General features: G+C 34.2%; 1 protein-coding gene, 1 long non-coding RNA gene and 1 pseudogene across 3 annotated transcripts; 2 read left to right on the top strand and 1 right to left on the bottom strand.

The window, feature by feature from the left end:
- The first annotated feature begins 23,340 nt into the window (after positions 1–23,340).
- Positions 23,341–29,926, top strand: LOC145032554 (pleiotropic drug resistance protein 2-like). The gene is made up of 18 exons (XM_078981401.1): positions 23,341–23,878; positions 24,167–24,287; positions 24,379–24,467; positions 24,546–24,921; positions 25,004–25,094; positions 25,285–26,185; positions 26,277–26,437; positions 26,545–26,648; positions 26,728–26,893; positions 26,981–27,144; positions 27,222–27,554; positions 27,752–28,042; positions 28,129–28,212; positions 28,287–28,420; positions 28,494–28,721; positions 28,795–28,966; positions 29,034–29,288; positions 29,385–29,926. The coding sequence occupies exons 1-18, from the start codon at positions 23,601–23,603 to the stop codon at positions 29,652–29,654; spliced, it is 4,218 nt and encodes a 1,405-aa protein (XP_078837527.1). The 5' UTR covers positions 23,341–23,600; the 3' UTR covers positions 29,655–29,926.
- Positions 29,927–33,866: 3,940 nt separating this feature from the next.
- Positions 33,867–34,332, top strand: LOC145030340 (ABC transporter G family member 34 pseudogene; annotated as a pseudogene).
- Positions 34,333–46,974: 12,642 nt separating this feature from the next.
- Positions 46,975–49,294, bottom strand: LOC145029297 (uncharacterized). 2 transcript variants are annotated; one of them, XR_013676460.1, is made up of 3 exons: positions 49,056–49,294; positions 48,540–48,600; positions 46,975–47,171 (listed from the first exon to the last, which is right to left on the bottom strand). It is a non-coding gene; the product is annotated as an uncharacterized LOC145029297 (long non-coding RNA). The 2 variants fall into 2 exon arrangements; XR_013676459.1 differs by lacking the exon at positions 46,975–47,171 and adding an exon at positions 47,974–48,149.
- Between the last annotated feature and the right edge of the window lie 22,795 nt (positions 49,295–72,089).

Here is a 72,089-nt window from a genome sequence, read left to right as displayed (position 1 = left end):
GCATGGATATAAAGAACATCAAAAACGGAGATAGTATGAGATAAATATAGACGAAGCTTAGTCGCTACTTTTCGAGCGCGGCGAATTCGATACAGTTTTGTAAATCCAAAATAGAATGAGAATTAGCCAACGAGGTCTAAATGAGAGTTGAAGATCTCATTAATAGGAACTCAACGGTAAAAAGACAGACAAAAACGGAGCTCGTATGCAAAAGTTACGGACGAAGCTTAGAGGCTACTTTACTATAAAACTCCTATAAATACAAGGGTGAACTCCTCATATTTTCTTCACACCATAAGCCTCTCTTTCTCTCTCTAACTTCTCTCTAGCCTCCCTAAACCCCTCCCAAGTCTACGGAACCTCCCTATCACGAGAAGAAAGCCCCGGAGCGCCCGATGGCTTCGAGAAGAAAAGCTTTCGGCTCGGAAACGCTGCTCCAACGAAGCCCGGTTTTTAATAAAAACCCATTGTTTTGTCGAGGAAAATTGTTTTGAGATAACGAAGTGCTGTCTGAGTTCGGAATCACCACCTAATCAGGTGAGTGCATAGTCCCTTTCATCTTACACATAGATATGAAGTATTTAATATAAACTACGTGCTATGTGTGCATATTATCTGAATACTCGCTGTCTATGTTGGATGAACGTTTTATACATGTTTTAAAGGATTTAAACTGTATACGTATTTTATATATACGAATATGTGGGGTATGATGATGGGTAGATAGATGATGAGAGATAGAAGATGATGTGAGTATACATTGGCAGCTATAGACTTAGTGCATATGGGACAAACACCGGTAGCTATGGACTTAGTACATGTCAGACGTTGGTAGCTATGATTTAGTACCTGTTAGAAATTGGTAGCTATGGACTTAGTACTTATTAGTTAGACACTGGTAGCTATGGATTTAGTACCTGTAGGAATTGGTAGCTATGGACTTAGTACCTGTTGAACGCTGGTAGCTATGGATTTAGTACCCGATGAGTAGGATATAGCAGCTATGGAATTAGTGCTTTACGAACTAACATCGGCAGCTATGGATTTAGTGCCAGTCCTATAACCCTGGAAGTAAGTGACTTCGGAATAAACAAATGCAGGATAGACGACTCTTAGGTTAAATCCTTGAGAGTAAAGAAGATAACGGGGATGGGTAATGGGGTTAATTGTTTGATGATTAAACATAACAATTATATTATTGTGGGTTGAAAACCCTATGTACTCACCAGGTTTCCCAACCTGACCCACTCAGTTTATGTATATCACAGGTGTTGATATGAAGTCACTTTACACTGAGAGATTTAAAGAGATGTAGATCACTAGTGTAAATAAATGTAAGTTCTGTTTATGCTTATGTTTCTGTATTAACGATGACATCCCAAACGTTTTAAGATGAATAAAAATACGTTTCTTCGAAAATGTTTTAATAACGTATTTATCGTGTTTTTCTGGGAACAAATTCCGCAACCTTTTTATAAAATGAAGTACTCTGATTTTTATAAAGCATAAACAAAATCGGTCTTTTCTGGCCGTGATTTTGGGGATGTCACAGTTGGTATCAGAGCATTAGTTTAAGCGAACTAGGAATATGGATTTATTTCTAGACTTAAACTTAGAATGCTAAGCGATGATTGTCAGGTGTGAGCACTAGCTTATTTTAGGAATGATGCCTAAATTGCTTTTATGTGCTAAATGCTTTGTGCATGATATGTTGTTATTTGTTCGGATCTATGGTCTATTGCCGACCAGATCTGGAAGCCTTATATGTTTAGGATTCTAAGCGTTTAACTACGATATTAGAACTAGCATATAAACGTTTCGGGGTGATAAGGATGATTTAAGACGTCAATCCTAAATTAAGATCTAGATTCACCTTATTCGGTGTATAGATCAAGATGGCAAGAACCCGTAGCGGAAACGTAAACGCAAATGGGAACAGGAACCAACCCCCAGTGGTTCAGCAAATACCTGTTGTAGAAGAAGTTGCGCCTGATCCAGTCACCATAGCTGGAGTTCAAGCCATGATTCGGGCTATGTTGGCTGAACAAAGGTAAGAAATGAGACAAATGTTGAATAGGGACGAACCTACCGTACATGTTGAACCGACGGAGCCAGTTCCCGAGCAATCTGAGGAAGGGAACTACAGCCGTCAAGTGAGTCAAGTAGGGACTCAAGGTGAGCAAAGGGATGGCCCAGAAGGGAGAAACAACAAGGATGGGCGGATGTACAAGAATTTCTTGGGTGTGAAACCACCAAGCCTCTCAGGAAGCCCGAAGCCGGTTGAGATTATGGAATGGATCTCTAAGATGGAGATGGTGTTTGAGAGCTGCAGCTATAATGAGAAACAGAAGACTGTCTTCGCAGTAAGACAGCTGAAAGCTGGAGTCTTGAGCTGGTGGAAGCTATTGGCAGATACGATGCCACGAGGAGAAGCCTTAAGGATGTCGTGGGAAGAGTTTTTGGAGCAGTTGAAAATGCAGTACTGCTCAGAGGTAGATCTGATAGACCTAAACAACGAGTTTCGGAACCTGAAGAAAGGGAAGATGAGTATTGACGAGTATGCCACCGCATTCACCGAAAGGATGAAGCTATTCCCCTACTTGGTGCCTACTGAACTCTCCAAGATTGATAGGTTTGCTAATGGACTGCCCATTGACTTTGGCCCAATGGTCAAAATGGCAACTACTTTGAAAGCAACTGTTAGGGCAGCTAAGAACGTAGAGGCCCAGATAAGAGAAAAAGGTCTAGAAAAAGATAAGGTAGGAGAGAAGCGGAAGTTTGAAGGATCTTCGAGGCCGAACAAGGAAAGCAAATTCTCAAAGCTTGGAGGAGCAGATGGAGGTGAAGCAAGATGGTGTGATAGATGCAAGAAGAAGCATGGTGGAAAGTGCAACGAAGAAGTGACTTGTTATAAGTGTGGGAGGACTGGTCACTATTCCAAAGACTGCACGCATAATGACAAAGTATGTTACGGATGTGGAGGCAAGGGGCACATGTCCAGAGACTGCCCAAGGAAAAATAAAGCAGCAAGACCAGAAACACCACCAAGGCCGAGGGCATTTCACATGATCCTTGACGAGGCAGAGAACCATGCAAGGAATCAAGAATGAGGACTTCTTACCCGAAGATCGGATTATGCAGTAGCCATAGTTTCGTACGATGTAGCCTAGTAGAGGCATAGTCTAGGGTGAACTTGAACACCTATGTAATAGTTTTGAGAAATAATGAAATCTTTGTTTTGTTATCTGGTGTGTGAAATTGTTGTGTGATTTGCTGCATGGTGACTTGGGAAACTACGAGATGATACTTGGGACGAGTATGAGTAGGTGTGAATGGTAGTAGAGGCCTATACTACCGGAAGCACAGGAGTCACACTTAGATCAGGGAAAGTCACAAGGATTACCAAGAAGCTAGTAACTGATTCTGTTTTTTTTTCAAGTATGTCATTACCATCGTTTCGATAATGACTAAAAAGATTGTTAATTTCCGACCCTCGTGGTCGTATCGAATTGAGTCCGACTACGATGAGTATGTTGCGCGGTTCAGGGAACCAAGTTCGATGTAGCGTCCAACAAAAACCAAACAATTGAAATCAAAGCGATCAATAGAAGTATCGCGTTCGTTGTTAAAGAAGTTGGTAGCCAGAAACGCTACATGTTAAAGTGTGATTATATCACATTAGAACATGAAGGAAGGCATAGTCTATTTTAGAATTTAACTCTAAGAGACCTAAGTCTAAACATGCATCACATGATGATAGGTCATAATTTGAAGTCTAGCCTGAGGTAGAGAGCAAGTGCACGATTGAGTACTGCTTACAGTTAATGAGTCTAAGAGATAGATCGACTTGAAGGAATATAGAAGTTATACTTATTACCTAGGATGAAGAGATGACGTATGGAGTCATTATACGAGCCTTGTTTCATTGATGATTCCGGGACGTAATCATCCTAAGGGGGAGATAATTGTAACGCCCGTAGATCCGGGCAAGTCAATTTAGAGGCAATATGGGTCGAAAACGATTTTTCGGAAAAAGATTATTTAGAATAAATAATTTTAACCAAGTTATAGTATATGTCACAAGGTTTCCGTACATATAAAGAACGCCGAAATCTGAGTTATAACGAAGAAGTTATGGCCCGTCGAAGTTTTACGGCAAAACCGGCACGACACCGGGAAGCGTAAAAAGTAAATTTATGATAGAAGACTTTTTAGCCTTAGTTATCTAAACCAAAGTCGTAGAGTATGTTAAAATGAGAAAATCCGTAAAAAGAACACCCAAATCTGACTTCGTATGAGGAAGTTATGATTTTTCAAAGTTTCAGCTTAGTAGTGTACAGCCCGAAACTCGAATTTTAGTTCGAGCGGTTTTTGGCTTACGCGACCTAAATGAGAGTTAAAGATCTCAATAATAGGAACTCAACAGTAAAAAGATGGACGAAAACGGAGTTCGTATGAAAGAGTTACGAATTCTTCGCGGTCATTTAACAGTCTAAACGCCTCCTACTGTTAAATTTATGATCGGTCCAGAATTAGCCGATGGAGCCAAAATGAAAGTTGTAGATATTATTTTTACCTACGCATGGATATAAAGAACATCGAAAACGGAGATAGTATGAGATAGATATAGACGAAGCTTAGTCGCTACTTTTCGAGCGCGGCGAATTCGATACGGTTTTGTAAATCCGAAATAGAATGAGAATTAGCCAACGAGGTCTAAATGAGAGTTGAAGATCTCATTAATAGGAACTCAACGGTAAAAAGACAGACAAAAACGGAGCTCGTATGCAAAAGTTACAGACGAAGCTTAGAGGCTACTTTACTATAAAACTCCTATAAATACAAGGGTGAACTCCTCATATTTTCTTCACACCATAAGCCTCTCTTTCTCTCTCTAACTTCTCTCTAGCCTCCCTAAACCCCTCCCAAGTCTACGGAACCTCCCTATCATGAGAAGAAAGCCCCGGAGCGCCCGACGGCTCCGAGAAGAAAAGCTTTCGGCTCGGAAACGCTGCTCCAACGAAGCCCGGTTTTTAATAAAAACCCATTGTTTTGTCGAGGAAAATTGTTTTGAGATAACGAAGTGCTGTCTGAGTTCGGAATCACCACCTAATCAGGTGAGTGCATAGTCCCTTTCATCTTACACATAGATATGAAGTATTTAATATAAACTACGTGCTATGTGTGCATATTATCTGAATACTCGCTGTCTATGTTGGATGAACGTTTTATACATGTTTTAAAGGATTTAAACTGTATACGTATTTTATATATACGAATATGTGGGGTATGATGATGGGTAGATAGATGATGAGAGATAGAAGATGATGTGAGTATACATTGGCAGCTATAGACTTAGTGCCTATGGGACAAACACCGGTAGCTATGGACTTAGTACATGTCAGACGTTGGTAGCTATGGATTTAGTACCTGTTAGAAATTGGTAGCTATGGACTTAGTACTTATTAGTTAGACACTGGTAGCTATGGATTTAGTACCTGTAAGAATTGGTAGCTATGGACTTAGTACCTGTTGAACGCTGGTAGCTATGGATTTAGTACCCGATGAGTAGGATATAGCAGCTATGGAATTAGTGCTTTACAAACTAACATCGGCAGCTATGGATTTAGTGCCAGTCCTATAACCCTGGAAGTAAGTGACTTCGGAATAAACAAATGCAGGATAGACGACTCTTAGGTTAAATCCTTAAGAGTAAAGAAGATAACGGGGATGGGTAATGGGGTTAATTGTTTGATGATTAAACATAACAATTATATTATTGTGGGTTGAAAACCCTATGTACTCACCAGGTTTCCCAACCTGACCCACTCAGTTTATGTATATCACAGGTGTTGATATGAAGTCACTTTACACTGAGAGATTTAAAGAGATGTAGATCACTAGTGTAAATAAATGTAAGTTCTGTTTATGCTTATGTTTATGTATTAACGATGACATCCCAAACGTTTTAAGATGAATAAAAATACGTTTCTTCGAAAATGTTTTAATAACGTATTTATCGTGTTTTTCTGGGAACAAATTCCGCAACCTTTTTATAAAATGAAGTACTCTGATTTTTATAAAGCATAAACAAAATCGGTCTTTTCTGGCCGTGATTTTGGGGATGTCACACATCTGAGCCATGACACTAGATATCCTCTCTTGTACAGCTACATGCCTTTTACTGTATACTGGGGGGCTTTGATCTTTACCTGTTTGGCTTTTTTCCGGGTCTTCCAGGAGGGTCCCGTGATGCAGGTAGTCTAGGTAAGGTTTTATCCAATCCGGTGGTTCTGCGATAGCATTGACTTGCTTATTTTCGATGCTCCTTTCCCCGAGGACTTCTACCAATACTTTCTTATTTAGGTGGTCGAAGGAAGTCGAGGCTAAGTTGCTAAGAGCATCAACTCTTTTATTTCCCCCTGGGTATTTGTTTAATTTCAAAGCTTTTGAATGAGTGTGCCAGTTTATGTGTTGTTTCCAAGTATTTTTTGCATCCTTTGGTCTTTGGGTTCATATGTTTCATTTACTTGATTGGTTACTAGATGCGAGTCGCTAAAGGCCCGAAGATGTTTTGCTCCAACTTCTTGTGCTAATCTGAGGCCCATAAGGAGTGCTTCGTACTCGACCTCATTATTTGAAACTTGGAAGTGAAACCTTAAGATGTATGTTATTTCATTTCCCCTGGGATTTTTGAGGATTAGGCCTATGGCTGATCCTTCCTTACTTGTTGCACCATCGGTGTGTAGCTCCCATACATCTTTGCTCGCCTCGAGCTCCAATGGCTTTACCGATACATCCTTTGGTATTTCACTAAGTGTGTTTGGTATCTCTACTACGAATTCTGCTAAGTCCTGGGCCTTAATGTTGATCCACATGCAATAGTCTATGTTATGCTCCCCCCAGCTCCATTACCTATTTTGCAAGTTGCCCTGACTTTTCAAGTCTTAACAGAATTTGTTTTATTCGAAGGTTGGTCAGTACTTCTATTTTGTGTGCTTGAAAGTAGAGTTGGAGGCACCTGTGTAACATTTTGTTTATCATATAAATAAATAGATAAAATTAATAAATGAATAGTAGCCCTAAATGAGGAATAATTTAGCAAGGCATTGGTTTTGGGAGTTAAAAAGTCATAATTGAGAGTTTAGGGGTTAAAATGTAATTTTTGGATTAGTTTGTAAAGGATTTTGAAGGATGAGGGTTGTTTGGTAAATTATGGATTTAATTTGAAAAGGATTTTAGAAGTCATGGTATGATTGGTAATTGTTGGATTATTATGAAAGGATTTATGGGAGTAGGGGCTAAATGGTAAATTTTGGATTTGAATTGAAAAGATTATGAATATGAGGGACTAGAGCTGCCAAATTCATTTACTAGTTTGAATGGAGTCACGAGACTTAAACCCGTGTCTTCTATTCCCGGTTGAAGGTGTACCATTCAGCAAAACCTAACCCTAAAATGTTGCTAGCCGCCACCTTGTCCTCTTCTACAGCCGCTACCCGATTCCCTCTCGTTTTTCGACCAGATGAAGCTCCGAACGACCGCAAATCCTCATCCAATGTCCATGCCATCGTCAGGAGCCGCCATCCAACACCGTTGCTATCCAGTTGCCGACGAGAACCACGAGCAAGCGTCTTCTTATTCTTCTTTTCTATCGTTACTACTCCCAACGACCGGTCGAACTATATCGCTCTTCTCTGTCTTCTTCTACTGCTACTTGATTACCATAGTTTCCATTCAGGGAGGATGTTGCGGCTGGCGTTCTTCCCCAACTGCCTTGCGTCACCATGAGAGTGGCCGAGATTGGGGTGCACTTTAGTGTTGAGCTCACGATGAGTAGGTGTTTGTGTGGACGTGTGTTGCTTGGCAGGGACTCAAGAGAACTCGCTACCACTGTGAGGTGGTGGATGTCATCACAAACCACCGCCTTCCTCTATAAGATTTCTAATAGGGTGTGTTTTCCGTGTTCAACTCGTGTGTATGCGTTTTTTGGTGTTGGTGTACGAGTATGGGTGTGCTCATTAGCCGAAATACATGAAAAACCACCGTGACTGCCAACCATGGTGGCTTCCGTCACCTTATTCTGTTCTACCACCACCAGCTGCCTTGTGGTGGTGGATGTGTGCATGTCTTGGTGTGTGTGTGAGTGGATATTATTAGTGTAATGTTGTATGTATTACTTTGGATGGATTAATCAAGGAAAACCCCACCACCACCACCGTGAGGTGGTGGCTATCGCCTTCTATCGCCACCAGACATTGTGTTGGGTGGCAGTGTGCATTTGTGTGTGATTGGATTGCTTTTGGGATTCTTGGACATAATTAGACTATAATCATAACCACTACCGTGAGGCGGTGGCTACCACCGTCGACCACCACCACCCGAGGTGGCAGTGGATGGTGCTCGACCTAATGAAACCGTAATTAACCTAATGAAACCCTAATAGACCTGAAATCCTAACTGTTTGACTAATTGGCATGTGCTTAGGTTAGAAACCCTAATTAGGGTTTAGAAAACCCTAATTTTGCAAGATGTTAGTTTTATATGGCTGGGACTTGTGTTTGGACCAGTGGATTGAAGTATGACTTATGCCCAATTACACTGTATGATTGATCTAGTAGATTGATGGACTTAATGGATTAAGTCCTTAATGGGTTAAATGTTTCTAATTAACCCTAATCGTCATTTCATGTGAAAACCTTAATTTTGCTTAAGCCTTGAGTTGGGCTTTGGAGATTGCGCTATTGATGGGCCATCCAAGAACAAGTATATGGACTAGAATATTTAGATTGGGATTTAGGATAAGTCCCATTGGAATGGCTTGGGCCTAATTTGGAAAATTAGGCCATAGATGAGCCATAATTGGGCCTTGATGATTATGAGATATTGGACCATCGGAATGCCAAGTGTTACGACTGGAATAAATGGTTGGGCCTTAAGGTAAGACCATGTAGAAGTTTGGGCCCAATTTGGAAAATTGGGCCATATGTTGGACCTTGGTTGAATTTTTGGCTTTTGGGCTTTTAGAGTGTGAATTTGGTCCTTAGTGTTGGACCAAGGTAGGATAGGGGTAAAATGGTCATTTTACCCCAAGTGTGAATTTATGGTTATGCATTGAATCCCAAATGGTTAATTGGGTTTTGATTTGATGTTGACAGTTCAGGAACCTGTCATCCATCAACTAGAGATTTATTCGCGGGACTTCAATATTTGAGATGAGTTTTCATCAAGTAGGAATGAGTTAAAGGCACCAATGCCAGACCATTTATGTATGTTAGCATAGTCCGGACTAAGGTCTGATGCCGAGTAGTGCCCGATGTAGTTGTGTATGTGTTTCCGGACTTCGGTCTGATGTCGGGGAAAGCCCAAGGAATGTTTGTATGCTTGATGTCTTCGTGATTCTTGCATGTGTTTGTTTTAAGCGTTAATCCGGACTTCGTCCCGATGTTGTGGAAAACCTAAGGAATGTTTATATGTTTCCGGATTTCGATCTGATGCCAGGCGGGGCCCGAGGAAGGTTTATATGTTTATGTTATGTGTTTACTTATGTGTATTTGTTGATATGATATATATATATATATATACACACACACACACACACACACACACACACACACACACATATATATATATATATATATATATATATATATATATATATATATATATATATATATATATATATATATATATATATATCGAGCGTTGATCGATGCTGGGTGGGTCCCGATGTTGGACTTTGGTCCGATGCTGGGCGGGGCCCGATGCCGGACTTTGGTCCGATGCCGGGTGGGGCCCGATGTCGGACTTTGGTCCGATACCGGACTTCGGTCCGATTCGGGTAGGGCCCGATGTAGTGGGCAAGGCCCACTGTATGTTATTATGTGATTATGAGATTATGTGTATGGTATGTGGTTGTTTGGGGAGACTCACTAAGCTTCGTGGTTACAGTTTTCAGTTTTGGTTTCAGGTACTTCCGGTAGCAAAGGGAAGAACTCGGGATGACTGCAGTGCACACACCATTTGTTTAGCCTGGGATGTTTTTACTCTGATATGTTTTGATAGATGTTTATGATATTTTAGGATACATGACTTATGATTTTTATGTGATGAATTGTTAACTGTGGTTTTATTAATGATTTAAAATGAAATTTTTGGACTGTATTTTTTAGGATGTTTCCACATGGCTATATAGATTAGAGTCGGTACTAATTTCTCCAAAGATGGGTAGTTGATTTCGTTGACTTGCAAAACCCTAATTACGAAGTGTATTGGTAACTACTTCTTATTTCTTTCTACCGTTAATACCCTTGAGATAGCTTCATCGATCGTCATTGTTGGTAGCTAACGGAGAGCCTCCTTTAGGCGTTGGAGGGTTGCGTCAGCCTCTTTTGTCCATTTGAAGTGGTTTTTGTCAATACACCTTATCAGGGTTTGGAAAAGTGGTAGGGCCTTTTAGGCCGTTCTGGCTATAAATCTGCCTAGCGCTGTCAGCCTTCCATTGATTTCTTGGACCCCTTTCATGATGTTTGGAGCTCTGGAGTCGAGAAATTCCTATATCTTGGCCTAGTTTGGTGCAATCCCCTATTTGGTTATCAGGTAGCCAAGTAACTAGCCCTTTTCCACCCCGAAAATGCATTTTCCCTGGTTGAGTTTCATATGAGCCTGCGCTAGCTAGGGTCTGGAAGGTCTCCTTAATGTCTCGGAGCAATGTTGTTTCGTTGCGGCTTTAATGACCATGTCATTGACATATACCTCCACATTTTTCCCAATCTGCTTTGCGAAGACTTTTTCCATCAGGCTCTGGTATGTTGCACAAGCATTTTAAGCCCGAATGACATTTTCTAGTAACAGAACGCGCCCCGATCGGTGTGGAAATCTGTCTTTTCCTTGTCTTCCCGACCCATCTGGACTTAGTGATAGCCTTTGTAGGCGTCAAGGAAACATTTAAGTTGGAAGCCTTCCAAGGATTCGACATTCTGGTCTATCTCCGGGATAGGAAAAAGGTCTTTTATGTTGGATTAGGTGTCTAAGCCCAATACTATTTCGGTATGTACTTGACGCGATTATGAGCATGGTCCTTTTGGGTTGCCTTGACCATAACAACTGATAAGATGAATTAATGAGAAAGAGGATTAATTCTGATTTATTAATATATTATATGAATAATATATTAAAAGAGAAATCATATTGTTTAATTAATATTAGTCAAGAATTAATTAAGAATTATTTTGTGGCTAAAAGAGATTAATTAAATAAAAGGGACTGATATTGTAATTATATGATAGTTGCAAATTGGGTTATGGATTCCTAATGGAAAGGGCATTGGACGAAATCTATGGGAAGCCCATATGAGTTTCGTCCAAGGGCATTCTAGAGGGACTCCATGGGTTGCTTAAGGCCTAAGCAGAGAATTAGGGTTTCACCTGAAACCCTAACAACCCACACAAGTATAAAAAGACCCCTAGGGCTCCCAAAAACGTGGCTAAGCTTTCTCTAGAAGATCTTGGATGTTTTTTTGGTGCTCCTCCTCCCTATCCTAAGTCATCTTGTTGCTAGTGGTGTTTGTGATTCCATTAGAGGTGCAACATTTGAGGCACTAAGCTTTCAAGAGTCAAGATCAAGAAGGTTTGTGATTTTTATTGCTACATAACAATCATAGGTAAGATCTAAACCCTATTCATATGTATTAATTCGATTATTGTATGCTAGATCTAGGGTTTATTGCTTTGGTATTCAATGTTGTATGTTCAATTAGAAAAACCTAGATCAAAGCAATTAGGGTTGCATGAACACCATAGGAATGTTTTTATTCTCGTAATCCATCATTTTGGGCATGAATTGTTCAAATTGGAATTGTTGATGCACATTCGCCACGAGTCGTCATGTTTCTTTACCATCACCGGTTTTGCTATCCATGTTGGGAATATTGCTTCCCGAAGGATGCCCGCGTCCATGAGCTTCGCAACCTCGTCATTAATTATCTTATTTCTATCGCTTGTCTTCCCCTATTATTTTGCTTTATTAGGATGCTACCTGATATAATGTTCAGACTATGCTCGATGATCTCTCGGTCCACCCCAGTCATATTTGTAGGCTGCCACACGAACACCCCGAAGAATCATTTTAGGAGTGCAACCAGCCGAGCTTTGGTTTCAGCCGAGAGATCGGCCATGATATTTATTGCTTACTTGGGGTGGCTACTATGTATTACGTGTTTTTCTATTGGGTGGTTTACTTTGGATTTCTTAGGGCTTTGACCAGGTCTGTTGCCGCGACGATTTGGTGGTATGTCTGCCTGCACGGGGTGCTGGCAACAATAGTTGCCGATCCTGATCATGTGCTAAACTTGACTATGTCGTGGATTTTCGATGGCATGGCTTGCAACTCAAAGAGTGTCGGGCGCCCTAAAAATATGTTCTATTATGATGGGTGGCGTATTACATAGACTTCGATGGTTTGTGTCCTACTTTCTCTTCCGTAGTGGCTGACTAATGTGGGTGGGAAGTGTATTGTTCCAAGAGGCCACACGTTGTGTCCTGTGAAACCTACCAAGGGTCCGCCTGCTGGGGGCTTCAACTCCTTCTTCCAAGATTCAGTTAGTTTCCGAAAGCAATGTTCATATAGAATGTCCGTGTTGCTGCCGTTGTCTATGTAGACTCAGCATATTTGTTTGTGATGTATACAAGCGGTTATAAGAAGCGGGTCTTTGGGATTCTAGTTTTGAGGTCTCAGGTCTTCCGATGAGGAGTTGATGTTTTGGATTTTTCTGGTCAACGCTGTTACATTGTGGTTTTCCTAGTGTTGTTCATGCTTCTTGTGTGGTCTGTTGATCACGAACAATCTTTCCTGTTGTTGTTACTTTTCTGACGTAGCCATGTTTTTATCTATACTGGCAAGTAATGAGCGTCATGTACCCAATACAAATTCTACGACAGTACTGGTCTTCCATGTTGTTGACGCCGAGCAACCAAGTTTGCTGACTGACAACATTTCTCTTGCGGAGCTGGTGTCGTCATTTTGCGATGAGATAGGTCTTGTGTTCACCATCGCAGACATGTAATGTCATATATCGGGTTGTGTAGCATTGAGTACACGTCTGAATGCCGCTAACTATTGTGATATGTCTCTGGCTTGACCCTGTCTTCTTGGACATCTGAAGAAGAAAGCCTAAGGATCACAATACAAGAGAATAAATCCTTTAGACTTTTTCGGGGGGGGGGGGGGGGGGGATGGAGGCTCCCTGAACGAAGCTTCGATGGTCAAGTTAGTTTTTTCCTTTAGATATCTAGTCTAGTCAAGAGGATAAGAGAAGTAGAAGAATATCGATCCCTTCTCTTATAGGAGAAGGGACCTTTTTATACCTATCCTTGGGGGAATAGATCCCCGATAATATCTTTTACCTTTTCAGGTCATGCAGATCGTGGAGGTTTTTCATTGGTGGGACATACCCCACACATGGTTGTTTTCTATTGGTGCAACGTTGTCAGGAGGCAGAACTTAGAGCACTATCATTGTCTCTGTGGGGGCCGGAAGTACTTTTCTGTCTTGTAGGAGACATGGGCCCCACTTATGGAGGGTTGTCCTGATTAGAAAAATACGAGGATGAGTATACGAGGGTTCTTGGGCGATGGTTCGGGTCTGACACTTGCCCTAGTGGCATTCCTTGATTAGGTTACTTTTTGGTTGATGCTTTTGTTACCTTTTGATGTATTCTTGGTGAGATACATCAACAAGTACGCAAAACTTTTATCAATTCATTTATATGTAGCTCTACTTGTTGTTTATAAACTTTAAATTTATTAATAGCTTCATCTTTTGGATGCAATAAAGAGTCATAACAATATAAGTAATGACATACTTCTTGCTTCCTAGGGAAGGTGTTTCATGAAAATCACATAAATCACTATGTATGAGTTTCAACGTTGTTAGGGGTTAGAAATGGAATAGACCAAGTCCTCGTACGATGGCCATATGGGTTAGGTTGCACCCTTTCTAACACCAATTGGTTTTAGATCAATGGGTAGCGCTAATTTCCAACAAGTGGTATCAGAGCCAGTAGTACGGGTTCGATTCTCTCTGGGAACAATTTCTGGGGGGGGGGGGGGGGGGAGGGGGGATTATTGGGGGTCAGAAATGGCATCGCCCAAGTCCTTGCATGATGACCATTGTGCCGCAATCGAATTCCTAGTCCTAGGGGGATGAATATGCTATATAAGTTAATTTCACTCTTTTTAACACCAATTGGTTTTGGATCAACCGGCAATACTGATGTCCAGTAAACACCTTTCTTTCCTTAACAATATCCTTGAAAGGTTGTCTAGTAATCTTAGTTAACATGCAAGTTTTACACTTTTCATTATTCATGTCAAAAGAAGGAATTAAACTAATTTTAGACATGTCTTTTAATCTTTTGTAATGAATATGTCCTATTCTAAAAAGCCACAAATATGATTTATTTGAGTTATTACTAGTGCTAATTGAAGCCATGCAAATCGAATTATCATAAGAAGAATAATTAAGATTAAGCAAAATCATACCATTACAAACATATCCAAATCCCACAAAAGTGCCATGCCTTGACAAGATATACATGTGACTTTCCAACACTTGTTTATACCCACACTTATTTAAAACTATTTACGATAAGAGATAATTTTGAATCCCATTTACATACAATACATTGTCCAAACACAAACATTTTGAAAAAGTAAAGTTTAGTAAAACAGATCATGAACCCTTGATTGGTTCAGTAGCAACATTTCCCATCTTCACAATAAATCCGTCTTCCATTGGTTGACATTCTTTAAACCAACAAAGATCCTTGAAAACAAGACTTGTTGCACCCGAATCAACCTACCATTCAACATCATCATCCTACACTTAAAATGCTTCAGAAATCACAGAAACATAATTATAAATATATTTAGAATCCTGCATGAAAACATAAATTTACCTTGTTGCTTTTCTGGATCCTTAGATCCACTTGGACCCACATCTTTGTTCACTTTACGAAGACAACAATCCTTTCTGAAGTGACTAGATTTGTTACAGTTCCAACAATCCAATTTTGCCATTTTTTGGAAAGTTTGTCATCATTTCTATTGAATTTACTTTTGCCTTTAGACTTGTTGGAATTCTTTGATCCATCACCTTCCACCAGATTCATTGGATATGAACCAACTTGGTTCTTACCTTTAAGATTATTATCAAGTTCTAGAGTCCTTAAAAACTCTTTAATCCTTAAGTGTATTCCAAGTTGAATGAAACTTTAATCTTCCTTGTTATGTTTCAGAGTATGTTTAAACTATTTCCAGAAAGGGAGCAGTTAGTTAATGATAACGACCACATAAATGGCTTCATCTATTTTCAAATTATGTTAGGAAAACTGTCACAGAATCCTTAACATTTCATGGAATTGTTCCATTACAAACTTGGTATCAACCATCTAGTAACCCATGAAATTACTTACCAGGAACTTCTTACTATAAGCATCTTCAACCATGTACATGGATTCCAATGAATTCCATAGCTCTTTTGCATATTCAACATTTAGATAAACTTCAAAAAAAGAGTCAGACATACCATTGAGAATGTGGCCACGGAAACTGTAGTTGCCATTTTCCCACTGTGATCTCCTCCTTGTTGCCTCCAAAGTTTCATCTTCAGCGAATTCATGCATGGGTGTACTCAAAACATACACCAATTTCAGAGTGGTTAGGAGGAAATACATCTTCTTCTGCCATCTACAAAAGTCTTGGCATTCAAACTTCAACAACTTGTCAAACTTGCTTGTCATTTCCTTCACAAAATCTCCACTTGTCATTGTCACAAAATAAATCAATTTTTGTGATAAATCATAGATAAAAAGATTGCTTGGATTCTGTGAAATTAGTGGAAATACCATCAAGTTGAAATATTTCGATGGTAAAGATCAAATATTCAATTAGATAAAATTCAGAGATTTCAGAATAGAGAATGTGTAGAGATATGTTCTTGAGAATGTATCCAAAAAAATGACCAAAAAATGGGTATAAGGTCTATGTGTAAAAACTGGTAAAAAAACTATCATAAGACAGTTTTACAACCATCAATTAACCTATAAAACTGTCACAAAACCGGGATTTAGGACAAGGGTCAAAATCGGGCCAATCTTCTCAATTTTCGGATTTATAATGTATTTTTAATAAAGCAATATAACCCAAATAATAAATTAACCCCATCCAGGAGCAGAGCCCCTTAGACCTCTCTACCAGGGATGCTGCCCCCGAACCCTCATCGGTTCACAGACTTTGACCATAAATAACAATGTAGTTTGAATCTAGAAAAACTTAAATAAGTGTGCACTCTGCACCATCGTAACTTGTTGAATGTTTATCAAGATTTCTTTTGATCAACAAATCAATCCTATTACATTTAAATAATATTAGTGAAAACAAATCACCAATAATAATCTCACAATAACACATTTTTATACTAATTAAAATCAGATTATTGATAGTATATTGAGTTGTATTAGTGCCTTTGTGTTTGAACTGGAGAATCCCATTTTGAGAATCATATGTTGTGAGAATGACAACTTCATTAATTTTGTTTTGAGGGGTCTTTCTGCTAGTTTTGTAGTTTAATTGATGGTTGTATTATTAGGTTCTTTCACTCGAATTGTTATCCCCAACATGCAATTAATTGCCCAACATGCAAGTTCAAATCACTAATTGAAATGAAACTATTAGGTTCTTTCACTCGAATAGTTATCCCCATTTGTAGTCACCCATATGCACTCTATTCAATACAAATAAGCCTTTTTCGTCGATTAAAATTAAAAAAGAAAAAAAAAAAGGTCTGAACTAACCTCTAATGTCTTCCTTTCTAATTCATCCTTTTCTTTTTTTCATGGGTAGCCTTATCTTCCTTTTTTTATTAACATCTGGTTTACCCAATGGGAGCCAAGTTGTTGAGGAGTGCAATTTTACATATAAGGTCCAAGATTCAAACCTAACACACCAAAATATTGTTGGTGTTTTGCAATTAATCTCCAATATGAGCCTTAGAAGCGGACATTTGTGGGCCGTTGAGGTGGTACGATTTATCATTTTATTGATGTTACATCGGGTTCCACTATATAAGCTCCATCCAGTTTGACTATAACATGTATTCTCTATCTTTAAGTTCAATTTCTTCATCTATCACTATTATTTCCTACCTATGGCAATTCACATTCATTAGATTCAATACAACGATTAGGTCCTTAAAAGAATGGGATTTTACTTGACAATATAAAATTAATCCCAAGCTAATCCATAATTAAGATGTAAAAAAAGCACAATATTCTTACTTGATTGCTGTTGAGAAGTGACATTCTTTTAGCATGATTCAACCGTTTAAGAACTATTTAAACCCATAAAAGCTTTTTCTATCCTTTGGTGACTTTAGAGTTGGACGAGGACGATCATGGCTTCCATAGAGTCCATAGTAAGATTATTGTTGGAAAAAACTAATTGAAGACAATCCATCAAAAAGGAATTTCTTATGAAAATGTGTAGAAGTTTTTATTAATTCGCGACAACTACACAAATACTGGATCACACAAATATATACAAGGACATGACACTTAATGGATGTTAATTCTCGACAAACTGTAAGAATTATGTAGCCTTTTGTAAAAAAACATAGATACTAATACATAAACCTATTTTATATATATATATATATATATATATATATATATATATATATATATATATATATATATATATATATATATATATATATATATATATATATATATATATATATAGAAGAGTTATATGGAAAAAAAAATGATTAGGGCAACACATATTTGAACCAATGAAAACATGACAACACATCACTTCCACAATACATTACTTATGAAGAAAGAAATGAACACGTGTCATTTGATTATTGGTTCCGGTAGATATTGCTCTAGTTATTTGTTTTCCATAGAACTCATTCCTATATATATATATATATATATATATATATATATATATATATATATATATATATATATATAACCAATGGATAAATGAATAGTAAATTTTATGAATTTAGAATTTGTGACAACTTTTTTTAGTAATGGCATATTTAGTCTTTATATAAAACGTTTTTAGTATTGACATACTTAGTACCTATAATTTTGTAATTTATAGAAAAGGTACAATTTCTTTTTTACAAAAACAGACTTTATATTTAAGATTTTTGTATGTTTTAGTCCCTTTGTAGAAATAAAATTATAAAAAAAGTTCTCATAATTTATAGAAAAGGTCATTGTGCAATTTTTTTTTATTGAAACACCAAGTGTTTAAAAAAAAATACATAAATAGTTCGTACCTAATAGAAAATTTGCATCTAATGTCCCCCATAATATATTTTCATTTTTCGTCCTATACTTTTTCGGTTTCATAGTTTGGCTAATAAGTTTTGTATATTTGCAGATTTGCTCCCTACATTTACGTAGTTATGCAATTTCGGTTCCCCACAGAGCGCGGGATAGTAATTTACTAGTATATATCTAAAACGAATTGAGAAATGAACGTCTTAGATACGTGCAACAATTGTTTTCCGTAATGGCACATTTAATCCTTATATAAAATACTTTTAATATTAGCATGTTTAGTCCTTATAATTATGTAATTTATAGAAATTGTCCCTTTAAGGTTTTTATTTTGTACAAAAATAATCCTATGTTTAAGATTTTTTTCTATGTTGGTAGGTTTGGAGCATGTGTAGAAAATAAATTATATAATTTGTCCTTGTAATTTACAAAAAATGTCATCATGCAATTATTTTTACAAAAATGGTCCATGTGTTTAAAAAAAATTACATAAATAGTTCTTAACTAATAGAAAATTTGCACCTATCATCCGTGCAATATAATATACTTCCATGTTTCCTCCATATACTTTTTTGGTTTCACATTTTAGCCACATAAGTTTTGTATATCTACAGGTTTGTTCCATATACTTTCGTAGTTACGCAAGTTCGCACCCCCTGCCCGCGCGTGCGCTGGAAGCAGGGGTAGTAACATGTTAAATACTAATATTCAAGTCTAGCTTAATGTTTTAACAATTATTCAATTTTAAGTTTTTTTTTCCCTATTTTACATCGCTTCCACCTTCATATTTAGTTTTGAGTACAAATGTTTCCTTTATTAGCTTGCATCCTTAGAGTCCATCATCGGGGTGACAAGGATACCCAGCAAGGAGGGAGAACAGGAGGGAGGGGGGGTGGTGTGGTCGTAGTGTCGGCAGTGATGGTGTACATGAGGGGATTTGGATGAGGGGTTGTATATGAGATAAATGAAAGGCAATAGAGTCCTTTTACATGGTACTTAACATAAAAACTTAACAGTCTTACCTATAAGGATCTTTAGTGCAAAATTTTATTCTCATAATTAATAAAAAAAATCTCCATGAAGATTTGTAATGGTATTTATTGCCAACCACAAACCATTTATTGAGTTAATAGTATTTCAAAATAATCAATAATTTTAGATGTAAATTATATCGATGCACTTGTTGATCGGGTGCCCAAGCTTTTCCGAGTCTCCTTTTAACCAATATTGGGTCATGCTTAGCCTACGGGCTTTTGTTGGGTCAGCTTGATGTGACACCTGTCTTATTTCTTATTTCTATCTTTACCCATACTTTTTAGAGTTAGAGAGTTAGATTGAGCCGATCGAATCTTGAACACAAACACATACGCTATGTTATTTGTTTATTGTTTATTTTTTTTTAACAATTGGCACAAACATTAAACGAATGAGAATTCAAATTTCAATTTCGACCTAATTTCATTTTGTGTTGTATCATGGAATATCAACCTAAGATATCATTTTCTGATGGACTTTTATTTATTATTTTAGCTAGAGTAATCTTAAATTTCTTTTCCATTAATCGTGTTTATTTCCATTTTTTGTAATTCGGTTTTGTAATATTAAGACCATTTGGTATACCCAAGACGAACCGACTCGTGGTCTATGTGGCCACAAACATTTTCCGTGCACACTACCCCGACCATTCATGGTTAGGCATTTTCGTTGTGGATTGTTGTGCCAAAGATGAGAGACAACACCCAATCGGGGTTGCTTCTTCTTCTTCTTCTTCTTCTCTCTCTCTCTCTCTCTCTCTCTCTCTCTCTCTCTCTCTCTCTCTCTTTCTCCCCCCTCTCTATCTCTCTCTCTCTCAGGGCTGTAAACGAACTGAACGCTTAGCGAATTGTTCGTGAACCGTTCGACGAGAAGTTCGTTTATGTTTGTTTATTTAATAAATGAACGAAAATGAACACAAATTCTTGTTCATTTAGTTAAACAAACAAACATGAACAATAGTCTCGTTCGTTCATCTATGTTCGTGAACGTTCGTTTATGTTGTTCGGTTACGTTTGTTTATGTTCGTTCATATAACTTCCTTTTATCTTCATATATGTTTAATTGTGTTTGATCACATTACTATATTATATGTTCATTTATGTTCATATATGTTTGCTTATCTTTCTTCGTTTATGTTCGTTTAGCATATTCAAGAACATAAACGAACGAACATAAACAATATAATTTGTTAAATGAACGAACATGAACAAGAAAACTCTTTCGTTTAACCGTTTGTGTTTGTTCATTGTTTGGTAAACTTAAACGAACGAACATGAATAAGCCCTGTTCGTGTTCGTTTGGTTTATTTACATCTCTCTCTCTCTCTCTCTCTCTCTCTCTCTCTCTCTCTCTCTCTCTCTCTCTCTCTCTCCGTTCTTTGTTCGTGGTCGTGACTAGTACACCAACCGCGAACCATTGTTGGTCCTCGGTATTACCCGTTGCAAGTCATTCGTTGTCTGTCCCCGGTATTACCCGGATGGTCTAATAAAACTAAGGCGGCTTTGTTACTAAATTATTATGGTTATTAGTATTCCAAAAATACAAACGGTATTACCTTGATAGTCTAATAAAACTAAGGTGGTTTTGTTTCTAAATTATTATGGTTTTCAGTATTCCAAAAATATAAAAAGTTGCAATGATTACTGCTTTGATTTGGCCATGCTTTAACTCTTTTCATTGGCTTACATGTAGGTGCATAAAAGTTGGAATTGATTGGGCGTCGTGGGTGGATCCTCTTGAAAGGATGTGATTTCTTTGCAACTATTTGTTGTTTCAGCCCTGCTAGTTTTTTGGCATTTCATAAGACGGACGGGTGTGGGTGACGCCCTTACGAATTTATCTGACGTGACCCGCCCATAATGCGGAAACACCGCCCCAGGCTCCCGTTATGGGCGTTACGCCAAGACGCGTGACCATGGTAACGTATCCTAATGCAATTTTTTTCGACCGTTGCATTTTCTTTTCCGTTGAAAAACAGTAATATCACCGTTTAAAAGCGGTGAATTGTAAAAAAAAATTTATCACTTCATTTTTATAAACTATATCAATACATATATATCTCATTTTACACTTCTATTTCTCCATATCTATCTCTATTTATCATTAAAAAAAAAAAAAACGCTATGGATCAAAACCTGAATACCCCTCCTCCGAACACAAACACATCCACTCCATTAGGTTTTGCAGGACACGAGGGATACATGAACCTTCTAAACTCCCAAAACTCACCACAAATTCCATATTCCGACAATTTTTTCAATCCCGTCTCACCCCCACTACAATTCTCTACCTCACCATTTGTGCAACAAAATGCAAACATTCAACAAAACCTTTTTAACACATTCGGTCCCATGCGCCAAACAGTCACACGACCTACATCCACGCAAGAACCCATTGTCGAGACGCAAACCGGGGGTAGTCAGAAAGCATCGGGAAAAAGGGAGACCAAAAAAGAAGGGGAAAGAGGTCGTTGTCGGGACAGAAGAAACAAAAGCACCTCCACCATGGTGGACACGGGAGGAAGAGCATGCGTTGGCAGTGGCTTGGTGCAGTACTTCAAAACAACCAACTATGGGGAACGATATGAAAAGAGTTGCTTTTTGGGATACCGTAATCGTCAAATTCCGTGCAATTTTGAACAAGGGTGATACATATCGCAATAATGATATGCTTAGTGGCAAATGGACTCAAATTAGCCGCAAGTGCACCAAATTCAATTCCATATACAACAAACTTTCTTCGCAACATCAAAGTGGTGCCAATGATTTCGATGTGTTTAGAGCCGCGATGGAGGAATATCACGTGCAAATGAGGCACATATTTGAGTATGAAAAAGTATGGGACATAGTGAGGAAAGATCCAATATGAATGAAAACGCCAACATCATCGGAACAACAATCAAAGAGGTCTTGTGGTTCGGGTTCGGTTGACGTTTCCGACGGACACACGAATATCGAGCTCAACGCGGACACCGATGAGATCCCGGACGAGTTTGATGACATCGAGGAAATCTCTCCGCTACGAAAACCGATGGGGCGTGACAAAGCCAAGTGCGCGCAACGACATGCATAGGAGAATGAAAGTCGGCTTCGAGAGCACGACGAAATGAAAAAAAAATCGACACCCACACGGAAATCGCAAATAAAAGATATGAATTGCAACGGGAGCATTTAGATTTCCTTTGTAAAGAAGCCGAAGAAGATCGTATATCGAAGGATTTGACAATTTTTACGACAAACGAAACAAATTTACCATCGAGACGAGCTAAAATGATACGGAGGGTGAAGCAAGGCAAAGATCGAGAGCAAATAAAATAGTTTGTCGATGTTTTCTTTTAAATTATTAGGACTATTGTGTGTTTTTTTTTTCAATATTTTTTTTTTGGTTTTTATGATATTTTTACTTTACTATTTAATAAAATTATGTTTATTAACTTATATGTTTTTTTTTATAGATATATGACATAAATAAATAAAATAAAACGAATTAGAAATATATGAAGTAAATAAAAAAATAAAACAAATTAGAATAATAGAAATTAAAAACATTCAAAAAAAATAAAAAAAAATAGAAAATAATTGGTGTTATGATATGTTATTAGATGTTGTCAATTTCCAACACAAAATTGTAACTAGAATGATAAGGTGGATAATTTGGGTGTGATAACATTTTGCGAAACCGATCGATTCAAAAAGGTCCAAAAAAGTTAACTTCTAAAGTGTCATATATAAAACAGTGCTTGAACAAGGAAAGGAAAAGGAAGAAAACGACAGCTGTAGCAATTCTTTCGGCGTAGAATCTCATTAATTCAAATACGAACACTACTTTATTTCATATTATATATATACATTTTAGCATGATAACATTGTTGTTCACGACGTATAAAAGGTGAAGAAGACTAAAAGAGGAATCTGTAGTCTTGTAAAAGCCACCCTTTAAGTGGACTAACACATTATAGGCAAATTGCAGATAAACTTAAAAGGACAGAAGCTATTCTACATACTACAATGGAGACATGTTATTCATTCCAGATAAGCAAATCATATCTTACTTACACACCCACCACCAAAAAACTTCTCTTTTTATGATTATGGATATCTCCAATAGCATCGAAATCACTTCTTTTCATAATGATTCAATTTCAGCAGCTTCAAATCTAGATTTCAGTTGGGCTTTTCTACAGTTCGAGTAGTGAAGATTGGAGGAGAAGATGACGGCAGCACCTGGAGGTGGTATTGCTTTTTCCACAAATGAGCGGCAGGTTGATGAAGATGAGCTCAAAAGGGCTGCCTTTGAGAGAATCCCAACACACAGATTAAAAAAAGGATTCTTGAAGCAAGTTCTTGATAACGGACAAATTGTTCGTCAAGAGATTGATATCACAGATCTTGGACCTCAAGATAAGAAACTACTTATAGAAAGCATACTCAAAGTAGTAGAAGAAGATAACGAAAAGTTTCTAAATAGAGTTCGAGCTAGAACCAATAGGTGAAATTAAAACTTACTAAATACATCTGCAATGCATTGAATTTTGCAATATTATAATTCTATTTTTATACACGTTTTTCATTTTTTTGTTACAATGGAACTCTACAAAATTAAATGAAACATATCTTTTTAATATTTATTACAAAACTTAATTTACAACATTTACTTAAGGATTAAAAAGTTTTCATTTGAAGAGTTCAATCATTGAAGTCCATAATCCAATAATAGCTAGTGTTTTCTTCTAATTACTTATTCATAAATCATAGTAATATTATACATGTTAAACAGGGTCGGGATCGATATTCCAAAGATCCAAGTACGCTACAAAAACTTGTTGATCGAAGGAGACGTTCATGTTGGGTGTAGAGCTCTTCCTACTTTGCTAAATGCCACACTCAATACCATGGAGGTTCGTTTCTTGATTTTTAGCACTAATTAATACATTATAACGTATTATAAAACTCGGCACTTTCTAACATTTTTTTAGAAACAAAAAATAGGGACTTCTTCAACTCTTCAGTCTTGTTCCTTCAAAGAAAAGGGTTGTCAAGATCTTACGTGATGTAAGTGGGATTGTGAGACCATCGCGGTAAGTTTTGCGCCAATTTTAAACACTTTGGGAACGATAGATTCTCAATTTTAGTTGACCGAGTTTGACCTTTTTCAGCATGACCTTACTTCTTGGACCTCCTGGTTCTGGAAAGACTACATTGCTGAGGGCACTTGCCGGAGTACTGAATTCCAATTTAAGAGTCACCGGAGAAGTTACATACTGTGGTCACCGGATGTCAGAGTTTATTCCTCAGAGGACTTGTGCGTATATTAGTCAACATGACTTTCATAATGGTGAGATGACAGTTAGGGAGACATTTGACTTTGCTGGGCGATGTCTAGGTGTAGGAACCAGATACGACCTCCTCCAAGAACTTTCACGACGTGAAAAAGATGAAGGGGTTAAACCAGACCCGGAAATTGAAGCTTTCATGAAAGCCACAGCAGTATCTGGTCAAGAATCTAGTTTGGCTACAGATTATGTTTTAAAGGTTTATCTCAAACTCTCGGTTTAATTTTATTCTAACTTTTCTAGTTATTTTATACGAGCTTATTTGAACTGAATGTAAACAGATTCTTGGATTAGATATCTGTGCGGATATGGTGGTAGGTGATGTGATGAGAAGAGGAATATCTGGTGGCGAGAAAAAACGTGTCACTACTGGTATTTGTCCGCACGTATTGTACTATTACTAAAACTGATGTCATTTAGATCAAATCATAAAAATAGAAGAAACTACAAAACTAAAGAAAAACAGAGTCCATAGCGAAATTCAATATAATGACAATTTTTTACATTAAATTTACATTTGATAACATGAGACGATTGTTTTATTTCTTTTTCAAACTTTCAGGAGAAATGTTGGTTGGGCCTGCAAAAGTGTTCTTCATGGATGAAATCTCGACCGGTTTAGACAGTTCAACCACTTTTCAGATCATCAAATACATGAAACAACTGGTTCACATAATGGATGTAACCATGATCATTTCCCTTCTTCAACCCACACCTGAAACATTTGAGCTATTTGACGACATCATACTCCTCTCTGAAGGTCAAATCGTCTACCAAGGCCCACGTGAAGACATTCTTGACTTCTTCTCAAGTGCAGGATTCAAATGCCCAGAAAGGAAAGGAGTTGCAGACTTTTTGCAAGAAGTCACTTCAAGAAAAGACCAACAACAATACTGGTTCAAAAGAAACGAACCATACCATTACATCTCTGTACCTGAATTCAGTCGACTTTTCAGCCAGTTTGAAACCGGTGAGCGCCTTTATGCCGATCTTGCCCTTCCTTTTGACAAAACCCAGATGCATCCTGCTGCATTGGTGACCGAAAAGTATGGTATTTCAAACATGGAGCTCCTAAAAGCAAACTTAGCAAGAGAATGGTTGCTGATGAAAAGGAATGCTTTCTTGTACATATTCAAGACAACTCAGATTACTATTATGTCGGTTATTACTTCCACGGTGTTCTTTAGAACTGAAATGAAGAGTGGTCGACTTGAAGATGGTGGCAAGTTTTTTGGTGCTCTGTTCTTCAGTCTTTTAAATGTGATGTTTAACGGGGCTGTTGAGCTGGGATTGACTGTTATGAGACTGCCTGTGTTCTTTAAACAGAGGGATTCTCTGTTTTACCCTGCGTGGGCATTTGCAATACCCATATGGATAATGGGTATTCCTATATCAATCATGGAGTCAATAATATGGATTGTTCTAACATATTACACTATCGGGTTTGCTCCTTCTCCTAACAGGTAAGTAGTTAAAAAATTAGTGAAACTAAATGAGGTTGAAACTTGAATGAATCTAACATGATTGTTGTTTCCCTATTTGAATTTGTATCAGGTTTTTCCGACAGCTTTTGGCTTACATTGGCCTACATCAAACGGCTTCGTCTCTTTATCGTTTCATGGCTGCCATTGGAAGAACGCAGGTCATAGCAAATTCTCTTGGTACCTTTATGTTGCTAGTGGTTTTTGTACTTGGTGGATTCATCGTTGCAAAAGGTATGCATCCTAAATTTTCATAGTTTTTTACTACAATTAGTAGCTCAGGAGAACAGTTGGGGAGTGAAATTCTATAATGGAGACTTAATTTTTTTTTTTTCTTGCAGATGACATTGAGCCTTGGATCATATGGGGGTATTACATTTCCCCAATGATGTATGGACAAAATGCACTTGCAATCAATGAGTTTCTAGATGATCGATGGAGCACTGTAAGCTTGGTTACCAAAAAAAAGTTTGTGTTTTTTGTTTATGTCTATGAACTAAATAGCTTTCCCTCGTGTTACACAGTCAAATCCTGATCCAAGAATCAATGAAACAACTGTAGGGAAGGTTCTTCTAAAGTCGAGGGGGATGTTCACAACCGATTACATGTATTGGGTTTGTGTCATAGCACTCTTCGGGTTTTCTCTTCTTTTTAACCTCCTGTTTGTGTTAGCTCTCACATACTTGAATCGTAAGATTTTCTTACTTTTATATGTGTAATCTTTTTTTATATGCACACATTCGTGTATCTTATATACCATTTTGATCCAAAATCCAGCCCTTGGAGATTCAACAACCATTGTTCCAACAGAAGATGAGCAGAATAAGAAGTACCCAGAAACAGGCACAGAAATGGCAGCAAGAAAGAAAGGAATGGTGCTCCCGTTTGAGCCATTGTCACTTGCATTTGATCATGTCAATTACTATGTAGATATGCCTGCTGTAAGTACCAGTTATAACAAAATTCAGAAACCTGATTTTCATGTGGAAGGATGATAGAAATTTGGGAAAATTCTCAGGAAATGAAAACAAAAGGAATAGAAGAGGATCGTCTGCAACTGCTACAAGATGTCAGCGGCACATTCCGCCAAGGCATTCTGACAGCGTTGGTTGGCATAAGTGGGGCCGGAAAGACGACACTTATGGATGTGTTAGCTGGAAGAAAAACTGGTGGGTATATTGAAGGAAGTATCAGCATCTCTGGTTACCCTAAAAACCAAGAAACATTTGCTCGTGTCAGTGGATACTGTGAACAAAATGACATCCATTCTCCCCATGTCACTGTTTATGAGTCCCTTGTGTACTCTGCCTGGTTACGTCTTGCTCCAGACATAACCAAAGAAACTCGCCTGGTAAACTTTTTATAGTTTTCACAACTTTAATCATTTTGCCCTCGGGCATAACACAATGTAGGAGTTTTAAATCCAATGTGGACACTGCCACCTGGTAGTATAGGCCAGCTCAGGGTTGTTGGAATTATATATAATCATTTTGAAGAAACTTTGATTACTGCTCCAGATACCAACTACATTTATTTCTTATGGTTTAGATGTTTGTGGAAGAAGTCATGGATTTGGTGGAACTGAACCCATTAAGGAATGCAATAGTTGGGCTTCCAGGAGTAGATGGTCTTTCTACTGAACAAAGAAAGAGGCTGACAATAGCAGTAGAATTGGTTGCAAATCCATCAATCATCTTCATGGATGAGCCCACATCTGGACTTGATGCAAGAGCTGCTGCCATTGTCATGCGTACTGTTAGAAACACGGTCGATACCGGTCGAACAGTTGTTTGCACAATTCACCAACCGAGTATCGACATCTTCGAGGCTTTTGACGAGGTAAGTCATCTAAAATTGAAGTACTCGGTTTCCATTTCCTGTATTCAATTAATGGTTTTTAAAACTTATTTCTAATGTTCTTGCAGCTGTTGTTGATGAAAAGAGGTGGACAGGTCACTTACACTGGACCTCTAGGGCACCAATCTAACCACCTAATAGAATATTTTGAAGTGAGTACATCCTTAATTTTCATGCTCCCATTCATACAAAGCAAAGAATCTAATAACTCGATCAAACTTTTCAGTCTATTCCTGGAGTTAACAAAATCAAAGAAGGTCAAAATCCGGCCACATGGATGCTCGAAGTTAGTTCTTCAACAGTTGAAGCTCAACTTGGTGTTGATTTTGCAGATATTTATGTCAACTCTGATCTTTACGAGTATGAATCTCTAAGCCTGTCTTTAAGATTCTAGTAAGCTTCTTGCTAATGGGTTCTATCAAACATTAAACAGGAGGAGCCAGAAGCTCATTAAGGTGCTAAGTACACCCATACAAGGGTCCAAGGACCTTTACTTCCCTACAAAGTACTCTCATTCCTTTTGGACACAATGCAAAGCTTGCTTATGGAAACAACACTGGTCTTACTGGAGGCATCCACAGTATAATGTTATTCGGTTCTTCATGACAACAATTATTGGCATCCTTTTTGGAGTAATTTTCTGGGACAAAGGCCAAAAAACGTAAGAGATCAAACACATTATTTTCACATTTAGAATGTAATTCTAAATGATTAATTATGTGCCGCTTTGACAGTGACAAACAACAAGATATAATGAATCTGATGGGGGCTATGTATGGTGCTGTACTTTTTCTCGGTGGAACCAACACTGCGGCTGTGCAGTCTGTGGTGTCTATAGAACGGATAGTTTTCTATCGTGAGAAGGCAGCAGGGATGTATTCACCAATCCCTTACGCATTTTCTCAGGTATGAGAAAAATGTTAAACTTTTTTGTTTCTAGAAATCTTAAAGGAGATTATTATTTTATTTGTAGGTTGTCATTGAGGTGGTTTATGTAGGCATCCAGACGCTCATATACAGTCTTTTGATTTACTCCATGATTGGATTCGAGTGTTCAATATACAAGTTCTTATGGTTCTACTTCTACATGTTCATGTCCTTTGTCTATTTCACATTATACGGGATGATGCTTGTGGCCCTCACACCGAATTATCAGATTGCAGCCATTACCATGTCGTTCTTCCTCAATTTCTGGAACTTGTTCTCAGGTTTCTTGATCCCCAGAAAGGTATGGCAACCTAAAGCACTAAACTAGAGTGATTTTTGAGTAGAATGATTTACATTAAAAAAAATTAATAACAAAATTACCTGGACATTATTGCAGCAAATACCAATTTGGTGGAGGTGGTATTACTGGGGTTCACCGGTGGCATGGACGCTATACGGCCTGATCACATCTCAGTTTGGTGAAAACGAAAGCTTTGTTACGGTTCTAGACCAAAATTCCGTCACAGTTAAGGAATTTATTAAGGAATTTTTAGGGTTTGAATATGATTTTCTCGGATACGTTTCTTTGGTTCATGCCGGTTGGGTCATCCTCTTCTGCGTCGTATTTGCCTACAGCATCAAATTTCTGAACTTCCAACAAAGATAGGCAGATCAGATGGTCGATTATTGTAAATGTGTTTATAAAATTACACAAAATGTGTTTTTAATCTTCCATTTCTGTATAAAACCTAGGGGTGACCAAAACCGAACCCGGAAACCCAAAAACGATAAAAACCGATAAAACCGAAACCGAGAAACCGAAACCGAAGCATAAACCGACGGTTTGGGTTTAGATTTTTTGAAAACCGAAAATTTCAGTTTGGGTTCGGTTTTGGGGTTTGGTAAAACCGATAAAAGCCGAATCGAACCAATTATATATATTGTTTATAAAAAATTTATAATCTATATACAAATATAAATATGTTCAGGGAACTAATATCAAAAGCATCACTTGGTTTAGGTGGGTAAGGCTCTTGCGTGTTTTTTTTGAAGATTTCATGTTCGAAACTTGTGTCCAATATTTCACTTCTTTTATTTTCGCAGCTAGATAAATCCATCCCACATCGGTAAATGATTGAAACGTACCTACATTTGCACGCGTACATAAGCATAACATATATCCTTTTCAGTTTTATTAAGCTATTAGTTTTGTCTCACCTCGCTTGTGGTATCAAAATAGCAGCCATCTTCACTTCTATATAAGTGAGGATATGAGATGATAGAAAAACAATTTCAGCTTTGGTTTGGCTCATGAACCGAAATTGAACACGACAACCCGATTTAGAAATCAATAAACAATAAAATTGAACCCATGGGTTTAGGGTTCAAATTTTTAGAAACCGATGTTCATCGGTATGGGTTTGGTTTTGGGATAAAACTGATCCAAACCAACCCATACTCAACCCTAATAAAACCATTGAGTGGATTCAAAACACATCGTAAATAAATCTTTCTATATTAATAAAAGAATAGTTATTAGTCTTATTTGTTATTTTTTCATAATTAGTAAATCTCACTATAGCCTAATCAAGTATGGTTATTTATCTGATTTTTTATCACTAAATATTATTATTATTATTATTATTATTATTATTATTATTATTATTATTATTATTATTTTGTGTAATAGGTAATTAAACTTCCAACTTACCTGTCTATTAAGTCACTTTCGTTAGTTTTTAACATATCATCTGTTAACCAATTATTAAAAATTACACGAATGGTCCTTATGATTTCAATTTCTTTCATGGTTAGTCCTACACAAGCACAATTCATCACCGACCTCACCATCGTTCAATTCCGGCAACCACCACCCTTTACTGCGGTTAACCTCTTTAATCATTATACTAACATATGATCACTCAATGAAAATTTTTCAATCGATTTTAATTTTTATAAATATATATATATATATATATATATATATATATATATATATATATATATATATATATATATATAATAGGTTTGAGATCCGTTGAGAACTTATAGTTTCCCGAAAACCCGAGAACTAAGATGGAGCGTTGGATCAAAATTAACTCATTAAGGACATAATCGTCATCTTACCAATCTCATTTAATGTTTAATTTTTGGTGTTACTGGAAATATTAATAAAATAGTATAAAAGCTAACATAATAAATCAAAATTTATGATTTTTTTTATAAAAATAATAATTCTCGTTTTCTTTTAAAATGCAGATTTTTAAATTTTTTTTAATAAAAACATGATTTTTTTTTTATAAAAAATCTGAAAAAAATTTGTTTTTTTAAAAGCCGCAATTTTTTTAAAACCAATAAATTTTTAAAAGCCACTAAATTTTTGAAAACCTGGAATATTAAAAAAAGCTTTAATTACTTTAACCAAATTATTGAACGTTTTAGGAAGATATATGCGTATTTTTTTTCATAAAAACCCATATTTATTAACTAATATATAAACACAATAGTACAAGTAGTTTATTCAATACAAAATAAAATAAAATAAAAATAAAAAATGCTACAAAGATTTAAAGTGATACCATATTTTCGTGTCAGGATGTCTATATTTTTTTAAATTTATCACTTTCGCCTCTTCAATATATTCCACAAATTCTTCCAAATCTACACGGAAATTAAAAAAAAAAATGATTAATGCTAGAACATTGACAAAAATGTATATATATCATGTAAGATTCAAATGTGAATTACATGTGATTTATATGTGAATTAAATATGATTTATATGTGAATTACATATGATTAAATGTGAATCACATGTAATTCATATATGATTTACATGTGATTCATCTGATTCATATGTGAATTACATGTGATTTATATGTGAATCAAATGTACTCATATGTGATTCACTTGTGATTTAGATGCGAATTACATGTAATTCATGTGCGATTCACTTGTGAGATACATGTGATTTGTATGTAAATTACATGTGAATCACATGTGATTCACTTGTGATTTACATATGAATCATATGTAATTCATATGTGATTCACTTGTGAATCTATAGCTTATATTTGAATCACATGTAATTCATATGTGTATCACTTGTGATTTAAATGTGAATCACATATAATTTATATGTGAATCACATGTAATTCATATGTGTATCACTTGTGATTTAAATGTGAATCACATATAATTTATATGTGAATCACATGTAATTCATATGTGAATTACTTATGATTCATATGTGAATCACATTTGATTCATATATGAATTACATGCAATTTACATGTAAATCACATGTAATTAATATGTGAATTACATATAATTCATAGTTTTGATAATTAGATAAATCAACATGAAATTTGAAATAATAATGTGTAGATAATTAAGAACTTAACTGAAAGCATTTTAAGTCAGGGGAGGGGTAATATTAGATGCATATGTAGGAAAATATTTGAAGTACATCACCATGAAGCCATGTCTTTTGAGGAAATGAAAGTATTCTCTCCATTATCTATTGAACAAATGCACAAGAAACATTATTGTTTTCTCAAAATCTTATATTGATTAAGGTCATGTGATATGAATAATTAATAATTCTTACCGGAAAAACAAAACTAAAAGAATCGACTGGAAGGGGGACCATATTTGCATGACACAGATAATACATGCATTACTCTCTTAAACAGACTCGGTGACTAGAGCAAAACATTTTGCTAGCTTTACCATTGTTTCATAAGTCACATCATTAACCATGGGCGATTGCACTAATGGATTCACAAACTTAACCTGAAATATAATCAAAAGTGAATTAGAATTCAGAAAGATAGTTTCTAATCCATGTCAATTGGATCATGAACTTCTCTATAGAAATTCATCAGATGAATATACACAAAACTTGTTATAAAACAGAAACACCTCAAATCCAAATCACAAATTCCAGAATAGAACCCTAAAGAAGATCTTACTTGTTCAAATAGTTGTTTTATTGAATTTAAAAAAACATATCAGAATAGAAAATCGGTTGTATATTTTACACATACCATGTAAAGTTTAAAAGTATACAAACCAATCGAATATTCATTTAACATTATTCATAAAAAATAATATACCTGTGAGTCATTTATCTCATCCGCATCCATAAAATCACCTTCTTTTTTCAAATTCAATGACATGGATCCTTGAGAAGTTCAATCTTGCCCAACTGAAAATCACCAACACTCGATACATGAACCTGATGAAAACTAGGTTAGCCACTCAATAAAATATATCAATCCATAAAATGACAAAAAAAACTTAAAAATATTTAAAAGAAAAAAAAACAAATACTAGCTAATTCACTGAGAGATTAAGAGCACGAACATAACCAGTGATGAGAAGATCAACAATTGAAATTAGTAATTGACGAAGGTTCTTGCCATCTACCTTCTAGGAGAACCTGCCAACATGGAAAATATCAATCCTCTAAAGACCAAATATTGTTTCAAACTAAAGAACGTGAAATATCTAAACACGTTTTTCTAATTTTCTAAAACTGAAATGAAAAATGAATAAGTTTTAATTAAACACATTTTCTAAATTTTCCACTAAACACTAAAAATGAAAACGAAAACGGAAAAGGAAAAACAAAAAACAAAAAATAAAAACTGTTTTTACATAACTTAACGCAACCTCAACTTTATTGTTTTTAGAAAACTTAAAGGCAATGATTATTTTATTTATAGGTTGTCATTGAGGTGGTTTATGTAGACATCCAGACGCTTATATACAATCTTTTGATTTACTACATGATTGCACTCGAGTGTTCGATATACAAGTTCTGATGGTTCTACTTCTACATGTTCATGTCCTTTGTCTATTTCACATTATACAACATGATGCTTGTGTCCCTCACACTGAATTATCAGATTGCAACCATTACCATGTCGTTCTTCCTTAATTTCTGGAACTTGTTGTCCGGTTTCTTGATCCCCAGAAAGGTATGGCAACCTAAAGCACTACTAGAGTGACTTATGAGTAGAATGATTTACATTAAAAAAAATTAACAAAATTACCTGGACATTATTGCAGCAAATACCGATTTGGTGGAGGTGGTATTACCGGTCTTCACCGGTGGCATGGACGCTATACGGCTTGATCACATCTCAGTTTTGTGAAAAAAAAAGGCTTGTTATCGTTCTAGACCAAAATTCCATCACAGTGAAGGAATTTATTATAGAGTTTTTGGGGTTTGAATATGATTTTCTCGGATACGTTGTTTTGGTTCATGCTGGTTGGGTCATCCTCTTTTGTGTCGGCTTTTTCTACAACATCAAATTTCTGAACTTCCAACAAAGATAGGCAGATCAGATGGTTGAATATTGTAAATGTGTAATGTGTTTATACAATTACACAAAAATGTGTTTTTAATCTTCCATTTCTGTATAAAGCCATTGAGTTGATTCAAAACACATTGCATAAAAATTAATAATAGATAAATAAATAAGATTTTTAGAAGAGTAAATTGTGAATTTGGCTACTTGGTTTTTGCAGAATAATTTATTTATAAGTTGGTTTTTAGCTTATAATTTAGATAAAACTGCAAAAATGGTCCCTGAGGTATGTATTTTTTTCGAGATTTAGTTCAAATCCCAACTTTTTTTTGGTTTCGTGGTCATTTTGAGCTGATTTTGTTGTGGATTTGGTCCCTAAGTAAATTGAAATGACTTTAATACCCTTGGGGTATTTATTTTCTATTTTTCTTTCATTTTTTAAATCTAATATTTTTTTAAAAGAAGAGGACCAAACCCTTTCTCTCTCTCTCTCTCTGAAAAAAACTAAACTCTGGAAATGAAAACATTCGACTCAACCTGATTCTCTATGAATACACACAATCGAAGTTTTGAGATTTAGGGTTGGGGTTGATTCTCAAAACTAGAGTCAATAAGACATTCGGAACACAATATATAGACACTCGCTCTCTCGTGAATGAAGCCTCTTTTGAATCAATCTCAAATGATATTCTCAGAAGTTCTGGAAGTGTAGAAAAAACCAAAAAGATGATTCATAACCAACCCATAAGATAATTTAGATTCAACACTCTTCCTTATTAATCATTATCCCTAGAAATCGACAAATCATACATGTTCTTGAATCCACAACTAACCCTACCTATGTTCTTTAACCCACAAGTAACCTATCTATGAATCGATTCTCAATCATCTATATGAACGATTGTGGTGGTGTTTTGGCTCAACCAAATCGTCGGTGGTGTTATAACAATAGGTGAAGCCAAAGAAAGTGTTCAAAGGTATTCAAAAATAGAATGGGTGATTACCTTTTTGTAATTCAAGTGTAATTAACTCTCATGGATTTCTTATTCGATTCTATTTTTGATATTACTTTTTGTATAAATCAATTTTTGAGTACACATGTGGATGATATTGAAGCTCAATTAAATGAATAAGTCACAAAATGAGGAGATCTAGAGAAGGAATTAGAAACCATTATAGAGCAACTCACCGAAACCCTTAATGGAATCGTGCAAACCAAAAGTATGCTTGATTCCACCTTAGAGATGCAACGTGTATTGAGCTCGAATCAATCTTACAATAGTGGTTGTCAAGTTATATGAAGTTTCGGAAGAATAATTTGATAGCAAGGTAAAGATTCTAAGCTCGAATCAATCTGAACATAACCAACATACTTTTGGATGGAAATAATGTTGCTAAATTACATGGGTTTTGACTGGATTATTCATATAAAGAATCTGATGTCAGATCTGATGTTAAAATTTTTGGGATTTTGGTATTAGAGCTTTTGACCAGAAGAAATTGGTGTTGAATTCTTGATGAGGCAAACAAAGGTTCTTTCATGGAGATATTAGATCAGAGGGATGAGTAGAGATTTCAGATATATAAGTTTCTAGCTTCCAATTTGCTATTTGGGATGAAGATGACATATTTTTATGGGGTTTCATTTTGCTACATTAGCGACTGAAGAAGATGAACTCGATTTGGTCTTCCGCTTGATCTTTTGTTTTATGAAGAACATGATATATATATATATATATATATATATATATATATATATATATATATATGGGTTTTTTTAATTATTTTTTAAATAGACAAAGAATGAAATAAAATAAAAAAAATAAATACATAAGGGTATTATAGTAATTTAAAAGGACTAAAACCACATATAAACATGGTCAAAAGGACCACGGAGCCAAAAAAGACGAGGTTTGGACTAAACCTCAAAAAAATGCATACTACAGGGAGCATTTTTGCAATTTTGTCTATAATTTTACCTATTAATTAAATATTTCAATCTAACTTATTAATAAGTTATGTTATAAAGTATCTTTAATTATATATATAATTAAAGCACAACGTTCTTATGAACAGTGCATGCAGTCAATTTTCTTTTTACCGTTTTGTCAATGACTCTCATCTTTTAACCCCCACCACTCAACCGCCTATCTGCTTCATCTGATTCTGATTCGAATCAACCCTCCATAGTTATCTTACTTCCACATCTTCTCTACCTCCGATCGGTGGCTTCCAACGATGTTTTCTCACCTATAGATGGCACTGACGTCTGTTTTAAATCCTCTAAATCACAAAACGATCATCTATGCTTGAAATTTCTATTTTGCTGTTGTTTCTACTGGTGGCCAACAAAAGCCCTAAATTGATTTCACTTCTCCCCAAAGACTTTCAATAAAAAACAGGAAGAAATCGAAGGTGAATTCCTGCTTGGTTTCGATTTTGAAGGTATGTACACAAGTAATTCCTAATTTTTTTCTCCAATCAGGTCATCAGCCATATTTGATTGAAACTGGGGTAAAGTTTTATGGATTCTAATTCTTGTCATTTGTTCGGTGATCGGTTTGGTACAATTGACGATTGTGCCGATTATCTTTTGCAAAAGATATCATTCAAGAGAAGTAGTGAAAGTAAGTTTGACCTCACCTTTCTTGCAGGGTCATACTTTCTCACAACTTGCTTCAATTTTGTTGCAGTAGAGAATATTTATCAACATATATATGATTTCAGAATATGTTTGTTGCCCGTGTTCGTCTTGGTCAACCTTACGCACCATTATGTCCCTTCAAATTTTGAAAATTAGGTAACATTTCTTTATATATATATATATATATATATATATATATATATATATATATATATATATATATATATATATATGTATGTATGTATGTATATATAATATTTTTATGTTTGTTTAGTGTTTTTAATTATTAACCTAGAATTACATCCACATGAGATTAAACGAATAAAAGAAGTAGTGTTTTTAATTATATGTGTTCCGTCTGTGTCTAATTCTCTCAGGCTGGTACTCTCAGACTCATGTACTCAAAACATCCAACAGAGGAGGGAGAGTTGTGACACAATTCAATCAATATTTGTAAGTATATATAAATTGTATATTAAGGTTTACTGATTCAAGACATGGCAAACATGAAATGCATACTACAGGGACCATTTTTGCAATTTTGTCTATAATTTTACCTATTAATTAAATATTTCAATCTAACTTATTAATAAGTTATGTTATAAAGTATCTTTAATTATATATATAATTAAAGCACAACGTTCTTATGAATAGTGCATGCAGTCAATTTTCTTTTTACCGTTTTGTCAATGACTCTCATCTTTTAACCCCCACCACTCAACCGCCTATCTGCTTCATCTGATTCGAATCAACCCTCCATAGTTATCTTACTTCCACATTTTCTCTACATCCGATCGGTGGCTTCCAACGACGTTTTCTCACCTATAGATGGCACTGACGTCTGTTTTAAATCCTCTAAATCACAAAACGATCATCTGTGCTTGAAATTTCGATTTTGCTGTTGTTCCTACTGGTGGCCAACAAAAGCCCTAAATTGATTTCACTTCTCCCCAAAGACTTTCAATCAAAAACAAGAAGAAATCGAAGGTGAATTCCTGCTTGGCTTCGATTTTGAAGGTATGTACACAAGTAATTCCTAATTTTTTTCTCCAATCAGGTCATCAACCATATTTGATTGAAACTGGGGTAAAGTTTTATGGATTCTAATTCTTGTCATTTGTTCGGTGATCGGTTTGGTACAATTAACGATCGTGCCGATTATCTTTTGCAAAAGATATCATTCAAGAGAAGTAGTGAAAGTAAGTTTGACCTCACCTTTCTTGCAGGGTCATACTTTCTCACAACTTGCTTCATTTTTGTTGCAGTAGAGAATATTTATCAACATATATATGATTTCAGAATATGTTTGTTGCCCGTGTTCGTCTTGGTCAACCTTACGCACCATTCTGTCCCTTCAAATTTTGAAAATTAGGTAACATTTCTTTATATATATATATATATATATATATATATATATATATATATATATATATATATATAATATTTTTATGTTTGTTTAGTGTTTTTAATTATTAACCTAGAATTACATCCACATGAGATTAAACGAATAAAAGAAGTAGTGTTTTTAATTATATGTGTTCCGTCTGTGTCTAATTCTCTCAGGCTGGTACTCTCAGACTGATGTACTCAAAACATCCAACAGAGGAGGGAGAGTTGCGACACAATTCAATCAATATTTGTAAGTATATATAAATTGTATATTAAGGTTTACTGATTCAAGACATGGCAAACATGAAATGAGGAGTTGAGTAAATTTGAGAAATGTGAGACTAATTTTTACAATTTCTTAATTTCTGACACAACATTTGTGTTTTCTTATGGTTTTTAATTTCTTATCCTTGAATGAAATTTACTAATTTAAAAAAAAATCGAATTTTCTTAACAGTGTAAATGTTTGCTAGCAGTTAAAGTTGATTGAGTAGTAAAGGCGGAACCTAAAGCAAATAAAGTTGATTAACAATTGAATACCACAAAAGTTTATGGTTTAAGTTCTATCTTTTTGCCTTTTTTTCATTTATATGAACTTTAATTTGTTTGATTTATGGAATTTTTTCTCTGAAACTCATTGAGTGGCTTCTGATTTTTTTTCATGCTGGAAAATGTATTTGGTTAACTTATAAGGAAGTATATATTATACTAAACTGATTACTTTTTTCTGCATTAATTAGTTTCACGGATTCACATGTTTAACCTCTCAAGTAATTTAAAAATTCTATCCTAATGTTGACATGTAGCAAGTATTGATTTATTTAAACATTGGCTTGAAAATCTACAATTTTCACTTCTTTTTAAAGTACATAGCTATTAAAATTTACTAATTAGAGTATCTTACTTTCATTTTATTTGATTTTAAAGGATTTCACTTGATGATACAGATGGTGAACATGGTATGGTGGGTGGAATTATAACAACTATGACGAATTATAAATTACCATGGGAAGATGATGAACGAAGATCTTGAGATGGTAAACAACATTATTTCATTGAAAAAAACCTGAAACCTGAAAAGCCCAGGGTAAGGGCGATGGACGCACATACATAAAAAGAGAGGCTCACCATCTTGGATGTTGGCCGACCATAAGAGAGCCTTCCTCCATTAAACCAATTTTTTACATCTCCATGATTTTATTTTTTATTTATATATCCTTCGCTTTTAGTGATCGGTGGAAGTATGCTAGATAGTTAACCATCACTTGCACTCCAACCAATTTCTTTCAAAGAAAAATGACCCCTATATTTGTATGTGATTAGGATTCTCTTTAAGAACCATTTCTTTCGGGAAAGTAAATAGTTAAGGTGCCTAGATCGATAAAAGGGTGAAACTACGTGGTGTTTTCTGTTTCAATTAAGGCATAAAACACTTTTATTGTTAAGTCAATAGACTAATAATAACAGTAGGCTGTATGTTATTGGATTCAACTCAATATTTTAATGCTACAGGTGTTGATTAGCATTTATGCAGGAAAAGAAACTATGTGGCCTCCCTTATTCCGGATCACGAGCTGTCTACTGTCTTCCTGCCTACTTTACTCACCCTTTGTGGTTTTTGTTTACAAATTCCTTAAAGGCATACCAGTAGGCTTTCGTTTTTTTTTTTTTTTATTGTAGTGTATGTTGACTTCGTGAACTTACCAAACCAGCAATGTATCATCAATGATAGTATTGTACTTTCATTTATTCGCACCTAATATAAATTGCTAATGATTTCAACGTCTATTCCTACTTTTTTCGTTTTTAAGCATCATACTTTCAGTGTCATCCATTTATAACGTCCTTTCATGACCCAACATACATCAACAAAAAAATCCGACCCGTGCAACGCACGGACCTCTTCACTAGTATATATTAAAACAGAAACCTTATGACATCATCTTAAACAATCAGGGTCTTGATTGTCTTTCACCCATATCTTTTCCACTTTTAGATATATTTTGCTGACATCACCCTTCACTGCATTTAATTCCAATAATTTTTGATATCTTCCAACCAATTACCTTTTTGAAATGGAATGTATTTACCTCTAATAAAAGCATCCTAATTTTAAAACAAAATTTTATGTTATTCCTTTTTTAAATCTAATCTCATATGTAGTATTTGTTAATTGTGTGTTTAAATTGAATTTCTTCTATAGATTTTTTATCTCAGAAAATTTCGAGTGTTGGGATTTTAAAAATTCAAGATTTTGTGTTAACTGAATTGCACTTCGACTTTAACATTTATTATCATGCAAAATACATAGATTAAAACTTGAAAATCAAATTCATTTCTTCATTTTTTTTATATATGGAATTGTAAAGGAAGTTGAATTAAATTATTATGGGTAATCTAAACTTATCATAGTAACATTTTTGAACAATGTGATTGTTAGCTTTTTGCTTGAACAAGTCAGTTGATGATTTGCAGAATATGAACAAAGTAGATAATACATTATTTTTTGCAGGAAGGATTCCTTTTGCTTTTCTTGAAGACATTCATCAAAAGTTTGCCAGAACTTATGGTTAAGCAGTATTATCAGCCTAGACTTATGTCATGAATGATGAATTTTCAGGGGTTCAAATAGAGTATTATTATAATGATCCTAATGCAGATAGGATAAACCTTATAAAATGTGAAATGAGCCAGGTCAACTTCTTCTTCTTCTTCTACAATTTAAATCATACATTTTTAATCATTTCTAGATATATTCAGATCACCCATTAACCAGTTATTCTAAACCATTTAAGGTTTTTATTTATTTATTTTTTTAAATAATAGTAAACATCTTGTAAATCAGAAAATTATCAATTAATTTGAAATTTTGAATCAATATAATTGATATCTTTCTTTTTTCCAGCTAAATATCCGAAAATCTCCTATATGATATCTTAGGATCCTTTTTTTTGAAATAATGGTTTCCTTATTCAATAGCGCGCGCGCACACACACACACACACACACACACACATATATATATATATATATATATATATATATATATATATATATATATATATATATATATATATATATATGAAGAGAGAGATATAGAGAGAGAGAGAGCTAGGCTCAAATGTTTCTAGCAACTATTGTGTTACTAAATGCACCAATAAAAAATTAGCAAATAATTAATTAAATCAAAAGGGTATTTTTTGTTTTTTGCACTTTCAATTAATATGATCATTAATCAAATCCTACAATTAAGGAAAAAATTAAATATGCTGACCTAATCTCTTTATTCTATAATATCAACATCTGTTTCCCCACTTCTTCATCTAAACACCTCCACCCAAAAAACGGAACTATCATCTTCGTAATCGTTCACTGCCGAAAAAAAAGGAGGGCCGAAGCTAGCACTCTTCCGACTGTCCAATATCAGGAATCAAACACTGATGCAACCGAATATCCAATCTAACTCCTATATTCTATTAAATTATATCTTAAATCGGCATTGATTGGTCGAATCTTCAAACTTTGGTTGTTTTTCTACAGTTAGATAGTTAGATTGATGTAAGGTAAATATTCTTTATTTTCAATTGTCGATCATCATGAAATTCAATTAAATTATTAATATTTTTTTTGGTTTCGTTGATTCTTTCTCAAATCTAAGACATACAAAAATAAAAGTAATCTTTTATCTTCATTATTAGAAACAATTATTGTTTTAAACTGATTTGTAAGATAAATATGAAAAATCATAAATTACAATAACATGGAATTAACAATAATAGTTAATTTGTTATCAATAATCGCTCAATTTAAAACCAATAGTTTCAAACAAACATTATAATTGTTTTTGATTGACGTTATGTGGATTTGCAAAAATGTTTTTTATGGTATGGATACAGTAATAATTTATAGGTTCCGTTTGTTATACGATAATGTCTAACAAATGTTTGTTGAAATGTTTGAAAAAGAATTTAAGAATCTACTATGTGGTATACATTCTATCAGAATTACTAGTAACATATGTTTTATATAATATTTTTATATTCTCATAGAATGAAAAAGTTTTTGTATTATGATATGGAAAACAAAGAAAACATGACGAACAATAAATGCATTATGTTAGAATGTTTTTTAGAATGTTTGTTAAAAACAAGTATATTTGTTTAACCGATAATACTAACAAGTAATGCATGTTATAAAAGCGTTCTCACATAATGTTATTCGACTTTATGGTGGTTATTCTATGAGAATTTATTTGTATAAACGCATTCTGCCAGAATACCTTTAAGAATGTTTGTTAAATTTTATAAAATATGTATTTTGATTACAAACATAGTAATGAATAATTTATGATGTTATTTTGGTTTAGTCAAATCATTTTGATTATGTTTTCTTTGTGGATTTAGGTTTTGAAGAATATATCATTGATATGAAAAAGGAAAAAACATAGAGAATGATAATATTATACTAGAATGTATTCTGCCATTGATGTGGAAAATGAAGAAAACATAGAGAACCAACATGTATTCTAGCAAAATGTATTATGTCATAACGTATAAAACGTTTCTTAAGAATAATATTCTTTCATAATTGATTAATGTTTTTGTTAGATTTTAATGTTTTTTATTTTTTAACCATTCTTAATTTTAATCTTTAAAAATAATGTAATTCTTAAACCGTTATTAGTCATATTTTTTTCAGAATAAATATAATAATTGTTTATAGTCTTATTCTTTACGAATTAATGTTATTCTTGATAATATGTTGTATAATTCTTTAAGCATATTAAATATATAAAAAATATCTTGAATGAAACCATATTCCACAAGAATAAAATCGAAAATATATTTCCTAGTTTATGGTTGACTTTGTCCTTCTGACGGAATAAAATCGGTTATTTTTAAAGATTATATTAGAATTAATTTAAAAAATTTATATTTTTAAAAATAATTAAATTAATTATCTCTTAAAATCCGAAAATTTCCTTTTTTTAATCTAGGTTCATTGACCAAAATACCCTAATGTTGAAATTTGAGTGATTATATGGTGCATGTTACCCTATTGTAATATCATAGACCCTCAGATTATAAATTATGATTATTCCATCCGATGGTCCAGATTTGCGCTTACGAGTACACAATAGTTAGTGAAAACAAAATAACCTAAGCATATATATATATATATATATATATATATATATATATATATATATATATATATATATGTGTGTGTGTGTGTGTGTGTGTGTGTGTGTGTGTGTATGATTGCATTAATGCTGCTATTCTCACAATTTTAGATTGAGGCATATAATTTTTAGTGGTCTTCTTTAACTGTCTACTTCTCCAATTTTTACTAGGTTCTTTCTTTACTCTGATCCCCTTCTTTTTCTCTATTTTCTTGCATTTACTTTGTTCTTATTACATATTATCACTTTGTATTCCTATTAAGAATTCATGAAAAACAATTAATCAACATTCTTTAAATATCTTACTTTCCTTACTCCTTATGTGAACGTTCCCTATTCCAGCAAGTAAAAATCCAGTAATGGTGTCCTACATTAGATTTAAACTATTATTATAAGAATATTGAAAAGAATCAATATTGTTAAACTAATGAGAAATTAACCATGGCTCTATGTATACAACATTAGCATGGAATTGTTAATAGTACCAACACTAACATGAAACTTACATTTCCATTATGGCATTGTTCTTTCAAATTATGGCAATTTTCTTTCAAGAAAGAAATTAAAAGACAAATGGGTTAGTAACCATCAGATTATGTCATGTGTGACATGATACCACATCTAATAGCATTATACTTTATAAAAATTTGACTTGTAACATTTTCCATAAGAAAGTACATTGTTTTGTTGTGTGTGGCTGATTTTTCCCTGAAATTCTACATCTTTTACAGAGAAAACAAAAAAAAACTTCAAAACCATGCAATAAATAACATTGTACTTTTAGAAATAGTGAGTTTCGCCTATGTTGCCCCTACTCTGAATATCGATTTTAAAATTTGTCTAGAAATATCCATTTACTTCCTATATTTACTTTGAATATTGACCATTTATTAACACAATTACATAATAAATTTAGTCTATATTTACTATAACAAGGATCATTCTTGTAAATCTACTTGAATAAGGACCATTTTTGTAAAAATATTATAGCAGAGATCATTACTATAGATTTACTATATTAGGGACCATTCCGGAAAACTTACATGAAACGGGAAAATTCATCGTATTAACACCTTCTAATGTTGAGTTTTTTTGTTTTTTTTTTGTTTTTTTTAATCATGATTTTTTTTATATCCCAACCAAATAGGCAGTTAAATCCTATTATTTTGGTTAATTAATATCCAAGATAAACAAGATTTATTCACTTTGACCTTATGATTTTTAATTGTACCTGTTTTGCCTATTTTACCTGATTCATATTACTTGGTTGAATCATGTGTGTTGAACAATGATTAGTATTTTTCATAAACAAAAACATGGCACAAAGTACATCTTCTAATTGTAGCAACGCTTCATCCGCCATCATTTACTATAAAAATGATGATTTCCTTAATTACTTTGATTTCCATGTTATTGCTGATCTCTAATAAGTCGATGAGGTTTATATACTTAACTTTTATTTATGAAATATACATTATGTCAAATAGTTTTTGGATTATCTTGATCCTCATATTTCATTTCACTTTTTTTATTATATAATTTGAACGTACATCAATATTTCTCAAAAAAAAAACATTGATTGTTGTCTTTACGATTAAACATGTGTGCAATGATGTGGAATGGTACTATTTGGCTTGTACTAAATGTCAAGAGAAAACAATCAAAATCATTTTAATGCATGAGGACCAAAAGTAAGATAAAGAAGTTTTTTATTGTTACACTTCAACTTGCATGATCAAAGATATATTTGTTGTTCCAAGGTTTTCAGTAATTATTTATACATATTATTATAATATCCGGTTAAATTTTCTAATTTTATATTACTGAATTTGTTTATATCAATGGTTTTAGTTTTAACATTACCATTAGAGAACAACACTTTACCGGTTTGGTGTCATTTACGTTATTTGATCGTGATGCAAAGATACTTTTTGAAAAAACTATACAAGAGTTGCTTCAAAAGTTTAATGAGGTTATCGATGTTAACTTTATTTACATAAAACAAAATTTTTACTTTTTGTCTAACTACTTTTATAACCGTTCATTTTTCTTTAGGAGTATAATATAGAAATTTATTCATTTGATTTGAATGTACTTTTGGATAAAAAATTGATATTCAAAATTTAAATTTCACATGATAATTTGAAGAACAAAGTTGATAGTTATGCAATCTCAAAGTTCACTGCTAATAATATAATCATTGCTGAACTAGAATTTTTTTTTTTAACGTCGAACATGTAACTTTCTTTTACGAAAAATACTATAAACATTACACTTATTAATTTTTGCTTTTTATATTTCAGTTTATCAATAACATATTTCTATGTACTATAAATGTAGGCACCAGAATCCGACTCATTTAACGTTTTATCAACATAATTCGGATCTCCAAACACATTAATTTTGAAGGTTTTAAATATAATATAATTAAATCCAATTGTAATGTTACATCTTATGATCTAATTAGTCAAACACTCTACACGCCGACTGCCAACACCAACATCAACATTAACGCCAGCGCCTCAAGAACATATCAGAGTCAGTAATCTTATCTAATCTTTGTATATTAGGCACTTATACTTAGGGGTGTGTATTAAACCGCAAAATTCGCCCACACCACACCACATAATGCAGTTTTAAACTTTCGCGGTGCGGTTTACGTTTTCTAATTTTTGCAAACCGCAATATGCGGTGTAGTTTGTGGTTTATAGTAATAAAAATACGGTTCAACCCGCACCATAATGTATAAATATATTGATATATAATTTGACTAGTGTATTAATTTACTGATACACACGACTAATTATAGTAAATATGGTAAGCCTTATATATGATCCGTTCCTCGTTAATCTACTTATGTCCATAACAGGACTTGAACCCTCAACTTCAAGAAAGAAAGGTAACATCGGATACCGCTTGGCTAGAAGTCATTTGGTTATGAGTAATCATATGAGATAGTAATATTTATGCGTTGAGGACTTGTATCCAAATGCATTATAATTTGTACTATTTAAAATTAAGTACTACGTGTTCTGAAAGTGATAAATGTTTTGTAAGGTATATTATATAGATATAGATAGATAGAATCATGTATAAATTAATAATTGTTGTGTGACATCTTAATTTTTATCTACAAAAAAAATCATACATTTATTTTAGGAAGGAGAAATTTTAATTTTTATCTGCTAAAAGATCATGCTTTTATTTTAGGAAGGAGAAGATCTCGTCACATATAAACTAGATTACAATTTGAGAAATCAAATAAAAATGTATGGTCATTTACCCTAATTATATGAAGGAAACGTCTTTCTTATAATTACGTGAAGGAAACCTCTATTTCTAAAAATCACGCCTTTAATTTCCAAAACAGATCATCATTTTATTTTAATATTCAAACTTACTTATGTTTCAAAGAGTATTTTGTAGGCATCATCCTTTGTTTTATTTTTGTGCAGGAAACATATTTCAAAAATTAAATCTCCATTTCTTTTAATCCTCTATTTCTTTGAATGAAAAAATAATACTTTGAGAATATAAAACTCTAAATTACTGACGCAGGGCAAGGGCAGATCTGTCCAAAAATAACATGCTCTCCAACATCAAGGGTGTGCACAACTTGATCGGCAACATACTCTCCAACATACAGAGAAAATCTGTAAAAATCAAGTATAAAAAACTTGTTAATGTCGTTACTCCTTGTTCGTTACTCTTGTAGTGCTAAAAAGTCAAAAAAAATTCATTCACATCCAAATCAATACAGTCAAACAAATCAAAGGAAAGCATAGATTTGTTTATCAAAACTATATTTGATAGATTTAATAAAGTACTAACACTATGATATGAAAAGGACTGACCCAATTTTTTTTGTTACTTATGATCCATTATCTGTTTATTTGTTCTTTAAAAAAACATTTGATTAACAATTACATAGTTTTATAAGTTTACTGTTTTAGACCACACGCTATACATTATTCCACTTTTCAAACCACACATTGTCCTGAAATATCTTTTCCTATGAATTTGATAGGTTTTTCATAATATAGTTTTCTCATTTTTCTTTCTTTCCCTCTCAATATCTTGTAATATAATCATCAAACTTTACTAATCATGCGAAGTACCTCTTGAATACGGGGACAAAATGGTCAATTGCAGCAACAAGGGGAAAAGCTTCCATCAATTATCCCCAAAACAATATTCAACCATTATAGAAGATGCAAATTTGATCAGATTATTTGGTTGAATACTAAAATTAAAAAACAATATATTCTTTATCGGCTTATTCGGTTAAATAATTGGTGGAAATACAATAATAACAAAATTTAGACGATCAACAAATATAACTTATAGATTAAGTACCAATAACCATCTCCAAACAACATTTAGTTGGATATATAACTAAGTAAAGATTTTAAATGAATTTATCATAACTGAAACTTATAAAATTAGAATTATCGAACATGAATTTGCTATCTCTAGTAGATCTAGGTATGCTACCAATTTGTCCCATTCTGGAACCTAAAATAAACAGATTAAATCACAATGTAACAAATGTTCCCAGATTTGGAATCAAATCTCAGTTCTCTTCACTGGATCATCCTCAGATTCATTCTTGACCTCTATCAAGAAGCAACCTCCTCAGTAAAAAATGTCAAATCAACATCAGTGTTAGTGTTTGTAATTACCTTGAAAATTGTTATTTGGAAAAGAGTCAACATGTTACAAGGTTTTTTCGAGTAGAATAGTGGAATTAGTCAAGGTTGTTACATATGTTTATGTTCAAAATTCCCAAAATAATCGGTTGTTAATTCATATAAGTTTATTATTGCTTTTTTTTTTTTTTTCTCTAAAAAGGACCAAACTAAAGTAATTGGCAATAGACAACACCATAAACTCATAAACAGATCAATCGAAGTAAGCCCTAATTAATATTTAGTTGGCTCTCATTCAATCAAATTGACCAAAATCCTAGCGGGATTTAAATATCAGAAACCTAATCAATTTGAGATGTGAAACAAATATACCTCATTTTAACCAGCAAACATGGATGAAAACGACGCCTATCATAAACAATGTTCCAAAAACCTAAAAAGAATAACATCACATATTAACGGTTAAAGGTGAATTTTTGCAACAAACTTTTACCTTTTTTCATATTTATGATACAAAGTTGTAAGTTTAGTTCATCCAATAAATATTATGACAAAATAGAACTATTATTATATATATATATATATATATATATATATATATATATATATATATATATATATATATATATATATATATATATATATATATATATATATAAGAAAAAAAAATAAACAAAAACATATGGATAAGAGAATACACACATATATGGTGTAAATGCAAGTTTGTAAACAGGGTTCCTTAAAGTGAACTTACATATATTACCCGAGACCTGAGGAAAATGAGAACAATAACAATTTATGCATTTTTTTTTATACATTGTAAGCATGTAGAAATCTCATACCTAATTAGCTAACATGAATAAGTGTGTCAAATAAAAATAAGCATACCTGTTGTTTTAAAGACTTTCAAGAAAGAGAGAATGAGTTGACACATATAATATGTAAGAATGAGTTTTTGAGTTCTTAACCCCCTGCATTGGAGTCAAAGTCGAAAAAAAGGAAAAGATGAGGAATCCGGTTAGGATCAAGGAACCGTGGGTTTTTGAGTTCTTCAAGGTAAGGATAGAACTTTTCTTTTTGTTGTATTTTCCAACAATTTCCTATCATGCCTTTTTACCTTGTCTTGTCACCCCCACACAACAAGTATTGCAGCCTCATCACATGCCTCTAAATAATTGAAAACATCATCATAAAGGGTATTTTAGGTATTATTGAAAAAAAAAAGTTTGTACGAGAGTGTAATGTAAAAAGTGTGCAACAAATATCTTGGTTTCACCCAAATGTGCTTTCATATATAGGATCTAGAACTTGTTCCATAACAAAATAGAGCACACACATCATACATAACACACATACACATCGACAGGCACATACAAACATGTATAACTTATCTTATAAATTGGAAACACAAAATTTATAAATAAAAGAGAAATCAAAAGAAAACAAAAATCCAAGGGAAGAGACCTACATGTTAACTCTTGGTCTTCAAAGTCAGTTTAACTCCGGATAATTTTCCTCACTTTTCGGCTGTTCCATGGGAGGTATGTGTAATATGCAATAATAGAATATTACTATTACTTTCCTTTAAGACTAATACAATAGAAAATAAGATTGAAAATCCTTAAACTCTATTTTGATATAGCTAAGGAATAACCTTCACGTGGATGATGCAATGCAAGCTTTTAGATTTATAGGTGTGTTGCAATCGATATCCACAATCAAATGATCAAAAACTGAAGCATCAACAAATAAACAAAATCAGTAAGAAATGAACCAGTTAGAACTCTAAAGCTGTGAGAGATTTAAAACACCTATTACGAATAAAACTTGTTAAAACTCAAACCGTTAGAGCAAAAATGAGTAAAAAATCTAAAACAATTACGAAATGGGAAAATCAAACTTTAAGGGTGGAAAAAAAGAGGTCGTGAGGATGTTAGTTTCTTTAGAAGTCAAGGTGTGCACATTAAATCCTGTAATCAAAGAAATAAAAAGATGGTTAATGATTTGATATGCTCAAGGCCCTCAAATTTGTTTGGTTTTTGAGCTTTTATCACTCCAATATTTTGTTGTCAGACACAACTATTACAGGCTCTTCATCAACCATCCTAGACATTGTGTCCTACAGTCAGTCAAAGTTTATGGGTTCCATATTATAATCCAATGCATGAAAACAACAAAATGATTCGTAATCTCAAATAAAGGAAGTAAAGTAATGAAAGCAACCTACCTTAAATTCAAAATCATAGAAGTTGGATGCTTGTCTGAAACAAAATTAAAGAATCAAGGTAATTGGTAGTCTGGTTGTCTTGACAATACAATGCAGACAATACTTTTTTTTTTTTTCCATGTCAGCTTGTTTCCCTAGGCCATATTTCATTCACATCGACTTCTTTAAGCGACATGCCAATACAATAATTCTAGATTATCAAACTCGAGGATAAAAAAGAGCAAATCAAAGGGTATGTCTATGTCATGTAGCTTTCCATAGATGTTATTTCAAGGACATAGCTTTGATAAGGGTCGATAGAGAGGAAATATAAATCAAACGCAAAATATCATTACAACACCAAAAAACAGGAAAGGAATGTTGATATAAAACATAAACATACCAAATATGAAGCGATTTGAAGCTTCTGAGGAACATAGTCGGTTGTTTAGTGGAGTGTGCATAGACAAAGATCACAATGGTGGTGGGGCTTTTCTATCATGGTGGTTGAAGGCAGTAGGGGTTTCGAGATGGTGGTTAGTTGGTAATGGTGGTCGATGGCGATTCTTTGCCACCAGATCGTGATTGTGATGGTCGATAGGGGAGCGGATGATGGCTTGCGATGGTCTTCGATGAAGGAGTTTGGAGATTATGCTCGTTATGGTTTCTGTGACATCCCCAATTTCTCGGCCAGAAAAGACCGATTTATTTATGCTTTGTTTTAGAAATCAGAGTGATTGTTTAAAGAAAACGGTTGCGGAATTTGTTCCCAAAACAAAATATGATAAAATTTATCAAAACGTTTCTCAATGAGAATGTAGTTTCATTAAATAATAAAACCTCGGGATGTCATGTTCCGATACAGACCATAAGCATAAACAATATAAAATAGACCTTACAACAGTTATTTATAACTACTGATCTATAATCCAAAATCTCTCATCAAGTTCACCAACTTATACTCTTGTGCTATTACCTGTAATGTAAAGAAAACTGAGTGGGTCAGGCTTGGGAGCCTGGTAAGCATATAGGGTTTTCAACCCACAATAATACATTTATTATATTCAATTATCAAACAATCAACCCAATTACCCATCCCCATTATCTTCTTTATTTCTTAAGGAACCTAAGAATCAACTATCCTTTATTCATTCGTTCCTAAGGATTTACCTAAGGAATCGGCACGAAGTCCATTGCTACCAAAGTTTATCTATCATGTACTAAGTCCATAGTTATCAACATTTATCTCTCAAGTAGTAAATCCATAGCTATCAGGCGCTAACTCCATAGTCACAAGGTTCACTTAACAGTAGGCGCTAACTCCATAGTCACCAAGGTTTATACAATAAGCGCTAACTCCATAGTTACCAAGGTTTACTTAACAATAGGCGCTAACTTTATAGTCACCAGGGTTTACTTAATAGACACTAAGTCCATAGTCACCAAGGTTTATCTAACGGTAGGCGCTAACTCTATAGTCGCCAACTATCCCATCTACCCTTGTTCTACCCAATATTTTTGTAGATATAAATACTTACACAGTTTAAATCATTTAACTCTTGTATAAAACATCAATTCCATTCCCATTTCAAATAGACAAATAATATATAACACATAGCACGTATTTCATAGCTAATACTTTATATTTACGTGTTAGAAGAAAGTAGTTATACACTCACATGTATAAACAACAATATATATACACATAGTACGTATTTTATAAAATACTTCATATCTATGTGTAAGATGAAAGTGACTATACACTCACTTGATTAGACGATGCTCGGACAACACTACGACTCTTCAAGTAGAACTCTTCGGTGAAATCGGGATATCTTCACACACCGGGTTTCTCACGGACAGAGCTTTGGCTCAGAAACTTTTTTCTTCTCGGGATCTTTGGGCTTCGGTACTTGCTTCGGGTCTCGGGGTGATACCGGGGCTTCGGGGGGTTAAAATTGCACGTAAAATGATGTAATATGGGACAGAGATGAGAGAATGAGCAACCAAACTCGGTTGGCCCTTCAAACCTAGTTATAAGGTAAATTTGGCCCTTGCCACGTCGTGGCACCCTTTTTCCACGTCGTGGGCTTGGTCGTCATTGCAAGTTGCATCTGGGGGACTCCCGGAGGTGTCAGGAGACTTGCCACGTCGTGGCACTGCTTGCCACGTCGTGGTCTCTGACACAGCTTTGGGGTTCGTACCCCGAACTTCAGAAATTCATAACTTTTGCATACGAACTCCGTTTTCGACGTTCTTTATATCGATGCGAAGATGAGATTATGCTCTAAAACTCTCGTTTAGACTCCATTGGATAATTTTGACTTTATTTTTAATATATTATAATTATATTACTTATATATAATTTTTAGTAGGCCGGGACAGGAAAACTCCGTTCGAAATTCATAACTCCTTCATCTGAACTCAGTTTTCGTCCGTCTTTCCGTCGTTGCACTACTATCAATGAGATCTTCAATTCTCATTTAGATTGTTTTGGAAAAATATCTCTCTAACATAAATTCACTATTTACGTCGCGCTGGGTCATGCCGGTTCTGTCGCGAAACTTCGACAGGTCATAACTTCTTTATTATAACTCGGATTTGGCGTTCTTTATATGCACGAAAACCTTGTGACATATACTACAACTTGGTTAAGATTAATCATTCTAAATAATATTCCATCAAAAAGTTATTTTTGATGCTTATCGTCTCTAATTTGACTAGCTCTAATCTACGGGTGTTACAATTATCTCCCCCTTAGGATGATAATGTCCCGGAATCATCAACGAAATAGGACTTGCATAATGATTCCACACGTTATTTCTTCATCCTAGGTAATAACCGTAACTTCTATGTTTCCTCGAAAGAGTATTTAACTCTATGGCTTTCTTGACCGCAGAAGATGCCCAATCTTGCATCTGCTTATCGTACTATGTTGTACTTTCAATCGTAACCTTCAAGTTACTGTGTAAGGTCTATGTTTTATTATTTATGCTTTTGTGTCTGTATCGGAACATGAGATCCCGAGTTTTGATACATAATGAAAATGCATTTCTCTAAGAAATACTTTGATAAACCTTATTTTATCATGTATTGTTTTAGGGATAAAGTCTGCAACTCTTTTAAATAAATGAATTTACTATGAATTTATTTTAAAAACATAAATGAAACTTGTCTTTTCTGGCTGTGATTTTGGGAATGTCACATTATCCACCATATCTTCTACATGTCTTACCAAGTCACCACAACACAAATGGTTACTTTTAATATTATTCGATTATAAAACGTATTTACATATTTCTATTCCTTTTCAGGTCTCTATTGTATCACTGAAGATGAAACTGCAGTTTCTAACAAAATTTATGGCAATACAACACAAAAATTTGATACCATTTCAACACAATACAATATACAATATAATCATAAGTAAAGAACAATGCCAACATAAGTAAAGTACAAATATTAGTATTTATGAAAATACAATATTGTATTTAAATCGAGTTTTAGTTTATATTAGATCATTTAACTTTTGGTTTTATCTTCAATTGATCACTTAACTCGTTTTAAATTTTAAAAAGTCAGTTAACTTTTAATTTTTTCTGCTAAAATGGTCACTATTACCAATAATAACAGGTTATTATATATATATATATATATATATATATATATATATATATATATATATATATATATATATATATTCAAAATTTTGTTTTTATAATTTCACTTTTGTTGCGTTTTTTACATTCTTTTAACGATTCGTTTTTATAACCTTATTTTTTTACTTTCGTTTCTATATGTTTTTTGTAACTTCATTTTTAGTATATTTTCATGTTTTTTCACAATTTATTTTTACAACTTAATTTTTTTACTTCGTTTCCATGTTTTTTTTTCAATATCTATTTTACAACTTCATTTTTTATATGCTTTTCAATAAAATGTTTTTAGAACTTTGTATATTTGCTTTGCCAAATAGATGTAAATTAATTGAATTATAAAATTATTAATTCAAGTAGAAATTCTAGATCTATGTGTTTGTCACGTATCCAATAATGTTGTATAAATAACAACTTTTTCATCTCAATTCTAATGGTTTACCTATTATACCAAAAATTATACCCTATATTGTTTCTTACATAAAAATAATTAAAATTACACAACTTACAGTATACATAGTTTTTGTTATTAAGTTAGATACTAATTGGCTGAAGAAAAGCATGTATTAGATCCATAATGCAAATTATCGAACAAAACAAATATTTTAATAATAGAGAAAAACCAACAACAAAAACAAGAAAAATTGATGTTTTTTTTTTAAGAAACGTATATATGGGATGTTATTACTATTGTAATATGTAAAGTTTTTATACAAGAAGTTTTCTAATTATGCAATGTTACTGGATACACGAAAAACAAATAACTATAAGATTATCAATTGAGATAATAATTATATAGTTCGTTATTGACAGTTAATTTGCAAAACAAATATATGAAGCTCTAAAAAGAAAGTATGAAAAAAATTCAAAAACAAATTGTAAAAATGAATTTTGAAAAAAAAAACAACATGCAAGTAAAATAAAAAGATATTAAGTTGTAAACACAAATTTTGAAAAAAATGCAAACATGAAATAAAATTGAAGATATATAAATACAAATTATGAAATATAACATGTAAAAAAGAAAGTAAAAAAAAAAAAATTAAAGTTATAAAAATGAATAGTGGGTAAAAAATATAAAACTAAATGAACATAATTTCAAAAGTTTAGTTAATAATTAGAGCTTAAAAATATTTAAAGACCTAAAATAGCAATATATAACCTATTATTGCCCGTCCTAGTGACTATTTTAGCAAAAATTAAAAAAATTAAGCGAATTTATAAAATTTAAAACGAGTTAAATGTTCAAATAAACAAAAACCAAAAGATAAATAATCAAATATAAACCAGTTAAATCACCATAAAAATATAATATTTTTCTTAAATATAATCTAGACATAAGATGGAGTTGATCTAAACCCTAACTATCATATAACAACTAGCGTGTGATATAAAACTTTCTTATAAAATAATTATTTGTTTGTGCGTACGTTGTTTTGTCTCTTCGAAAAAAGTAGAGAAGCAACAATGAATACCATCTCATGGTATTGGTTATCCCTAGCCAGTATTCTAGCTAAATAATTACTATTATTATATTTTATTTATAGAAAGAGTACAAATCAAGAGAAAGATTTGGGTGGCGGGTCGGCACTGGCAGAAAGCATTAATTAATGTTTGTCATTGAGCTCTTAACTGTCTCCCATGCATTAGTATATATATAATGCTCTATATCACACTTCTATTCATGCATTGCTTGCTACGAGTCTATTTTTTTCTTCAACTTGCTACGAGTCTGATTATCTTAATTAAGGGAGGCATTTATTAATGAAGACAATAACATAAATAATACGTTGATGTGAGTCTTGACTATTTAAAGGGCTCTTCATACCTCCTAATTGCAAGCTTATGAAACTTAATTAGAGTGAAGAAAATCAAACAATCGAAAGGATGATTTGTGTTGTATATGAAGGCTATGGTTCCTCCATACCCACACTTATATTCATTACTTGCATCTGGTTACCATTTCTTCAAATCAAACATGCACTTTTCGACATTCTATCCACCATTTGCACCTTCTTTTACACATGCCATCATGACCATCTTCATCACCGCGTCTTTCCTAATACCTTCCACCATTCGGATCTTCAGTTCAACGACCTTTTAAATAACAATGGTGGTGATAATGCCTGGTCCACCATGAGATCGGTAGACGAAAGCTGTTCCATTTGCCTGGCTGAGTTGCAGGATGAAGATATCGTGAGTCAACTCAGTAGATGTCGTCATGTGTTCCACACGTGCTGCATAAAGAGCTGGCTCCACCAGGATCAGTTCACTTGTCCGCTTTGCCGGTCAAGTCTGTTGCTTATTCCAGGGAAACCGGTCAAGTAGAAGCAAATCTATGACCATCCTTTACTTAGCTCACAAAACAATGGTAATTTGATGATAAAAATTTCTAGGCAAATTAGCATTGTTTCATCAACTTCTTGGACATAAAATCACAAGTTACAGCAGTTCTTCTAACTTCATGTATGGTATGATCATCATCATATGGTATCTTAATTATATTATAAAAATAGTTTCCCATGTAGATTTTCTTCTTAATAGAACTGATTTCAGTAACATAAGATGATAAGAGTGTCAATGATCTTCATAATATGAGTTAAATAACATTTAGTTTCTGTGCAACAACGTTATTAATAAGATTGCTTTGGAATTAGAAGCTTACATTGTAGCCCACAAGCGTATAACATTGGTTTAAAATCAAAAAACATAGTTAGGTTTTATTAAAATAAAATCGAAAACACACAATCGCGTTTTAAGGTTTCAATCTGTTGGGTATTAGTTAATTATATAAATCACAAAAAACAAATCCAAAGACCCAAAATCGAGTTAGGACTTAGACTTTCCGAGTCCTACATTGTTCACAACTTTCTTTACATTAAACATAACACATTTAAAGATGATGATCTTATGTGACAATTAGAAAGTTCTTGTTATGATAACTACACGTTTGTGTTGGATATTTAGTTATATCTTCAAAAGTTCTCTAATTTTAACGTCAACTCTACAGATGTATTAAAATCGACTATATTATATTATATTAGGAATGGATATCAAGTTCAACGGTCGTTTTGTTTTTCTTATACAAAAAATTAACAAATAAAGAGTAAATTATAGAAATGGTCTGGTGCTTTGGTAAATTTCATAGTCTTGGTCCGATCAAAAAACTTGATATCTAGACATGGGATCACCAAAGTTTCACTACTACAAAAACGCTTATAGACACGGTTAAATCAATTAAAAAACTCGGTTTTGAACAATAAAAACTGGTTTCAAAACCGGGTCCTATCAATCTAAAAATAACGCGGTTTAAAAAAAAAAAAAAAAAAGGAACCTATAAAGAGAATTGAAAATACAAAAGCAGACCACACCAGGGGATTAGGTTGCGGTTTTATGACACAAAACCGGGTCATATAATTCAAATAGATCCCGTTTCAGATTCAAAAAACTGGGTTATATTAGGTTTGTAAAATACCGTTCTTTTGTAAGCAGTCGGGACGTATAATATTTAAAAAACTATGTCATTTTACACATGTCAAGGCCAGTTCCAGTTCTTATACATATTACATGTAACAAGATTTTTTTGCATACAAACTAACAATAAAAATACGGTTTCAAGATATTTGCCATGTTTTAAAACCCGGGTCGACCCGGACGGTTCAACCGGTTGGACCGTGACCCGGGGAAAAAGGCAGGTCAAATTAGACCGGTTTTTTGTAAAAATATGAACCGGATCGAACTGGCCGGATTTCCTCTAAACTGCGGTTCGACCGCTTATGTTGAACCGGTTAAACCGGTTTGATCCGTTTTAATAGAGTTTGGATGGTTGGATACAAGTAGCGAACGCCAAAACAACGAGCCGTTTGCGGTTTCTTCAATGTTTTTCAATGTTTAAACTTTGTGGACATCAAATTATTGGTTTTATATGTTTATGCATTATGCATGAAAGTAAAAATATATAAAAATAGAAAAAGACCATAAACCGGGTTGACCCGGCGGTTCAACCGGTTGACCCGTGAACCGGTCATCACACCGGGTCAACTAAAAAACCGGGTTTTAAAACATTGGATATTTGACCATGTTCTTTTTATTTGACTTTTGATAATTTTGTATTAAAATTACATACAATTGTACATTGCTATTTTTTACATTTAAATTACATAAAGAAGCTATCAGACTAATTTAACTGTACTCCTATATATCAACATCTATTAACACATGATCTAACTTGACCTACTTGTTAAGGATTGCTAATGTAGCATCAATCAAACTTCAATACTAGACTACTAGTATATGTGTTGCCACAAATTCACATGGCATCTTTAACTGGTATATGCATTTGCCACAAACTTCAATACCTTTTTTGTCAAGATTCAAAACGCACCATGTAAATGTCCATTTCCGCTCGAGTTTTACTAAATTGTCACAGATCAATCTTGTTTCATTTTGACAAGTTTGTCTCAATGTTCATCAACATGGGTTTATAATTATCAACAAAGAAAATGAGCAAATATAGGAGAAAACCCGATCTGCAAACATTTTCCTCAAATTAGCAACATTTTCACATATATCCACATAACTTTCCCCCAAACATATTGTAAATGTTTTCATCAATTATTTATTACGTTGTGTTTTTGAAATGTATGCTGTGCCTTTTATCTTGAAATTGTAGTTGATTTTCCTCTAAAACTATAGTAGAATTCAAGATCAAGGTTCAACATAGTTGTTCTAGTATCAACTGTGTAAACCAGTACAATAATGGAAGTTAAATGTAGGCGAGAGGAACAAAACCGATTAACTTACAAAAATGTTATACGTCCGACGACGAGGAAGGCGGTTGTAGAAAAGCTTGTAGTGTGGTGCACCATGGTGGTAGCTAGGGTTTTCTAGATGTTATTTTTTCCATAATTATATATTTTTTTTAGTGTGAAATGGCGGGTGTGGGAAAAGGTTATCTAATTTTCAACTTTTTGGCGTATGAAATGGCAAGATGTGAAATAATGGGTTGAAACTCTAAAACGTCATTTTTAATTAATACTAGTATTTTTTTTTTCATTCCAATAAGGTTTATATATATTTTTTAATAATACAGATGTTTCAATAATAAATACTAACAGACATAAAATCATAATAAAACTCACAATCATATCAATTACCAACCATTTCAATTAATAATAAACAATATTTAAAGAGTAATCACAAAACGTAGTATCTAATCATTATAGTTGATTATATTTTGTGTGTGGGGTGTCATCTTGTCTGTTTTTTTATCGTTCAACGAAATTGATTTATTTGTTTTGAAACTAATTAATATTAATAATTAGTTGGAAGGTATTTGGTCTTTTCTTTTATTGTTGGTAATTGGTAAGGAAGTTCAAATAACGAATCTTATTTACATAAAAGTGTGAGGTCATGTATGACTAGTAGAACGTTGAGGGTCTCTGTAGAAATAAAAAAAAAAATATTGATAGATTCTATAATGAATAATATGAATAAACGACAAAAACAATGAAGATCAAAAGGTGCCTAATGCTTAGGTTAAAACACTCTTGAAGAGTTCTTAAGAACTTCGATGTAAGAGTGTGAACGACAATTACGGTTACAAAGTATTCTCAATGATCAAGACGTTAAACCCTAAGGACATGTTTGGTTGGCGGAATTGGAATGGAATTCGAGGGAAAAAGGATTTCAATTCCCTCGAATTCCTGCGTTTGGTTTAACTTTTAGAAAAGGAAAGGGATTTCTAAATGAGAAAACATTCCTTCAATAGAGGGAAAATGCTTTCCTTCACCAACAGGATGGAATCAATTCCTTGTTAATATGGAAAGTTAAAATTTACCATTATACTCACCAAACCATTCTAATCTTCTTCTCCAAACCACATCGTCTTTTGAGGTCGTTGTCTTCTCCAATCTTCCACCAGGTTAGTGAATCGATGTCGTTATCTCCCACTCTCGTATATTTCATTGTGAAAAACGAGGGGTTTGTTAAACTCGACTTCTCTTGTATTTTCTCAACCTTGTCTCCTGAAAATTGATTTATTGGTAAGCAAATCAATTTATGTTAATCAAATATTGTTAAAATTGTTGTTGCTGTCTCTATTTTCCTATTTACAATTTGTTGTTGAAATCAAAATCAGTGTTCATGTTTATAAATTTCTGGTAATCGAATACACTATGAAAATCGTTTATAAAATGAGTTGATTGTGTTGTTTACATAATGTTTTTTTCTAGTTAAGAACAACAAATTCTTCCTGTTCTTGCTGGAAATCAATGTTTTTTTTTTTTTGCTTTCTTGTTTAGAAACAACAATATCTTTAAAAATTGATTGTGTGGTCTTAGATATACTTACTGGAAATTACATTACACCTTCAATACGATATGATTTTGTATGAACATGATAAATTCATATGATTAAGTAAAATAGACAAAAGGGCAGTTCGGTTATTTTTCATGAATTCCAATTTCATTTCCTGCAAACCAAACATGATCTGAAATTAACTCCAATTCCATTTCCTACCAACCAAACAACAGATGGAATTGCATTCAAATTCCTGACAGATTCATTTTCCAATTCCAATTCCAATTCCTTCAGCAACATTTCACGAACCAAACAACACCTAAGGATACATGCATTCACTATATATAGGCTAAACTACAAAGCATAAGACTCGAGAATGGATAGGCCCATCTCAGAATAAATAAACCTATACAAGTACATATATTTGACACAATACATTTAAACCCAACAATCTCCCCCTTTGTGTAAAATTTCGAAGGAGATTCTTCATTGTTGTTTCTTCTGCACCTTGAAAAATCTTGGCATCGAATTAAGAAGGATGTTCCTGACCACAATATAACACTTGATCATATCAGTAAAGCATTTCAGATCATAAGTGGTGTTTGCTTTACAAGCTTCAGTCAACCCTATAAGGGAGTTCAGTGCAGCAGTGGAGCACATGTGTTTGTCTTTCAAGAAAAAAAGTTCTTCTGAACTTTTTGAGCGTTCTTCTTGATGGGTTTTAGCCATAAGAGCATCCTATGTGCTCATGCAAACCCTAATGCTTGGATCTAGATTTCTCTATTGTACATGCAATTCATCCAAGACTTTAAACCCTAGATCTATCATACAATAAATCATATTAATATAAGATTGGGGTTTAGATCTTACCTTGATTGTTATGTGGCAATAACAATCTCAAATCCTCATTTGTAATGGCTTTAGAAAGCTTAGAGTCACAAGTGTCACACCTCTAATGGCTCACAAACACAAAGAGCAAGAGGATGAAGAATGATAAGAGAAAAGGCACCCAAAAAACATGTAGAAACCCTAAGGAATCAGTTGGCCACTCTTTTGGTGCCCCAGGGATCCTTAAATGGTGAGGCTATTAGGGTTATCTAACAAGGAAACCCTAATTTGACTGCTTAGGCCCTAAGCAACCCATGGACTCCCTCCTTAGAGGCCTTGGACGATTTCTAATGGGTTTCCCCATAGAATTCGTCCACTCCATCCTTTATGGAGTCCATTAGCCCAATATTTAACTATCACACAATTGACAGTTCTAGTCCCCTTTATTTAATTAATATCTTTTAGCCACAAAATTAATTCTTATTAATTCTTGACTAATATTAATTAAACAATATGATTTCTCCTTTAATATATTATTCTCATAATATATTAATAAATCATAATTAATCCCCTCTCTCCATATTTCATCCTATCAAGTTGCTTTTGTGAAGGCAACCCAAAAGGACCATGTATAATCGGGTCAAGTACATACCAAAATAGTTATGGACTTAGACACTAATCCAACAGTCTCCCACTTGGATAAGTCTATAACTATTCTACGTATGACTTCAGATCCTGATCTGCAATCGTAGCTTTCAAAAGCCATTATCAACTCTGATCTTATCAGAAGCGTCTCCTTTAGATAAGGGATCATATATTCCTCCATTCTAGATATCGCATAGATGTGAGACATAGATTGAAATTATTCTCTCTATACTGTTTTCCCAATTTCTGATTTATGACGACTGACAACAGACTACAATTGAGCACATCAAATTAGTCTTGGCTTGCCCAAGCGCTTATGTGTCATCACTAAATCATCGAGGGGCCCACAGATATCGCTTTCATCCCACTTTGGATAAAAGGAACGGATAAACTTTGATTCAATGCTTGCTTGCACTCACTTACCGAATCACACACAACAATATGTTTTATGACACCAAGTTACTGGTGCGTTTACATATTATCAATGTGTAACCGACTCGCAAGATACAACTCACACATCTCGGTTTCAAGAATATAAGATATTATCGCCTCACCAATCACTCGTGATAAAATCCATGAAGTGATCCAAGTGAGCGTAGGTTTAATCCAATGCTCAAATCATATTCATAAGCACTCATGAACGTCGCAGCAAGCATTTACTTATGTCTAATACACTTTAGACAATCCACACACCAATTCACGACAGTCTTCATTCATACCTACTTCTAACATATGAACGACTGTGGTCTGTTTGAATAATTTTGATTGTTCTGAACCAATTTAATTATTCAGGAAGTCAAAACATGCAAAGTGAAACACAAGAATAATACTAATCCCATATGACCCCAAACTCTGGGTATAAATAAAACATTTTATTTAATCACCATATTGATTACTCATTATTTGTTGTTTCGGGTAATCAACTTCTTACTTGAATTATTACTACATTTGTCCTATGCTCTCAGCATGCACACAATGTTTACCTATGGTCCTTACTTTGTGAAATAGATCGAATGAACACATTTCCAATCATACTCATTTCATAATTCACAATCCTTATCATAAGTATAAGAATATCAAATTCTTATTACTTATGCTAGATTCTAACATTTTATGCAATGATTTTTTTGTAAAGTCATAGCTCAAAATCATCAGACTTGGCCAATCTCTATCAGAAACAATTCTATAGATATGATGTCTCTCACTCAAAGTACATTCCTTTGAACATCCTTCTTGCGTAAAAGTTTCTAATCTAGACATAGATTCTCAATATCCAACTCCCAATATGGAAACATTTCCATATTTTTCAATTCATTCTTAATAGAATCTTATCTATTCATAATAATGTCATCCAATACCATACTTCCAACTACTCACAAGCGACCAATCCTCAGCGAGCTTTGGATCATCCTTTGATAGTTGTTTAATTATTTTAGTCAAAACCGATTCTAGTCATTTTTCCCTCTAAATGCGCTAGACATTTGGAAAATTTTAGAATGGTCAAATATAATAGCACTGACAATCAGTCCTATACCCTAAGCGTATAGGACACGATGAATAATGTCTTACATAAAGATATGATACTTTATCAATCTTCTGCCATAATATTTTATGTGTCTCACTCTTACAATTCGAACTATGAAGAGGGATACCGTAATCATAATCGAAATTTAGGAATACACTATGTATCCTTTGACTAAATTTATTAAAATTTCTCAATCTAAGCTTTAGATATTGAAATGAAGTACAATATTCTCTCCCTTAATTATAGCAAAACAACTTTTCAACCCTTACGACTTTGCAAAGTATAACTCTTGTTTTCTATAATTAATATTGCTAACTTGCAATACTTGCCTTAATAATCATACAAGCACAACATTTATGCTCCCACTATCATGATGATTATTATCATATAAGCATAACACTTATGCTCCCACTAGCTTTGACATGTTTTAAAAAACAACTGAACTTCCAGAAAACAATACTTATTGAATTTCTGAAGTTCATATTTCTAATACCTAATTCTTTGATAATACTTTATCTAAGCTTCTTAAACTTATACACCTTTGCCTTAGATAGCTCATATGTGTGTCTAAACAATTCAGACTAATTGCCAAATCTCACAATTCGAATTATGGAAAGGGATACCATTACCATAATCGAATTCGAGAATACAATTTTCACAATCACTATCTTCTTAAAATCTCTCTTAGTGAAAGCATTTCCTCACAGACATTTTCATGAAGGAGGGAATCTTATGACATTTAGATTTTATGATGCATGTGTTTCTATCCATGTGAATTCGTCAAAACCAAAGTTTGCGACAAATCCAAACTCATATGGACTAAACTTTCTCAATCTTGATTTCTTGCCTTATGGTAACTCGAGTGCCCACCATGTCTTCCAAGTAGTTAAGCAGCTCACCCTTTCATATCAACGTACTTTTCATTGATCAAGGTGCTTGCCTTTTATGCGTTCAAATGATAACTCATAGAACTCACATGCATAATCAACTCAATTGGAATGGCACAGAAACAAAATAATGTCAACACGATAGGACATAAACCTCAAGTCGTGTGCTAGTGATGATTGATAAGGTTTATTCTTGATTTATTTTTGAAACCTTTGAAGACCATTGAGACTCCCACTAACTCCTTGACATATAAGATTCTCTTGTCAATAAATATTTCTTGACAAACAAATATTCAAGAGTTAGTGTAGCTTTTATCAAGACAAAACACTTCACAAAATTGGTCCTAATTGGTCTTTGTCTTATCCAAGACATCACAACTTTCCAATTTCAAATGTGCAAGAATAATTTTTTTTCCAAATTCCACATTTGATGAATGTTATAAACCTTCTTGAGACTTGTCACTCAATTCACAATCTTAACTATGAGACTTGTTTTTAGAACGAAGTATGATTGACTTCTTGATTTAACCATTTCTTCAATTTTTTATTTCTCTTCTTAGACATACAATTGTACTAAGACTCACTCTAACAACGTAAATTTTCAAAACAAAATTTTCATTTAAAATCATATAATTCTCATAGCACATTTATAAAAAAAACCTCGTTTATTTTATTTACAAACGCAACTCTATGTTTGTTTGATTACAAATCCAGGATCCTCGAAACATAACTCTTTCACTGTTGTGTACAGTCAAGCCGGTGCCTTCCCGTGATCCTGAGAGAAACCTGAAACACATAACACATAACACGGTAAGCACGAAGTTTAGTGAGTTCCCCAGAATACCGCACACAACACATACGCCACTCGAGGCTACAGTACGACCCTCCGATCGATGTGTCTCAGCAGGACCTTCCAGTCCTGTAGCTCGTTGGACCCTTTGGTCCGGTCGTAGCTCGTTGGCCCTTCGGCCCTGTCTGTATCGTTGGACCCTCTGGTCCGGTCTGTGTCGTTGGACCCCCCGGTCCGATCTGTACAATCATATAACATATATACATCACATAACACATAATCTCATACATAGCACATAAGACCCTCTGGTCAACACATAAATACCACTCTAGGTAACGTATAGTGAGAAGACTCACCTCGAATGATGAACAGATCCTACAAATGTCGCCGTTGCGCCCCAGCCTCTACCTTTGAGCCATATCTACAATGATCTTAAATTAGGATCTAAGTCCCAACCCTCATTCTCTAGGTCTAAAGGTAGTCCACTAACTAGTCCATAAATAACCACAAAACCTATTGGACCCATCAAGGCCCAATAATAAATGGACTCTACCGAGGCCCAACTCTCAAGTCCAAGAGGCAAGCCCAATTCAAGGCCCCAAGGCACATATACATATTCCTCTGGTCCAAATCTCTAGCACAACAAGCCCAAACTCCAGGCCCAACACTTAAGGCCCAATATAAGACTTAGCCCAAAAAGTCCACAGTGGGGTTACATGGGGCGTACCTCCCTTGGTACGCTCAACGTACCCCATCACACACGAATCCTGATCGGGGACACCAAACTAGTATGTGGGGCGTACTAGATTTACGCTCAGTGTACGCCCAAATTTACTTTTTGAACTCTTTTGGTCTTAATCAGTTAAGACCATAGCTATGCTCTTATATATGGATTCCATAAAGGCTCATACTCAATAAAGCTCGTGACTTTAAGCCTTTGCATGGTTGATCAAGTCCCAACACAAAAACTCTCACTATTTACTACTAAAAAATTCTCATATCTCATGCATGGTTTGATTCCAACCTCCAAGGACTCATTTTTATGAATCCTTTCCACTAAAAACACTTAAAGGGACATATATTAGGATGTGGAGCTTAACAACTCATAAAAGCTTCAAGCTTGGGACCAAAAACCCTAAAATGGACCCAAAACAAAAACTAGCACAATAATAAGCAAGTTCAAAACTTGATGCCTCTGGAGGATGCACCAACAAGAGAAGAACATAGATCCAAAAGCTAGGTGCTCAAGCCATTCTCTTTCAAAGCTCCTTCTTCTTCAAAAGCCAAACACAACAAGTCATCACCCCATTAGATCCATATGAGAAAACCACCAAGATTTAAACTTTATGCTTTCTGGAGCTAGATCAACATGATTAGGGCTTGGATCCACAAGCTCCAAGCCAAGCAATGCTTCCTCAAGCAACTCCTTCTTCCACAATATGCACCAAAAACTCACTAAATCACCAAAATGCTCAAGAATCACTCAAATGGAGGCTTAGGGTCGATTTCTAGGGTTTAGAGGGATGGAGGCTGAAGGTATTAGGGTTAGGTTATGAGTTAAGGACCTTAAATAGGGTCCAAGACCCTAAAATAGCGTTCAGGTCTGATTGGCGTACGCCCAACGTTCATATGGTACGCCCAGCGTACTCTGAATTATGCCCAACATACTCGGCTAAGCCTGAAACCATAAAACTTCTGAAGGCCATAACTTCTTCGTTATAAGTCTGTTTCCGACGATCCTTATATCCACGGAAAGATAACGAGAAGCCCTACACTTCTATCAACTTTATTCCTCTTGAATCCCACTCGAACTCAGATCCAAAATTCATGAAAAGCCCGAACCAACGCCTTAACAATACATTCGGGTTCTAAAGCACAAACCGACTCTTTTATCACACAACCTACCTCACCCACATCCCAAAAAGGGAATAACCTTTCTCTTTTAATGCCTCAAAACCTTCTCATACTCTAATTAAGGCCCACAGGCCTTAAATCACAAAATAATCCAAAACAGGGTGTTACACTCACTTAGAGGATCAATTGAGATATGGTTCTTAATCATTAAGACCTATCATAAAACATAATAAAGGAACTCTCCCTTCTTCTTAGAATAGAGAAACTTTTATCTTTCTGCCTACTTGATTCTTCTTTATTCGTTATGCTATTTATTGAAACTCTTTCAATCAAGTGAGAATTACACTTAATCTCATAAGTATAATCATATTTACTTAACCTTAGTAAATCATGCTGAATATCTTTGTTACTCTTGTGGTGGACTTGATCAACACACAACCTTGTGTACTCGATCTCCTAGTCCTTCACATGACACTTTGTCAACGAATTAGTCTAATTTCCAAATATGAAATTTCTCATTCATCATGCAACCAAGTTGTATGATTCCAAGTTTCTGTCCAATTGAAAGTTGGGCGATGAGAAACTTTCCCTATTTGGTAAATTATTGACCTTTCCACAAATAACATAATTAAGAGTCAAATCCATTATTGATAATAATATAAACTTACAAACATCAAATTTTCATACACGCCATTGCAAGGATAAATAAATAATATAAAATCAAAATTTATTTTATTGCGGAAATATTAGTCCTTACAATGCAATTCAACTGAAAAACTATGTTGTTAAATATTCCTAAGCAATCTATTCTAACTCCAAGTAGTAGCTTAAGAATCTATTCTTCAAGCAATGCGATCGAAATCCATTTCTTCACGATTAGATTCAGCTCACTTCTTCCCTTAAGCTTCCTTTCGTTTCTTCGATCCTACAAAACATCAAAATGTAATCTTATCACATCATATATCAAGAATCTAGAATAGGAACTTAAAAGAGTTAGTTAATGGATTTTACCTAAAGTAGAGCCATATGTTTTGACTCTCCCATCTCTTAGATCTCTTAGGTAAATAGGGCAGCTTCGTCTCCAATGCCCCTTCTCTTGGCAATAAAAGCAAGTGGACTCTTTTGGAATGGCACAAGGAACTATATCAGAATTTACCTTTTATGGATCTCTAATGTCACCACTTTCAATATCCACTGAAGTTTGGGAGTTTGATTTACAAGACAAATTTGCTCGACCAGCTCGCCAAATCATTGCTAATTCAGCAGCTATAAGCATATAGGTCAAATCAATGAGGGTCACGTCATGATCCGTCATATAGTACTCTCTAACGAACTCACTATATGATTCAGGAAGCGACTGAAGAACCCAGTCAATAGCCAACTTACCTGAAATCTCGACACCCAACATCCTTAACCTATCAATGTGTGACTTTATCTCTAAGACGTGTACACACACATGTTTTCCATGTTTACTTGCCAAAAGGGCTTGAGTGAGCTTGAACTTTTCAAGCCTTCGAACTTGTGGGTTAGGGGAATAATTGGAGGAGGTGGAGGAAGTGAAGCATGATCTCTTGTTTCTCGATCATATCGTGGAACATCATCTTCATTTAGAAAGCTTGTTCCATGGGATTTGGGAAGACCATAGTTGTCATACTTTGACATCTACAAAACGGGAGAAAATTCAAGTTAAGGTGATTAGAATCCTCGATGTGACACCCAAATGAAACATCGAGGCTAGGATCCAACAAAATACTCTACAACCTAGAAGAGGGATGCCGTAATCCAGTTGTAGAATATTTGAAGGTAGGTAAATGACGATTTACCAATTTTCACCATGAAAAACGAAAAAGAAATTTAAGTTTTAAATTTATTGAGACTTCCTAGATCTTTTGAGATTCATTGAACTTTTCAATGACATGTTTAAATCTCGATATGCCCCTCGATTTGTGACTGGGATACCGAGGATCACAAAACAGGGTGTGAATAACCATGCAAACTTACATGGTGCCCCCAATGTTACAGTCACCTATTCGATGTACCGGTTAACCGCACACGCTCCACCGAACTATGACAAACAATGAGTCACCCTTTGCTACCTTTGCTTAGAATCATTTAGTGTGCCGGTTAACCACACACGCTTCACTAACGACTTTGAAAGGGAACAATGTGTAGTTTCATGGAATTGCATCAATTCAATTTTGCCTAAAGTAACTAAGATTGAGAATTTTGTAAAAGCATTCAATTACTTTTGTACTTCATTATACTTATAATGGAAGGTTTCTGTCCTATCCTACCCGTTCGGCTAACGACCTTCCACTAGTCAAGAGTGCGGTGGGTAAGAGTGGATACCCATTCAATCGCCATTTTATAGGCAATTTCCTTAAACACCCCTTATAGACTAGCTTCGTGAATGAGGCCTACTAACGGTAAGACTGATTGTTTACTCATACATATATAATACTAGACTTTTAATGTTATATATAGTATAGGGTGTATTTTACACTTTTAAAATACTAGGTGGTCTAATTTAAAAAATTATACTTTTAATTTAACTAAATGTGAACCAAAACTTTATGGATTTATTAAATCTGTTTTAATTATACACCTTAATTAATTAATAAAACCATAAGGGTGTGATTTGAACTTTTCAAAACAATAGTAGGGTTTTAGAATTTAACATTTCTAAATTAAACTTTTAATCAACTTTTAAATTCCAAAACTTGAGGGCAAGTTTTGAAACATTTCAAAACATTAGGGTTTAACTTATTTAAATTTCAAAAACCAAACTTTTAAATTCAAATTTAAACTATAAAACCTAAAGGGATTAATTTGAAACTTTTCCAAATTTTATCAAGAATATTCTAGATCACAAAATTCAAATAAGGCAATAAACAATTAATTGGTGGTTATCTTATCTGACCTAGTCCAAATTCTTGCAAAATAATTCACCAAATAATTCAAATAATTAAATCTAATCATATAAGGAAATTATCATTCAATCAAATGGTAATTATCTTTTGTTTGGTCAAAGATATACTCAAATATATATCAAAATTTGAATATTAATGACCCAAAACAATTAAGGCAAGTATCCTCAAGCAAAACAGCAAGAAATCCCGAAATCTGCCCTAACTGACGCTCGAACTCGCCGAGTTCCACTATGAACTCGCCGAGTTGAAGCTACTCGCCGAGTCCTCTATGGAACTCGCCGAGTTCATCAGCCAGGGGCACAAAAAAACGATTTTTAAAGCTTGAACAAATGAACAAGGCATCAATAAAATAGAAACCAATCAAGGTTGTGATACCACTGATGGGTTTTAGCCATTAGAACATCCTATGTGCTCATGCAAACCCTAATGTTTGGATCTAGGTTTCTCTATTGTACATGCAATTCATCCAAGACTTTAAACCCTAAATCTAGCATACAATTAATCATATTAACATAAGATTGGGGTTTAGATCTTAACTTGAATGTTATGTAGCAATAACAATCTCAAATCCTCCTTTGTAATGGCTTTAGAAAGCTTAGAGTCACAAGTGTCACTCCTATAATGGCTCACAAACACCAAGAGCAAGAGGATGAAGAATGATAAGAGAGGAGGCACCCAAAAAACATGTAGAAACCCTAAGGAATCAGTTGGCCATGTTTTTGGTGCCCTAAGGATCCTTAAATAGTGAGACTATTAGGGTTATCTAACAAGGAAACCCTAATTTGACTGCTTAGGCCCTAAGCAACCCATGGACTCCCTCCTTAGAGGCCTTGTGCGATTTCTAATTGGTTCCCCATAGAATTCGTCCACTCCATCCTTTATGGAGTCCATTAGCCCAATATTCAACTATCACACAATTGACAGTTCTAGTCCCCTTTATTTAATTAATATCTTTTAGCCACAAAATTAATTCTTATTAATTCTTGACTAATATTAATTAAACAATATGATTTCTCCTTTAATATATTATTCTCATAATATATTAACAAATCATAATTAATCCTCTCTCTCCATAATTCATCCTATCAAGTTGCTTTGGTGAAGGCAACCCAAAAGGACCATGCACAATCGGGTCAAGTACATACCAAAATAGTTATGGACTTAGACACTAATCCAACACTTCCGTTGGTACATGACACACCAATTATCTTTTATGATTCTGCCCAACTTCATCTTGAGGAGACCACGACTATTCTTCTTCAGGCTTCAGAATAAGCATTTTCCTTAGAACATATGTTATTTCTACATCCATCTTCGTAATCTCATGAATGTAACAAACAAGCATCCACTTCGGATAAGCTACGATTGGCTCGTACTTCTGTTCATCTTTAGACACAATTAAGAACAAGGAAAACCAATCGAAATGATTCATGCAAGGCAGGTCAGCAAGTGTAAATTCATCTTCAAAACGACTAGCTCCTCGGAATCCTTTGAACTTGACGTTTATGAAGTTTTCAGTCGCAATAGATGCATACACCTTTATAGCAACAATCTTCTTTAAGCTCCAGGTCAAGAATTGAGGCTTTCTATACTTAACATAGAAAGAGAAGAGCATGTGATTAACATCATAGTCCGAGAGTGGAGCTTTCTCAATCTTCTCAAAGCATCATAACAGAAAAGCTTTAGGAGTAACCGGAAAATCAAACCGAGAATCTACAGTGTTATTCATATCAAATGATACCGAAGGCTCCAACCACAAAATGCTCGGATCATGAATTGCTTCCTTATGAATTCTTTCCATTGGTCACAGAGGAAATACCATCTTTTGTGTTTCAATAGTGACTTTCTCAAGCTTTTCACCTTTAGAGAGTTCTTCTTCTTTACAAAGATGCAACGGATTATCAAGTTCCCTGTCACGCTTCTTTCTCACAAGCTTTTCACCTTCAGAGAGTTATTATTATTCATCGTCATCATCAAGAACTTTTTTTTCCTTTTCCTGATGCAAAAGCTTCATTACCCTTTTGAACATCAATCTTCAGTTTTTCTTCATGTTGATCAATAATATTTTGCTTTGCTTGAGGTTCTTCTTTATGGATTTCGTCTTTATCGGCCTTGTCTCCCCCTTGTTTCGGAAGAGAATCGCTACCCAAAACTTCCCACACTAACCATATACACAATAAGAACCAAAGTAGAAATTAAGGTAATAATCCACACTCGAAGGTCTTGGCTCATAATCGCTCTTCTTAGGGTAAAAGACCATTTTACCCTTCAAATAGTAGAACCATCCCATTTTACTAGATA

This window comes from Lactuca saligna, chromosome 2 (genome assembly GCF_052625555.1).
Source record: "Lactuca saligna cultivar CGN05327 chromosome 2, ASM5262555v1, whole genome shotgun sequence".
NCBI classification, from domain to species: Eukaryota; Viridiplantae; Streptophyta; class Magnoliopsida; order Asterales; family Asteraceae; genus Lactuca; species Lactuca saligna.
The sequence above is the reverse complement of the archived record's forward strand: the minus strand, read 5'-3'. Positions and strand labels throughout refer to the sequence as shown.

Excerpts from the sequence above, each read along its gene's own strand:
- LOC145032554 (XM_078981401.1), top strand. The coding sequence starts at position 23,601 with ATGACGGCAGCACCTGGAGGTGGTATTGCTTTTTCCACAAATGAGCGG. Across the intron at positions 24,288-24,378 it reads CCACACTCAATACCATGGAG|GGACTTCTTCAACTCTTCAG; the intron begins GTTCGTTTCTTG and ends AACAAAAAATAG. Across the intron at positions 28,043-28,128 it reads TCTTCGAGGCTTTTGACGAG|CTGTTGTTGATGAAAAGAGG; the intron begins GTAAGTCATCTA and ends ATGTTCTTGCAG.